The sequence below is a fragment of the Leiobunum rupestre genome, chromosome 3 (assembly GCF_980474605.1).
Source record: "Leiobunum rupestre chromosome 3, qqLeiRupe1.1.hap1, whole genome shotgun sequence".
Classification (NCBI taxonomy): domain Eukaryota; kingdom Metazoa; phylum Arthropoda; class Arachnida; order Opiliones; family Sclerosomatidae; genus Leiobunum; species Leiobunum rupestre.
This window is the reverse complement of record NC_143386.1, coordinates 2,442,091-2,509,058: the sequence shown is the minus strand read 5'-3', so window position 1 is coordinate 2,509,058 and position 66,968 is coordinate 2,442,091. Positions and strand designations below refer to the sequence as shown.

At 36.1% G+C, this 66,968-nt stretch overlaps 3 protein-coding genes across 5 annotated transcripts; 1 reads left to right on the top strand and 2 right to left on the bottom strand.

The window, feature by feature from the left end:
- Window positions 1–12,027: 12,027 nt before the first annotated feature.
- On the bottom strand, window positions 12,028–12,774 carry LOC149949095 (death-associated inhibitor of apoptosis 2-like). Of its 2 annotated transcripts, none has more exons than XM_090169172.1 (2): window positions 12,704–12,774; window positions 12,028–12,503 (listed from the first exon to the last, which is right to left on the bottom strand). In XM_090169172.1, exon 2 carries the CDS (start codon window positions 12,494–12,496, stop codon window positions 12,134–12,136), a length of 363 nt encoding a protein of 120 aa, XP_090025298.1. In that variant the 5' UTR covers window positions 12,497–12,503; window positions 12,704–12,774; the 3' UTR covers window positions 12,028–12,133. The 2 variants fall into 2 exon arrangements, with proteins under 2 accessions (XP_090025298.1, XP_090025299.1); XM_090169173.1 differs by having other exon boundaries at window positions 12,028–12,498; window positions 12,704–12,771.
- An 11,948-nt stretch (window positions 12,775–24,722) lies between these two features.
- On the top strand, window positions 24,723–26,036 carry LOC149949094 (death-associated inhibitor of apoptosis 2-like). 2 transcript variants are annotated; one of them, XM_090169170.1, is made up of 2 exons: window positions 24,723–24,793; window positions 24,994–26,036. In XM_090169170.1, the coding sequence occupies exon 2, from the start codon at window positions 25,001–25,003 to the stop codon at window positions 25,361–25,363; it is 363 nt and encodes a 120-aa protein (XP_090025296.1). In that variant the 5' UTR covers window positions 24,723–24,793; window positions 24,994–25,000; the 3' UTR covers window positions 25,364–26,036. The 2 variants fall into 2 exon arrangements, with proteins under 2 accessions (XP_090025296.1, XP_090025297.1); XM_090169171.1 differs by having other exon boundaries at window positions 24,726–24,793; window positions 24,999–26,036.
- Window positions 26,037–39,600: 13,564 nt separating this feature from the next.
- On the bottom strand, window positions 39,601–40,070 carry LOC149949093 (uncharacterized). Its single transcript, XM_090169342.1, has 2 exons — window positions 39,984–40,070; window positions 39,601–39,914 (listed from the first exon to the last, which is right to left on the bottom strand). The coding sequence occupies exons 1-2, from the start codon at window positions 40,000–40,002 to the stop codon at window positions 39,601–39,603; spliced, it is 333 nt and encodes a 110-aa protein (XP_090025468.1). The 5' UTR covers window positions 40,003–40,070.
- Between the last annotated feature and the right edge of the window lie 26,898 nt (window positions 40,071–66,968).

Genomic DNA, 66,968 nt, shown 5'->3' with positions numbered 1-66,968 from the left:
AAAAAGATTACTTTGTTCTTTAATGAATTCAATGAGATGGAACATAAGCATACGGTCACAAAGACCTATAACGGAAAATACAAAACGCTAAAAATGATTTTAATTAATATTGAACGCATTGTGTTTAGTAATAATTGAAGGAAAAACCAGTCGTTTTTTGCAAATTTTTCCTCTTTCCTTTCAATTCCTAAGGCTGACAGGATTGCTATTTTGAATGACGTTATGATAATTATTATTGAAAAAACATGTAGACTTTTTAATCTTATCTAATGGAAATATTTTTTTAACAGTTGTATTTATATACTCGCCCTCACGTTAATTAATCGGTACAACTCAGTCTCACTCAGTATGTGCTTGTTTCAAGTTAAATCTTGGTATGGAACTAATAAAGATCCTATAACCCCCATAAGTTCGAAAACATCATCGTTTTGCGTTGGCAGAGCTTACCGAAATTACTGTGTAGGAATGAACTAATGTAATTTTCTATTTAAATAGGTTGGTAACATTTTATAAACTTTTCTCTATCTGTTAATTGTGAGTAAACTCTGTCATGGAAGTCTATTTTTAAAGAACTAAAAAGCACCCGAACACTAGATCGAAATCTGAAACGTCGGAATCCCAATATAATATGATTTCCGAATCAGTTATACTTAATGAATTACTAGCTTTTTCACAAAAAATAAAAGCGATCTGATAACCTAACGGAAACCATTGTTAATGTCATTAAAATAAATCCATTAAGAATGGATCAAAATATTAATGAAATTCAAGTAGTTATACAATACATCGGCGCCCTATAAGAAAGAGTAACGCCAATAGAGAATGCTGCAGACAATAATTATAGCTGCGTAGAAGCATCGGAAGCTAACTGTATGCGAAATGATAATATTGAAGTTATGTTTAGAAGGAATAATTTGGTTTTACTAGGCGTCGAAGTTAAAGATAGAAACCAATTATTTAGGAAGATACAAGAACTTTTTTAAAATAAGATGCACCTTGAACTATCATTAAGACCTAGCCAAATATATCGCCGTGGGCCCTTTATTAAAGAGAAAACATAAATATCATTTACCACTGCGACTCATATGACCAAAAATGGTTAGGCTTAGAAACAACTCTATATTAAAAAGCAACCAGATTAATATTGAACACGACTATATGGCCAATCAACAGTGGGCAAGATATCACTAGCGTAAGTTCGATAGAATAGGTTTCCCCGTAAATATAAATGGATCTCAAAAAAATCGATCTCAATTGCTTGGGCAGTTTTCAAATATAATTTTATTTATAATAATATAATGATAGTCAGCTAGGCTAATAACCAAGGCACCACCTTGGGCCCAAGTCATATGCAACTTTTAAAGCCATTATTTGACATGAAAATATTTCCAAAAAGAAGCCAATAAAAACGCCGGAAAATATCGGCGGGAAGCGGGTCACTTCAATCGCTCAGTTAAGCCTTAGCATTGTTGTTATTTCGTTCTTGTAAACAATGGCAATTTTCCACTTTCTACTTCGTGATCTCGGTTAGTTATCAGGTATTTTATTATATATTTACAATTTTTGGTGGTGGTTTTTATATAATATTTACATTTATTATCCATAAACGCGAAATTTATTTAAAAATGGGGAAAGCGAAGAAGCAGAGCCAAGAGCAAAGAAGTCCCTGTTTTTAAGTATAAAATGAATGAACCTCTACGTATTTCGTGACGAATGAGCTACATAAAAACATGTTCAGCAAGCGTAGCTAATGTTTAACCCAGGTTAAACAAAAGGCAAAAGGAACCCTTACCAAAATGTGAGTCTTACTTCAGTCGCTAATTAGTCTCAATGAAGGATCAAGGATTTTTAAGTATTATGTAAGCATAAAAAACTGAGACCCGAATTTTGGGTCCTAAATAAAATCTATTTTAGTCTCACTAAAAGAGTTTTATTAATATATATTTAGATGAAACTCATTATAGTCTCATTTTGGAAGACCCAATTATGGAGACTTGAGAGAAGCTTAATTGAGAGTTGATTGTGGGTTACAATATTAGATTATAATAAAAGTTATCTAAGACTTCACTTTAGTCTCATATGAGGAGACCCATTTTTAAGGACTTGAAAGAGACTTAATTGAGAGTTGCTTAGAGGTTACAATATTAGATTAGAATAAGGGTTATTTAAGACTTCGTTTAGTCTCATATTGGGAGACTAAATTTTGGGGACTTGAAAAAGGCTTAAATGAGAGTAGATAATGGGTTACAATATTAGATTAGAATAAGGGTTATTTAAGACTTCACTTTAGTCTCATATTGGGAGACTCAATTTTGGGGACTTGAAAAAGGCTTAAATGAGAGTTGATTATAGGTTACAATATTTGTTTAGAATAAGGGTTATTTAAGACTTCACTTTAGTCTCATATTAGGATACTCAATTTTGAGGACTTGAAAAATGCTTAAATGAGAGTTGATTATGGGTTACAATTTTAGAATAAAATAAGAGTCATTTAAGACTTCACTTTAGTCTCATATGGGGAGATTCATTTCTGGGGACTTGAAAGTTGCTTAGAGGTTACAATTTGAAGTTAAAATAAAAGTAATCGTAAATATAATGGCCACTTAAGTTTGATATTAAACAGGTTATTAAAAGCTTATTGTTCAAGTGCCATGATGGATTGCAACTTGAATCTTGGTTACAAAATGGTCAAAAGGGATGGGCTGGCTAATTTTGGTTAAGCTCAACTCACTTGAAACCCTAAAATTTTTGTAATAAAATAACCGTTTAAAATTTTTAAGTATACTAAATAATATAAATATATATAAATTTTTAAACTAGGATATTTCCTTTCAAGTAAAATTTATTCCGTATGAGTGTGTAAATAAACTGAGCTGAGTTAAAAGTAGCCAGCATCTAGAGCCAGCCATGAAGTCTGGAGATTTTAGAACTTGCAATCCAGCATGGCAGCTGAACATAGTAGTCATTTTTGATTCAGTGTTTAATAATTATTTTAACGTTGGATTTGAACGGACGCCCGACCGTGAAAGTGGTCTGCTGTATAGCGACAGCCATGCAATAACTGGTGAAGAATTTAACTATAAATCACAGTGGACTGCTCACATATAGGGCACCCTGGTTGTACTCATATCAGCAGATTTACCAGTATATCCAGAGTTTAGATCGAGTCTCCTAAAAATCGCATTAAAAAAGTTTTAGTAGAGTCTCCTACAAATAGTAAAACGCGGGTATAATTAGAGTTTCCTACAAATAGTAAAACGCAGGTATAAATAGAGTCTTCTACAAATAGTAAAATACAGGTCTTAATTGAGGCTCCTACAGAAAGCGAATTTTAATGCAGTGTCTTTCAAATCGCAAAAATCATGTCTAAATTGAGTTTCCTAAAAATTAAAAAATATGGGTTTAAACCGAATCTCCTAGAAATCACGGAAATAGTGTTTAAGTCAAGTCTCAAACCAATCGCAAAAAAACAAGTTTAAATTAAGTATCCCACAAATAGTAAAACGCGGGACTAAATTGGGTCCCTACAAATAAAAAATCTGGGTTTAAATCAAATCTCCCAGAAATCACGGGAAAAGGGGTTTAAATCAAGTCTCAAACAAATCGCAAAAAAACAAATCTAAATTAGGTCTCATAGCAAGATCTTAAATAGAGCTAAAAACGAGTCTTCTTTAAGGCTAGCTTAAAGAAACGTAAATAAAACTTGATTGTATCTAGATTTAAGTATATTTTTAGTCTGAGTTTTGAACTGTGGGAGACTTATTCATGATTTATTATGGGCTTTGAATAAGTCTTTTTTAAGGTTTTATTTTCGAAACATAATTTTGGTAAGGGAAGCTAGAATGGGTTTGTGCAACGGAGTTATGGGGTACCATGTAAAACCGAGAAATTCCCAGACTTTTTAAAAGAGGTTTTTTCGTTTTGAGAGGTCAAAAACATTTTTGGTTGCCACTAGAAAACTAAAGCCCATTGGAACTTTTCCCTTTGGGAATTTTCATACAACCAGAGTGGAACAATATCAAACAAAGCATTGAAAAATAAATCATTCATTTAAATGTTCTATCATTGTTTTAATACATCGATAAACGTGCAGGTTTTATCTCGATAAGGTTTTTAGTTTTATTTACTGATAAGGTGTCATGTTTTAATTTTTTAGTTCTTGTAGAATTTTATTACTAATTCTTGATTGAAGTTTAGACCTTTAACTAAAATGTTAAATAAATTAACTTAAATTTTATTCCCTCGCCGCTTTATCTCCGTAACGCGCATCATACAAACGTTTTTTATCTTTATTAGCGACTTGCAATATAAAACTTTATTTTTATTTAAAATAAAATGTGTTTTTCATTTATCTTCCAATAAATAAAATATTTTGTTGATAACTTTAATTTATCATGAATCGCAAATCAATATTTCACTTTCAATCTTCGTGATTTCTGTGTAACGTGCATTCTAGGTCTAGCCTAAAGCCATCGCCAATATAGCCAAACCTTGTGCCGAAATATTTGTTTCGTGCCTGCTACCCACCAAGAAGCCACTTATTGCCAGCCTAAATATTGCGCATCAGGGTGTTTCTGACTAACGGAAAATATTTATCCGGGCACAATGGTTGTCCACAAGGGAGACTTAGGTCGGCTAAGCTGGGTAAACTTCCCCGTCCACCAAGAATTGCACAGTTTGCTGAGAAACACCGTATCAACCTACAACCATAAGGAACATAATACCAATAAGTATGACAATTAACGAGATTTACAACGAAACCGATTTTCATAGTGATTGTGCAATCAAGGTGTTATATCAGTACAGAGCCCCTTGTGTCTAAAATATGCGAGACTTTCGCCTAAGCCAAAATATCTGCTTATCGAGATATAAGCGGAATATTTGGCTTAAGTGATAAAAATTATAAAAAGGTTTTATTCGGCACCACGAGTAGGTTTTTTTGGCATGATTGGCACGCGAACTTAAAACCAAGCCAAATTTTCCCGCTATTCCAGAATGTGCTCTCAGATATTAGGCTTAAATTCTTAACCAAAAGTATTCGCCAAGGACGGTTATTAAGTTGCGAGTCCAAGTCACAGGTTGAAGAGAGTATCAGTGTCGAAAAAAGGTTCGCTTAGAAAATTACCATTAAAGCAATTAGAAGTGTCATGCTTATTTTTATTATGTTAATTATGATACTGACATAATAATGACAATTTTAAATAACTTTGGATGGCAAAATATTTATTTTGATATATTAAAGTTTAATATTTGGCAAGTTCAAGCATTATACATTTCAAGACTTAACAATATTATTGGTCATATTTGATTTTAGTACAACTTTCGTCTCAAACATTGTATCAGAAAGTTGTCTAGTTTTGGGCAAACTGGTTATAGTTACGTAGGAAATCAATCTTTCTACTGGTGCTGACGAAGGCAATTTAGTATTATATAACAAGAAAATATCCTTTATTATCGGGTAGTCATTAAGCATTGTTAAATCTGATCGGGAATCTTGAAGAAACTGCAATAAATAAAGTTCCGCTGAAGATGAATAATTCTCCCGTGTCTGAGGTATAGGTTCAAATTCAAAGAAACCGTCATTTTCAAACGATTTCAGTTCTGGTTCCACCGTAGAGTAATCGTTTAATTTGTCGCTGATAATACGTTTCATTTTATTGAGCAGTTCCTCTCGCGTAAGTGGCTTAAGACAAGTTAACCATCTGTCTTTAAATCGTGGGTAAGAAAGAGCTGCTATAGCTGCAAATACGGCCTTATCTGAAAAAAAGTAATATATTTTCAAACTTATTCTCTGGAGTTTGCTCTCTATACAAGCTCTGACGTAACGAAACCCAGACTAAGATACCCGACCGAGACCCGGAATTTGTATACTTAGAGAGAATGATCCCCTTATGGCATTACCCCCTCGAAAATAGCGACGCGTTCTCTCGAGGCGGCCAAAAACAAACTTTCTTGAAATGTCCGCGTTGCTTGCTAGTTATAAGGCGGCTGATAAACAGTTAACTAGTATATTTACTTTAACTTTCACTCGAGGTGGCGTATCCTTCTCCCCGCGTGCCAAGATAATGCCGACTTACTTCTGGTAGTTTAATAGACTTACGGTATCGGAAAAATGAGGGTACCAAAAATCTAATAACTCGAGATTACGAGAAAGTCGCATATTCTTACCTGACGGTGATGCGCTGCAATAGCGACTTGACGAATGGTTGACAGCATTTATGGTTTAGCTTTTCTAATTTCCGGCGTAAGGACCCTAGGCACGGATAAAATATTCCGTAGTACGTATAGTTTCGCGTTGAAGAATGTACAAAGCCTCAGCTAAAGGTTCAACAGAAATCAAATATTAATCTATGTACGTGTATTCGTCATCATTCAAAATAGACGTTTTCAAACCTAAGGATTTACATAGGTCGGTGTGTTTTGGTGTAAGTGAAGTATCTGCTTAAGGGAATCATACAACGAATTCCACCTAGTCGGTATACTGGTCTTATCAGTGAGTGCTCCAAGTTTGATTGGATAATTTCGGCCGATTTGGGACGACCAGAGGCATTCCACAATGTAGAACACTTCTTCGTTACTCGCTTGTTTAACTCTAACAATTTCTCTGAACTAGAAATTGTTAATTGTTTTGTTCAAGTCAGTAGTCGTACATAGGTTCAAGGTATGAGCGCAACACCGTAGAGGTTTAGGCAGGGCTTTTATTTTATCTTCCGAGTAATTAGCAAAAATTTCCAGTGAAACCGATACGCAGTCATAGTCGTCAGGAACTTCCTCTACGTTCTTATTGCAATCATCGATGGTTACTCCAAATACATTAAACGCTTTGACAAAATTGCTAGCGTTATCTGTAACCGTTGCAATTATTTTAGCAGCATCCAGCCCAAAGTCGCTGTGAATATCGGCTAAAATCTCACGAATTCTTTCGTAGCTATGAATTCCTCTAAACCGTTTACACGCTATAGCAGCTGACCTTCGGTCGTATGTATTTGTATCTACCCAATGAGCAGTTACCCCGAAAAACTATGTTTGGGTGGTACAAACGTACTTCACGTTACTGAATATGCTTACCAACTTTTCGCAATTAAGAAGCATGAAAGGTTTGTAATAGACCCCGACGGCGCGAAATATTTGTCGGCGGCGGCGAGCTGATCAATTTTAGTCGTCGGCGGCGGCGGTGCGAACGGCGTGCGTGGCGGTGTTGGCTGAGAATACATATTATAAAAAAAAAATTATTCATACTAGAAAGTACAAATCAACCTATCTGTGGTCCGGCTCCTGGTTAGATTTATTCCAAGTATAGGCTTATTTTATTTACGCTAGATTAGAATAATAATTACCAACATATGTTACATAATTACTCATAAGGATGTCACTGTACCTTTATTCCATTCAAAAATCTTCACTATCGGTTTGTTTCACCACGAACCAGTAAAAAGGTGGACTACGTTAGATTTTAAATTTTTTATTCATCCTAGTAATTTTGGGAGTCACACTATTGGCTACTGACATATGTATTTAAGCCAATGGAAAACCTCTAAATTGAGAAGGAATTTTTTGTATCGGAATTTTAGTCAGCACAATGTAGCTTTATTGAAATTTATAAACTCGCTCGGTTTGTGAGGATGAAGTTAAATAATGAGTAGTTTAGAAAACGAAAAGGTTTGGGCAAAATGACCCATAAGTGATCGCTTTCCGAAAATGGAACAAGTCGATGTCGAAGTGGGATGGATATTCCACCAGCGATATTAATACCATTGAATTGTGAATAGTACAGCTACAATAACATAGGATCGTTCGGGAGTCGTGGTTTCGCTATACCAATTCTGAAATTTCGAGTCAGAGTACTCAGTTGCCAACTCTATCATTATACCAGTGGCGCCATCTATCACTCTCACAATACATTAGGTACTATTAATTCAATTGTATGGGATATAGTTCCCACCGTTAATCAATAAATTATAGAGTTCTCAATTTTGAAAAATTTGTTTCGTGGAAGGCAGATTGAAATTATAATTCTAGCGGTACTATACCCAATTCAATGATTAAAACCCATACCAAGCCTAGAAGAGTTAGGCCTAAGCTCAAAAGAATCTGCAAAGACTCCAAACTTCTAGATGCCCCAGAAAAGCTCAACCTGAATTTTAAATATTTTTTTCAGTAAACCTGCTTCCAAAGTAATTCCAAGTTTCGCTACTGCTGAAACCCGCAAAATCCACGTGGCAGCATTTTTTACAGAACTAATCGGCGTCGCGCTGGAAAATAATCGGCGGCGGCGGCACGCCGGCTTAAATTTAAAATCGGCGGCGTCGGGGTCTAGTTTCGGCGGCGGCGTTGAAAAAAAGTCGGCTTCGGCGGAGCGTACTTCGGCGGCGTCGGGGTCTAGTTTGTAATACACAGCATACAATTAAGATAATTCAATTATTTTTAATATTTAATTCAAAAAAAACATTACAGTAAAATGGTCTCTATCAAAATTGGAAATTTCTGTAGCTGATAATGAAAATGTAATGAGCAAGGTAATAAGTTTTAATATTAAAACTATAAAATATAAATTTTAAAATGTTCTTGATTTGGTAATTGAATTATTTTAAACACACATAATACTTAAGTGGAAATGAGTTTGATTAAGTGTTACGAAAAGTATTTGTTTTCTCAAATAGGAAATTAACTACGTTACTTAATTTGTGAACACCACTTCAAAAGATTATAATTTTCATCTATTTTCGTTAAAATGTGATCAACTTGAAATGGGACGAAATGTCTTTGTTGACAAGTCTGAAATATCTCTGCTCCTGCAAACTAGCAGAACACCAACAATATTCGCCAGAGCGCTATTTATGCTGTTATTTTCTAAAGAAGAATACAATTAAAGGTTAGTGATGTTCTCCTTAAAATATTATAAAAAATTTATTAAAATATTATAAAATTTCTATAAAAATTATACAAGGAAAACTTGTTTTTTCCATAAAATGTTATATAGAAAATTGGCCCAAAACTTTGTAAAAAACACATAAAAAATCTATCGAGGAATTCTATAAAAACAACTAAAAATAATAAATGAGGTCCCTCTACGGTAATTGAATATAATATTTCCGTACGGGTCAATTCCTGGTCGTTCTATTCGAACAATCACGCTTAATCTTTTATTCATATTAAGAGATGTCGCTCCAAGTAAGCTATCATTATTAGCGAAATCATGTTAAGTTTCGTGATATTTCTACCTTCGATGTCTATCCCGAAAAAAACGTCTTCTTCCTTTAAGGTGCTGTTATCAAACCCAAAATGGGTGTGTAGTTTGTCCGAGATTCTTTTGCCGTACTCATTTTCAAGTATAACGAAGGTTTATTCGCATTTTTAAGTAGGATACGTAATAGATATTATTTCACCCGAAGAAAACGATCGGATTATTATAAATTGAGATTCCGCACAAACGCTTAGGCTGAATTAGACTAAAATCAAAATCAAAATCCTACATCGTTCCAAAATAAAATAATTAATGAGTTCGCTTAAAGAATTTAGACAATAAAATTGTTAAAGGCGAAATTCAAATGAATACGGTGTAAATGGTTGAAACCCATATTGATTTGAAATTGAAAATAAGGTCATAGAGAGATATGCAAATTAGAATTCCGCATACATCTCCGTTAGCTTCTGTTTTAGAATCTCTGTAAAATGATTTTGTAGATAGCGATTATCTTTCGAGTTACCCTCTGTCAAATCACGCAAAAATATGTCACTAATCTACGCCACGAATTTTATCAAAGAACGAATAAAAAGACAAGGTTAAGTATTGACTACTTTCACAGAAGCCAAAGTGGCTAATAGCTTTGTTAGAGGAAGGTTTTATTTATCATTGTTGGGCTGCTGCAGTGGCTGCAAAGAAGTAAAATTATGGCACGTAATTATGGATTTTCTATCTGAAATAAGGTTCATATTTTTCACATCTTATATTATCTTGCTAGATAATTGCGATTTTTAATTAAAATATCTGTAAAAATGAATATATTTTAGTCTTCTTATATATTATATTTAAATTTATCTTGCTTGTTTTGTGACGTTAAAATGACACCAATGTCTTTAATTTACAATGAAAGGTTGTTAGCTTAAAATGATGAGTAATGTTAGTAGACTAAATTTAATAACTTAATCATATTTATAGCTATTTCAGTACAGCAAATACAGGAAATGCAAAAGCATTAAATCATAACATATTGTTTTGGCATTGTTTGTTACCATCCACCCCGTATCAAATCAATGTATCTTGAGAAAGAGGTGAAAACTAGCTTTGGAAATAAAGCAAGTATTTCCACATACTGCCACACAACAAGTGCTTCCAAAACAGTGCTGTAAAAAAACATTGGGAGTACATCACGGAAAGCGCTCCCTGTTGGGGAGGTTTCTGGAAAAGAATGATCCAGAAAAGCAAAGAAGCTACGAGAAAAACTCTTAGAAACTCATTCCTGACGTACGAAGAACGGTGTAAGTCTTGACAGAAGTCGAAGCGTCAGTCAAATAAAGACCAATAACCTTTGTTAATGATGAATTACGCGAACCTACTCCGTAACTCCATCGCATTTCTTAAAAGGAAATCACTTTACAGTGACTTCAAAAATAATATCAAATATCACTTCCGACTCATTAAACAAAATTTTTATTTAATACATTTAGGGTAGGTGAAATTAAGAGTATATTCTACAACAAAGATCGCATAATGAAGTAGAAGTTATGAGATGATAGGAGTTGGGAGTCGATGACATGTTCAACTTAAAGACGTAAAACTTTCGAGACAGCCCTGAAAGATTTCTGAGTTCAAGAGAATCATATCAGCAGACTTAATTCTTCACCGAACATGCACAAACTCTGCCATGAGTTTGTGCATGTTCGGTGAAGAATTAAGTCAGTACGCCCTTACGAAGACCAATAAACCTATTATGTTAGTTAGAAGTGCATGGTGCTGAACCGTAAATAACTATTCATCGTGTGGGATTGTCACAAATTTGACAATATTGTTTGGAAAAATAAGATTAAAATAAACAGAAATAAAAAGCATATTTTTAAGAAAATGTATAAAACTCTGAGAACTGACCTTTTAAAAGTATAAATCATTTGCAATTATAAAAAAACATAAAAAGGTCAAGTTGAGGAAAAAAGACAAACGTAATCAGAGAGAAGGGTGTCTATCCGGTGATTGAGAATTTCATTCTCAATCACCGGATAGACACAAAGCTGTAGCTTGGCTCCCGCCGTTCACCCGCGCCTCTCCCGTTCCTCCCCCACCCGCGCCTCTTCCCCATCTCAATCACCAGAATTTCCAATCACCAGAATTTCTAATCACCAGAATTTCTAATCACCAGATTCTCCCGTTCACGGGTTGCTTTCCCCCCAACCCCCATTCACTGGATACTTTATCTCTCGTTCACCAGCTCCTTTCCCCCATTGCTTTCACCCCTTCTAATCACCAGTTGCTTTCCCCCATCTCTAGGCAATAAAAACAACCATAATTGTTATCTCTCATACTATCGATCCCAATCGCTAGAAATTGGCTTTTTCCCCATTCGCTATAAATCGCAGCAGTTTGCCAGAATTAGTTTTATCTCTCCGAAATAATTAATGTACCCAAAATTGGACCGCCAGTTTATTATTCTTTTTAGGGGAATCTCTATGGGAGTTTAACATTACAATAAAGCTAAAAGGTCCAGTTTGGGGTACATTTGGTCCGAAATGGGGTACATAGGGCCGAAAATGGTGACTTTGGTCGTTTTTGGGGTACATTTGGTCCATTTTGGTCCATTTTTGGGTACATCCCTGCTTTCCCCCATCCCCATTCTCCAAAATTAGTTTTCCTCGCGCAGATATCTGGAGATTAGATTTTTACCCGTTTGCTTATCGCTTTCGAACCCCTTAATTTCTAATCTCTAGGCAATAAAAACAAGTTATTTACATTTAATTTTTTATTTTAGAACTTTGTTTTACATGTTAGTAGGTACTATCAGATATTCCATTAGATGGTTATCTTGTACATTACACAATTAAAACAAATTAAAGTAGTTAAGTTTACAGGCATTTAAATGGGGTGAAACGATCTCCTGCAACTTAATTTAATTAAAAGTTCTAACTCACGTATTTGTAGTGTTTAGCAACAGTATCGTCTGACATCCGAGGGACAGTCACAAACGTCTTCTTCTGGTACAGGTGAGAAGCTTTTGTCAGAGACCGTAGTTGCTTTTGGCGTCGGGGGAATGTCCCATTCTAGCGAAAGGTACTTTTTTTCCGATGGTGAATTATCCCTAGCCGGACAGTTTGGAAAGAATCTAGCATGTTCAAGTTCTGGTACGTCTCCTGATTCCCATCCTTCTAATACGCCATGGCACTTGTAACATCGTACTTCATCGCCCCGCTGAATATAGTAGAATCCAGCCTTCGCTAGTTGCTCCTTAGTGACGTGCGGATTTTTCCAGTGACGAAACGTTTCAAGTCGATACACTTCAATATCCATAGCTGATCTAGACCAAATACGTTCTATAGTTTCAAATGATACATTCTCTAAGCCTACATTTACCCATAAGTCTACTAAACCTAATTTTATCAATATGGTTAAATTTCTACGCTAAAATTCTCAATATAAACGCTTTTTTCAATATGCAAATTGTTTTAAATATGTCTAAAAATATAGTCTATTACAAAGAAAAAAATAGTTACTTACTTTATGGGTAGAAATCCTTTGTCGAGCTGTAGAAAAGACAGCGATCCGTCAGCAGGTCTTTACTCGTCAATGCACCGTAGAGAAATGACGCATGGAAGATTAATTTATTCCTATCTTGTTGAGAATAATTCATCACGTGATCTAAACTTCAAATAACCCTCAAATTCTATTGGCTGTCTCTCTCTCTGACAGTTTAAACTGCCTCTAATGATTGACGGCACATATTAACCCACTTGAGTATTTGGAAAAAACCCTTTGCTACTCAAAGGAGAGTTTTGGAAATACCACGTTGACGATATCAAAATCGAGCTCTCACTAGAAAATGTTTTGACGTCACCTAGATGAGATCCTATTGAACGAGATATTTCCGAACTAATAATTATCACGTGATCAAATCTGCAACTAATGATACTCATTGACGTCACATAATTTTACCCACTTGAAAAAAAAACCATTGTAGATTCCTCTCGGGAGCTTTTGATGGAATCATATCCTAGAAAACAATACAATTAATAGAAATTTACATTAAATTAGTATACTATTAATACCATTTTGCGAACTACAGTGAAAAAAGTTACAATTTTACGGTAGAAACGTTTTCAAAATACCATTCTCATTTTAAACGCTTTTTCAATAACTTAATTGTCTAAAATGTATACTCTACAACAAAAACAAAATAGTAAATTACTTTCTACGCTAATCTTGGCCTAAAAAAAAGCAAAATACTAAAATTCATTTTTAACTCTAATTCAGATTCCTACCTGGTAAGCCTAAATTTAATATACTAAGTATAATATGCCTTAAAGTTCAAATACTGTCTAATACAATAAATATTTATGAAAAATTCTTACTTTGTATGTACAATGAACGCTCCAAAAGGCTGAAAATGTAACATGGGACAAGACAGAATTTCTACCCAAACCTTTCCGATTGTATCGTCAAATAAAACAAAGATCTCGCTAAGTCAAAGTTCAGCTATCTTATCAATGGTACGAGCGCACGCGCTCGGAAAAATGAACGAGTCACGTGAGAATCGGTACGTCACGAGCCCCTATGCATAAATGTTAGGGCGTCTTACTACCATTAGATCTAATCGCACTAGCACATTCTCGAAAAATAAACCAGATCTTGGGAATAAGAGACGGTTTTTTTATCAAAGATAAGCCAATTTATAGTTTATTGTATGAAAATATTAATTAATTCGGAAATATATTCGATGCTTACTGTTTTTTTTATAATAATACGCTGAAATACATTTTCCAATACGTAAAAAATTAAAGCTAGACCTAAAAAACCTGTAAAGTGTAAATAGTTAAGACTATTTTTTATCAAAGTAAGCCAAGTTTAAAGCTTATTGTCATTGGTTCCATAACAAAAACCACATTGTAACGTGATAATGGCTGCTCACTAATCCCAATTCCATGTGAAACTCTTTCAGTTTCTTTAAGTTCCTTTTGAGTTACAAAATAGGGTTTTAGAAATAGATTTTTCCTATTTCATTAAATATAAGTATTTAAATTAGAATTGCTTCATTAAATTATGCATTTGTACTGTTGTACTGTACTGTACACAATACCTGCATTTGAAATTGTATAACATAAAACACAGTTTTTTAAAAAAATATATCAAGGTTTTCAATTCAGTTAAAGGTTCCATAACAAAAACCACATTCGGATCAAAATAAATTTATTTATTTTATTTTTATACAGAATTTTTTTCATTTTTTTTTGCCTTAATTTCAATTTTGGGAGTCGGTACCCGTTTCACCGAAGATGAAGATGCTTCGTTTTATTCAGCGTAGGGTAAATCGCCGTGTAAAAAAACATCTAGCATTGCATTAACTTTTTCCTCGTCCTCGTCCGAGACCCCTACAATACGTCTCTCGATCTATAAAGTAAAGAAATCAAAATAATAAGCTAAACGATAATCCATACCTTCTATTCACTAGTTCAATTTATCACTGTCTCATATATCCACTATCGTACATACATACATACATACACTAACTTACTAACGCTTTAGTCTCCGCAAGTTTTTATGTTGTATAATCAAAGTTTTGAATCGAATAATAATAATAATAATAATAATTAGATCAAAACAAATTTCAAGCTTACGTTAATGTATTCCCTTGAGTGAGGGCCCAATCTTTGAAAAATCTTATCAATGACGACATGGGTAGCTAGATGGACGTCGATGTAACCTTCGTCCTCTTGCAGGTTCAATTCACGTAAATACCAGTTTTTATATTTTCTTAACATTATTTCTAACGTTCTAAACGAAAATTGTTTTTCGTTTGGCATATCAGGCTTAAAAGAAAACCTAAGAACTGCTTTAGTTACACGCATATCCACGTTATTTTCCATAGCTAATATTTAGCCCTTAAACTTGCTCGTAATTACGAAGAATGTAAAAATGTAGAATGCTCGCTCCTATATTTATGCCAAATCAGAAATCACTTGAAATAATAACTTCATTTGGTACTTAAAAACGGTGAGAGGTGGGAGGAGGGGTTTGGTAATTTATAAATTTTTATAATCAAATGTACCATAGCAAAAGTATATAAATAATACAAGAAGTGCACTAATTATTATTTTCGCTCGCCAGGTAATTTCATTTGATTTCCGTTTCGCACGGACGCAGATAACATGGTAACGCGACTACAGCGAACCGATAAAGCTAATTAATAAAATATTGTCAACCATTTGATATTAGAAATGTTAAAATAAAACTTTTACAGATAAATCTAATTTATAAAATATTGCCAATTGAGGGTTTGCAAGTTAGTTTGATTATAGGTTTTGAGTGTTAGAAAAAACTGCGTTTCGCTACATTACACGGTGCGTTTAAGAGGTTAGAGGGAGAGCAAAGACTATTTATACGCTTCGCTTCGCTTCGCTTAGATACGCATATGCTTTGTTGACCTCTACAAGAGTTACAGACCTAGACCAATCAACATTTTCTGTAGACTTTCGGTTTAAAGTTCGGTTAAAGGCTGAAAATAAGATAGAAGACTTAATCAATATGTTTGGTGAAATATATTTTTCTCTGGAAGTTTGTGTAAATATGACTCAATTTTCATGATGACTATCAATTAGTTTCAACTTCCGCATTAACAACAACCAAGGCTTCAACTTCTTTATAGATATTACTTAGAAATAACGCTAAATACAGGGTTAAATTCAATTCAAAATAAAAGACCATGACAATAAAAAATAACCTTTAAAATATAAATCGCGAAGAAAATGAAGTAACGCGACTTTTAAAATTAGTATAAAATGTTTAATCCCTCTGAAAACGTGAAAATTCATATAGGACAAAACCCAAATACATGTTTACTGAGCTTAGCACTCTACTTTTTCAATCCTCTATTCTCAATGGTGGCCTCTATTTTTACCATCGTCTGCTTCGTAAACTTTATGGATGCATTGGAAGGGCTCAAATTAAGCTAAGTGGGTACACTTCTTGTTTAATTTATATACTTCTAACCATATTAAAGTATCAATTTTAATAAAAGGAATTCAACTTAAGTGTTGTTTTGCTATCTGAAATTCGAAAACAAAGAAGGTAGTACAGGGGTACTTAAGTTGATTTTAATATTTTTTTAGAAATAACTTAAGTATACAGCGAAATAATCATTAGTGGTATCTAATTTTTTTAAGTGCCCCACATACTTCTCATCTCGTATAAAAGGGGGTCATTTTTGTACTATAAAACCATTCCATTCCTGAAATCCGCTACAGGAAAATCTGCAAAGGGATAAAAAACAAACATATATATATATAATAATCTATGAAGTATTCTTGTAAACTGATCTTGTTATAGTGAAGATAAGTTGATTAAGCTAAGCAATTTACGAGCGACGTCCTAGCGTACTTGTAATTAAGAAAGTAAGTACTTAGTTTTACGATTTTGCTTAAAACTATGATTTTAAATCGATAAAGTGAAACACGTAAAGTGTCCCTGACCAAAATTGTTTCACAAACATCTGTACCGTTTAATAAAATACGAGTATGATGACGATTTCTAGAGCCCTATGTTCAATAATGATTCATTAGGAAAATTTGAATATAGTTTAAATTTTTAATTACTTATTTTTGGGTTGACTACCAATTTGGAGGACTACTGTTTTGATTTTGATATAACTAAATTTGATTGGTTTTCGAAAAGTTTTCTCTTCTACCCCCGCCCCCAGTTTATAATTATGATGTCAGTTGTAAATTGTTTTTTTCGAGTATAAAAAGGGTAAACAGAAAAATTGAGAGATAGTATTAAGAAAACAGCCAATTCGAATTGTTTCGGAATCGGCTCGAGGGACTAAGTACGTAGATATACGTCAATTGTAAATTCTAAACTTTGTATATATATTATATTCAATCATTCATTCTTACTAATTTTATAGTAATGGATCCTATTTCCATAACTTTGGCCTCGGGAAATGAGTACGTCGGTACGACAACCGAATCTATGATTTGCTTTCACTGCGGCGAATGTACGGAAGAATTGGCTGTAAGAGGTGGATCACTCTTCTTTTGCTGGGGTCGAGAGTGCGCGCATTATCAAATGGGTGTAATTTTTCGACATGGTAATGTCTATACCAAACACATCCCCGGGCATCTTATAAAGGAGTTCCCTCCCCATCTACGTTGTACGTACTGTGGAAGAAGAGGGTCGAAGAGAAGCCGTCGACAGGAGGAGTGCTCAGCGTTCGATTTCATGGGATGCTGTCATTACCCTAAGCCTCCCAGAGACCGAACTGTAGTTCGTTTTATAAATAAATATATTAATAAAATTGCGAATAATTTACAAATAAATGTCTATTGACTTTTCTTCATCCTATAATATAAGTTTATTCCTAAATTTTTAAGCTTATTACAATAAGATTTCTTTAAGAGACTGATGGTGCCCCAGCCGTGTACTTAACAAACGGTGTCAATAGTATCGTTGTCTCAATTCAATCTTGGGATTGTCTTACTGAAAAATGGTCCTATGTCATTGACGCTCTGGGGTCACAAACAGGAATACGAATTACTCTACCAACGCCTACTATTGAGCAGTATTCGGATTGCGGTTACAACCATTACTTTCGCGTAACGTCGACAGGCGGATCCTAGCGTACTTGTAATTAAGAAAGTAAGTACTTAGTTTTTACGATTTTGCTTAAAACTATGATTTTAAATCGATAAAGTGAAACACGTAAAGTGTCCCTGACCAAAATTGTTTCGCAAACATCTGTACCGTTTAATAAGATACGAGTATGATAACGATTTCTAGAGCCCTTTAAATTTTTAATTACTTATTTTTGGGTTGACTACCAATTTGGAGGACTACTGTTTTGATTTTGATATAACTAAATTTGATTGGTTTTCGAAAAGTTTTCTCTTCTACCCCCGCCCCCAGTTTATAATTATGATGTCAGTTGTAAATTGTTTTTTTCGAGTATAAAAAGGGTAAACAGAAAAATTGAGAGATAGTATTAAGAAAACAGCCAATTCGTTCGGAATCGGCTCGAGGGACTAAGTACGTAGATATACGTCAATTGTAAATTCTAAACTTTGTATATATATTATATTCAATCATTCATTCTTACTAATTTTATAGTAATGGATCCTATTTCCATAACTTTGGCCTCGGGAAATGAGTACGTCGGTACGACAACCGAATCTATGATTTGCTTTCACTGCGGCGAATGTACGGAAGAATTGGCTGTAAGAGGTGGAGGACTCTTCTTTTGCTGGGGTCGAGAGTGCGCGCATTATCAAATGGGAGTAATTTTTCGACATGGTAATGTCTATACCAAACACATCCCCGGGCATCTTATAAAGGAGTTCCCGCCCCATCTCCGCTGTACGTACTGTGGAGGAAGAGGGTCGAAGAGAAGCCGTCGACAGGAGGAGTGCTCAGCGTTCGATTTCATGGGATGCTGTCATTACCCTAAGCCTCCCAGAGACCGAACTGTAGTTCGTTTTATAAATAAATAAATAAATAAAATTGCGAATAATTTACAAATAAATGTCTATTGACTTTTCTTCATCCTATAATATAAGTTTATTCCTAAATTTTTAAGCTTATTACAATAAGATTTCTTTAAGAGAGAGAGAGAAAAGAATTGCTTAAATTATTAAGTTAGGGTTATAAGTCAACATGATAACTTATATCCTGGGTAAAATTTACTAAACTTTGACTTGATAAAGTAGGTAATATATGATTCCATCTAAGTATACAAAAAAAATGCTTCAATCTTTCAATAACTTTATTTAAATTACATTGATTGTGGAAAGGCTTAATTTAAGTATGCGAAGGATATAATTTACTAAACTTCAATAACTTTTCGAAAACCAATCAAATTTAGTTATATCAAAATCAAAACAGTAGTCCTCCAAATTGGTAGTCAACCCAAAAATAAGTAATTAAAAATTTAAAGGGTTCTAGAAATCGTTATCATACTCGTATCTTATTAAACGGTACAGATGTTTGCGAAACAATTTTGGTCAGGGACACTTTACGTGTTTCACTTTATCGATTTAAAATCATAGTTTTAAGCAAAATCGTAAAAACTAAGTACTTACTTTCTTAATTACAAGTACGCTAGGACGTCGCTCGTAAATTGCTTAGCTTAATCAACTAATCTTCACTATAACAAGATCTGTTTACAAGAATACTTCATAGATTATCTTAAGTAGCGTATCTAAAGAATTTTAAATCGAGTTAAACGCTATAAAAGGAATTTTTTCGTAAAACTTGTCATTTGTGTTTGAAACTTCTTTACTCGTTAGAATATTTTTTTAATATTTGTCTTTAATATTTGTCTTTAATATTTATCCATAATGGAAATTCCTCAGCAAATTCTGAAATTCGTAAGATTAACGAAATATGCATGCGCGCCTACTCGAGAAACACCTGGCTCTGCAGGTCTTGATTTATGTAGTGCATATAACTATGTTGTAGCCCCCATGGCAAGAGAGCTAATAAATACTGATTTAAGTGTAGTTATACCTGATTTCTGCTACGGCCGTATTGGTAATATTATATATATATATATATATTTATTTAACGAATACCATGTTTTATTTTTATTTATTTATTTCTAGCCCCTCGTTCGGGTCTTTCCGTAAAACATGGTATTGATGTTTTAGCAGGTGTGATAGATAAAGATTACACTGGTACAATAGGGGTTGTCTTGATTAATCACGGGAAAAACGCATTTAAAATTTTCAGAGGCGATCGAATAGCTCAACTTATCTGCGAATGTATTTCGATGCCAGTTCCTATGGAATGCCTTGTGAGTTAAATTGATATGTTCCACCCTCCAAAATTATTATTATTATTTCAATTTTCCTGTTTTGGTTTGTATTAGCAAATTGAAGAAGATACAGAAAGAGGTTCGAGAGGCTTCGGTTCTACAGATATTTGAAATAAATATTTAATGTGTGTTTTTTTTCATCCATATTCCTAATAATAATAAAACATGAAAATGGTTCGTATTTTTGTTTATTGTTTAGAAAATTACAGTATGTCTCCCAACAGTAATTGTAAATGTTTTATATCGTTCAAACAATAATTCATTAGAGAATATATTTCAAAGGGGCAATTCCCACAGAATTTTTCTAAAAAGAGGTTTTCCAAAGGCTTAGAATAGTCGTTTGAGAGACGGAATCCACTGTATAGTTCTAAAAAGCCACAGGGATTCTCTCTCCTCTCCAAAGGTTTGAAAACACTATAGAAAGTTCTGAATTTTTGTTCGAGAACTTCATACATTGTGGTGATGGATGATTGATTTTGCCGAAGTACGGAAAGTTGCTCATCAATTCTGGGTTTACACTGATCGAACGCAATTACCTGGGGTACGCTAAGCGTCAAACTCCCAGTTAAACACATTTCATCTAGCAAATACTTTTGACTAAATGGTTGCAGAATCCAATTAAACTCTCCGCCTGTCGACGTTACGCGAAAGTAATGGTTGTAACAGCAATCCGAATACTGCTCAATAGTAGGCGTTGGTAGAGTAATTCGTATTCCTGTTTGTGACCCCAGAGCGTCAATGACATAGGACCATTTTTCAGTAAGACAATCCCAAGATTCAATTGAGACAACGATACTATTGACACCGTTTGTTAAGTACACGGCTGGGGCACCATCAAAAATTGAAGCTGTAACTCCAAAACCAGAGTGTGACTTCAGAGTAAGACATACTTTTTTAAAAATAAAAAATCATTAAATAATGATACGAAATGTAAGAAATTAAATATAATACACACCTTTCGCGAACTTATAATCCATAAAGAATATATTTATTTATTTATTTATTTGATTTAAGCTATATATATTGTTTTTTATCCCTTTGCAGATTTTCCTGTAGCGGATTTCAGGAATGGAATGGTTTTATAGTACAAAAATGACCCCCTTTTATACGAGATGAGAAGTATGTTGGGCACTTAAAAAAATTAGATACCACTAATGATTATTTCGCTGTATACTTAAGTTATTTCTAAAAAAATATTAAAATCAACTTAAGTACCCCTGTACTACCTTCTTTGTTTTCGAATTTCAGATAGCAAAACAACACTTAAGTTGAATTCCTTTTATTAAAATTGATACTTTAATATGGTTAGAAGTATATAAATTAAACAAGAAGTGTACCCACTTAGCTTAATTTGAGCCCTTCCAATGCATCCATAAAGTTTACGAAGCAGACGATGGTAAAAATAGAGGCCACCATTGAGAATAGAGGATTGAAAAAGTAGAGTGCTAAGCTCAGTAAACATGTATTTGGGTTTTGTCCTATATGAATTTTCACGTTTTCAGAGGGATTAAACATTTTATACTAATTTTAAAAGTCGCGTTACTTCATTTTCTTCGCGATTTATATTTTAAAGGTTATTTTTTATTGTCATGGTCTTTTATTTTGAATTGAATTTAACCCTGTATTTAGCGTTATTTCTAAGTAATATCTATAAAGAAGTTGAAGCCTTGGTTGTTGTTAATGCGGAAGTTGAAACTAATTGATAGTCATCATGAAAATTGAGTCATATTTACACAAACTTCCAGAGAAAAATATATTTCACCAAACATATTGATTAAGTCTTCTATCTTATTTTCAGCCTTTAACCGAACTTTAAACCGAAAGTCTACAGAAAATGTTGATTGGTCTAGGTCTGTAACTCTTGTAGAGGTCAACAAAGCATATGCGTATCTAAGCGAAGCGAAGCGAAGCGTATAAATAGTCTTTGCTCTCCCTCTAACCTCTTAAACGCACCGTGTAATGTAGCGAAACGCAGTTTTTTCTAACACTCAAAACCTATAATCAAACTAACTTGCAAACCCTCAATTGGCAATATTTTATAAATTAGATTTATCTGTAAAAGTTTTATTTTAACATTTCTAATATCAAATGGTTGACAATATTTTATTAATTAGCTTTATCGGTTCGCTGTAGTCGCGTTACCATGTTATCTGCGTCCGTGCGAAACGGAAATCAAATGAAATTACCTGGCGAGCGAAAATAATAATTAGTGCACTTCTTGTATTATTTATATACTTTTGCTATGGTACATTTGATTATAAAAATTTATAAATTACCAAACCCCTCCTCCCACCTCTCACCGTTTTTAAGTACCAAATGAAGTTATTATTTCAAGTGATTTCTGATTTGGCATAAATATAGGAGCGAGCATTCTACATTTTTACATTCTTCGTAATTACGAGCAAGTTTAAGGGCTAAATATTAGCTATGGAAAATAACGTGGATATGCGTGTAACTAAAGCAGTTCTTAGGTTTTCTTTTAAGCCTGATATGCCAAACGAAAAACAATTTTCGTTTAGAACGTTAGAAATAATGTTAAGAAAATATAAAAACTGGTATTTACGTGAATTGAACCTGCAAGAGGACGAAGGTTACATCGACGTCCATCTAGCTACCCATGTCGTCATTGATAAGATTTTTCAAAGATTGGGCCCTCACTCAAGGGAATACATTAACGTAAGCTTGAAATTTGTTTTGATCTAATTATTATTATTATTATTATTATTCGATTCAAAACTTTGATTATACAACATAAAAACTTGCGGAGACTAAAGCGTTAGTAAGTTAGTGTATGTATGTATGTATGTACGATAGTGGATATATGAGACAGTGATAAATTGAACTAGTGAATAGAAGGTATGGATTATCGTTTAGCTTATTATTTTGATTTCTTTACTTTATAGATCGAGAGACGTATTGTAGGGGTCTCGGACGAGGACGAGGAAAAAGTTAATGCAATGCTAGATGTTTTTTTACACGGCGATTTACCCTACGCTGAATAAAACGAAGCATCTTCATCTTCGGTGAAACGGGTACCGACTCCCAAAATTGAAATTAAGGCAAAAAAAAATGAAAAAAATTCTGTATAAAAATAAAATAAATAAATTTATTTTGATCCGAATGTGGTTTTTGTTATGGAACCTTTAACTGAATTGAAAACCTTGATATATTTTTTTAAAAAACTGTGTTTTATGTTATACAATTTCAAATGCAGGTATTGTGTACAGTACAGTACAACAGTACAAATGCATAATTTAATGAAGCAATTCTAATTTAAATACTTATATTTAATGAAATAGGAAAAATCTATTTCTAAAACCCTATTTTGTAACTCAAAAGGAACTTAAAGAAACTGAAAGAGTTTCACATGGAATTGGGATTAGTGAGCAGCCATTATCACGTTACAATGTGGTTTTTGTTATGGAACCAATGACAATAAGCTTTAAACTTGGCTTACTTTGATAAAAAATAGTCTTAACTATTTACACTTTACAGGTTTTTTAGGTCTAGCTTTAATTTTTTACGTATTGGAAAATGTATTTCAGCGTATTATTATAAAAAAAACAGTAAGCATCGAATATATTTCCGAATTAATTAATATTTTCATACAATAAACTATAAATTGGCTTATCTTTGATAAAAAAACCGTCTCTTATTCCCAAGATCTGGTTTATTTTTCGAGAATGTGCTAGTGCGATTAGATCTAATGGTAGTAAGACGCCCTAACATTTATGCATAGGGGCTCGTGACGTACCGATTCTCACGTGACTCGTTCATTTTTCCGAGCGCGTGCGCTCGTACCATTGATAAGATAGCTGAACTTTGACTTAGCGAGATCTTTGTTTTATTTGACGATACAATCGGAAAGGTTTGGGTAGAAATTCTGTCTTGTCCCATGTTACATTTTCAGCCTTTTGGAGCGTTCATTGTACATACAAAGTAAGAATTTTTCATAAATATTTATTGTATTAGACAGTATTTGAACTTTAAGGCATATTATACTTAGTATATTAAATTTAGGCTTACCAGGTAGGAATCTGAATTAGAGTTAAAAATGAATTTTAGTATTTTGCTTTTTTTTAGGCCAAGATTAGCGTAGAAAGTAATTTACTATTTTGTTTTTGTTGTAGAGTATACATTTTAGACAATTAAGTTATTGAAAAAGCGTTTAAAATGAGAATGGTATTTTGAAAACGTTTCTACCGTAAAATTGTAACTTTTTTCACTGTAGTTCGCAAAATGGTATTAATAGTATACTAATTTAATGTAAATTTCTATTAATTGTATTGTTTTCTAGGATATGATTCCATCAAAAGCTCCCGAGAGGAATCTACAATGGTTTTTTTTTCAAGTGGGTAAAATTATGTGACGTCAATGAGTATCATTAGTTGCAGATTTGATCACGTGATAATTATTAGTTCGGAAATATCTCGTTCAATAGGATCTCATCTGGGTGACGTCAAAACATTTTCTAGTGAGAGCTCGATTTTGATATCGTCAACGTGGTATTTCCAAAACTCTCCTTTGAGTAGCAAAGGGTTTTTTCCAAATACTCAAGTGGGTTAATATGTGCCGTCAATCATTAGAGGCAGTTTAAACTGTCAGAGAGAGAGACAGCCAATAGAATTTGAGGGTTATTTGAAGTTTAGATCACGTGATGAATTATTCTCAACAAGATAGGAATAAATTAATCTTCCATGCGTCATTTCTCTACGGTGCATTGACGAGTAAAGACCTGCTGACGGATCGCTGTCTTTTCTACAGCTCGACAAAGGATTTCTACCCATAAAGTAAGTAACTATTTTTTTCTTTGTAATAGACTATATTTTTAGACATATTTAAAACAATTTGCATATTGAAAAAAGCGTTTATATTGAGAATTTTAGCGTAGAAATTTAACCATATTGATAAAATTAGGTTTAGTAGACTTATGGGTAAATGTAGGCTTAGAGAATGTATCATTTGAAACTATAGAACGTATTTGGTCTAGATCAGCTATGGATATTGAAGTGTATCGACTTGAAACGTTTCGTCACTGGAAAAATCCGCACGTCACTAAGGAGCAACTAGCGAAGGCTGGATTCTACTATATTCAGCGGGGCGATGAAGTACGATGTTACAAGTGCCATGGCGTATTAGAAGGATGGGAATCAGGAGACGTACCAGAACTTGAACATGCTAGATTCTTTCCAAACTGTCCGGCTAGGGATAATTCACCATCGGAAAAAAAGTACCTTTCGCTAGAATGGGACATTCCCCCGACGCCAAAAGCAACTACGGTCTCTGACAAAAGCTTCTCACCTGTACCAGAAGAAGACGTTTGTGACTGTCCCTCGGATGTCAGACGATACTGTTGCTAAACACTACAAATACGTGAGTTAGAACTTTTAATTAAATTAAGTTGCAGGAGATCGTTTCACCCCATTTAAATGCCTGTAAACTTAACTACTTTAATTTGTTTTAATTGTGTAATGTACAAGATAACCATCTAATGGAATATCTGATAGTACCTACTAACATGTAAAACAAAGTTCTAAAATAAAAAATTAAATGTAAATAACTTGTTTTTATTGCCTAGAGATTAGAAATTAAGGGGTTCGAAAGCGATAAGCAAACGGGTAAAAATCTAATCTCCAGATATCTGCGCGAGGAAAACTAATTTTGGAGAATGGGGATGGGGGAAAGCAGGGATGTACCCAAAAATGGACCAAATGTACCCCAAAAACGACCAAAGTCACCATTTTCGGCCCTATGTACCCCATTTCGGACCAAATGTACCCCAAACTGGACCTTTTAGCTTTATTGTAATGTTAAACTCCCATAGAGATTCCCCTAAAAAGAATAATAAACTGGCGGTCCAATTTTGGGTACATTAATTATTTCGGAGAGATAAAACTAATTCTGGCAAACTGCTGCGATTTATAGCGAATGGGGAAAAAGCCAATTTCTAGCGATTGGGATCGATAGTATGAGAGATAACAATTATGGTTGTTTTTATTGCCTAGAGATGGGGGAAAGCAACTGGTGATTAGAAGGGGTGAAAGCAATGGGGGAAAGGAGCTGGTGAACGAGAGATAAAGTATCCAGTGAATGGGGGTTGGGGGGAAAGCAACCCGTGAACGGGAGAATCTGGTGATTAGAAATTCTGGTGATTAGAAATTCTGGTGATTGGAAATTCTGGTGATTGAGATGGGGAAGAGGCGCGGGTGGGGGAGGAACGGGAGAGGCGCGGGTGAACGGCGGGAGCCAAGCTACAGCTTTGTGTCTATCCGGTGATTGAGAATGAAATTCTCAATCACCGGATAGACACCCTTCTCTCTGTAATCTAAATAATATATTTAAGAAACCTTGAAGGTAGAATTCGGAAACTTCACAGTTGGTTTTCATTTGATCGTCCAATGCGTAACTTATAAATTTCGACTTTAAACATTTTATTAATGTTTGCTATTTAACAGTTGTTGATTTGAGTTGCGTTGTGAATTCTTGAAGAACGTTTTTAAGAAAAATTTTAAGGTGCCGAAAGTCACCTAGAAGACAAAACCTTCATTTAAATTAAATATTTTATCGTTTATTTCCCGATGTGAATTTACGTGCACATATCCGACAAGTAAATATTTATATAAAGGTAGGTCTGTGTTTAAAGAAATTTTTGTGAAATTGCTGGCGGTTTTACGGACAACTAGGCGGAAGACTTAAACGTTTTAATAAAGAAGCGTTCGACAATTAGAGGACTAGTATCAAGATTGGTAAGACGGAAACAGCTGATGTTGCCAGAAGACCCCTTAGTCTTATTATTATTATTATTATTAATAAATTAAATTTGACCTTTGAAGCTAAGATTGACATCGATGCATAAGAGGAGGAGATGAAAGAGGTAGACACTTATTCAAACAAGATTATATTAATTATTTAATTATTTATTGGACACCAAAGACTGATTTTAATTAATGTACCAACAAAACGAAATTTCATACTTCAAAGCTTTCATAAAATTTCACTAATAGAAATATAATATACAAAAACGAATATTTTTTAATTAATTACTTCGCTTAATGTCATGAAAGATTAAACTCTATTTACGGGTGGACTATTGGTTATAATTACCGATTAAAAAAATTGATAAGGTGGCGTTGCATATGTTTTCAATAAAAAACAACGATTGGAGTAAGTCGAATAACAGCTGGCAAACGACTCAATTCTTACCAAAGTTATAATAAAAACATTTAGCATTACATTGCTTCAGTGTAAAAATGGGGAAACACAAGAACTCCAGGAAAACCCCTTTTACCAGTGGAGATAGACCTTGCATATTCTACGCAGAAGTGGTTTTCATTTTTCAACAAGTGGTAAAAGTTAGGATTATCTATCTGCGTTGCGAAAGCCCTTACTGATGTGTATTTTATTTAAAAGACAACTTTAAGGGACACATTGTTTGTATGAGAAAAGAATAACCATTCTTTAAAAAAAATCTAACAGAGTCATGGAATTGACTTAAGAAATTTCATAAAAACAATCAAAAATAGTTAATAAATGGGACATTTATTTAAAAACAAAAGAAAAGTGGCATTTTTAAAAGATTGTTAAGATCACAAATAATTTTTTTGTTTCTTTAAGAGTTTATATAGAACAAACGTATTTATTCATGACGTTAAAATTGTTAGGAAGATCAACTATAATTTTTTTATCTTGATACAGATTTAGATGTGGTATCTATTAAAGCGACTTAAGAGCTAGTCTATAAGAAATTTAGAATAGCAAATTTTACTTTAACTTGTTTGCTTGTAGCAAAGTTTAATTTCATTGGGGTCGATTAACTTAGCTCTGGCATTCGACGGTAATAATCTTATTTGCCCACCTCGCCTCTCCAATGTAACAGATAACGTCATACTATACCTAGTCATTATTTTTCGTCGAGTCAACGTCTATCAAAAAAAAACATAATAACGTTGCCGACATTCTTTGAGCCGTCTGCCTTGATCGTCGTTAGCGCTTTTTCTGAAGTCTTCGTCATCGCAAGCCTCATTCGGTAAGATAAATTATCGTCATGGTCTAACAACTTCATCAGATTTTGTCATCATTAGTGTCATTCCAGTCATCACCTTTATCGTTTTTCGTCCAATGATCTCGTCGTCAAAAGAAACCAACTTTAAGAAAAAAACCATCCATACCAATACATCTTCAAACCATATTTCTATACACTTAATAAAATACACGGGTTTTCCTATACTACTCTAAAAAACGAAATCCTCTGCACTCCTCATTTCGGAAATTTTATAAAAAAAATAACCATGGGCCATTTCTATCAATGATTTAAAAAAAATTCCTTGATCTCTCCTTTTAATTGTGGTTTCGCTTATTCTTCAATGAAATGTCTTCGGCTAAAACGTATCTTCAACACTAACCTCCAGTATGTAATTTAATTGCAGTAGAAGGAAAAATAATATATTCCATGTATTGTTCTAATGGATCCTGGATGAAATGAGTAGTCATGATGAATTCGGCAACTTTTTCCAGTAAAAAAGGAATAACTTCAAGAACGTCATTTGCTTAAGATAATTTAAAATAGGATTTCTAAATATATTTATGAGCATTTTAAATTTTATATCTAATGCAATCCAGGCAGAGTTTCTTGACTCAGCAACATGTGGTTTTTGATGGATTTAGATTCCGAATGTAAATCTAAATAACCAACAAATTCATTTTTAGAAGTAACTTACATTCATTTTACAACAAGTCGGCCCAGGCCGTAATATTAGTTCCAAATCAGTGTATTCGAGTGGGCAAACCCATACACCCTTAGTAGACACAGGTAGGCAAACTAATACAAAAGCTGTTGAGGCTAAGTGATTTCTTATCGTTTGATATATAAATTGCCATCCTAAATAAAATAGTGGATGCCGCCCACCATCAGGAGACGCGGGTGGGAAAACTGATATAAAAGCTATTGAGCCTATGTGATTTCCTATTGTTTGGTATATAATTTACCATCATATGTTAAAGAGTGGGCACCGCCCACCCTCAGGATACGCGGGTGGGCAAACCATTACAAAAGTTGTTGAGGCCATGTGACATCCTATCGTTAGATATATAAAATTCCATCCTAAGTTGAAGGATTAAAACTTGGGGGCCACCCACCCTCAGTATACCCGGGTGGGCAAACCAAATTAACCAATACAAAAGCTGTTGAGGCCATGTGATTTCCTATCGTTAGATAGACGGAAAGTATCAAAGGTGAAATAGGTAAGCAAAAACGACGAACATAATTCTTTTAAATTATTGAAATTAGTGGAAATATGACATAAAGAAATTCATAAACTGGGATTAAAATGGGTTTATTTTAGGAAATTTATATCAAACATTTGGGTAGTTAAGGCACCAAAAGTAAATTCGCAAAAAATACCCATGAATTTATTAACTTGTTTTGTTCGATCCCTCTCCCTTTAAGGGGGTTGGTCGGAGGGGGCGGAAATTAACGGCACTGCCTGCGCGTCAAAAAGTTCTATCGAATGAGAGCAACTTGTTTTTTTTCGGTCACTCTCCCTTTAAGGGGGTTGGTCGAAGGGGGCGGAATTTTTGGCACTGCGCGTTCTATCGTTTGATATAAAAAGTACCATCCCAAGTTAAAGAGTTGACTTTAACGTATTGTTATTAAAGGGGGGTCGAAATTGTGCCCCCTGTTTACCTGACAGACCTGAAACTGGCCATCGGTTAAAGTTGTGTAGCCCCACACTGTAATTCAAACTTCCCGCCACGCCCGTGTCACCCTTCGTGAAAACCCACTGGGTTGGGGGGGGGGGCGGTGAAGTTTGAGGTTCACTTGACCTTAAACGTCGTAAATATACGTAAAATAACGTGGAAAAAGGAACAACAATTGCGACAACTTAACTAGCCAAATCCCCCCGCGTCGCTAAAAACGACTAGAAGTTCCGAGTACAGTTTGAAGAGAATGGCGTATCTAGGTTGGTAAAGGCGTCGGTTTTTGGAGATAACGCGGCTAGCAGCTATCTGGGTTCGCATCTCCGTGGCGCCAAGAATATATACTATATTGATAAATTATTTTTCGCAGCTCCATCTACCGTGTCATTGCTTTCCCCGCCAAACAAACAACAATAAACACTTAACGACATTCCTTCCATAGCAATAGTCCCACTTCGATATACAGGGTGTTACGGATAAGAGTAACGAAACTTTCTATATGCATTCTATGGGTCTCTATGGCTAATAAACATGGGTCCTAAAGTGCTTCGTGTCAGAGATATGGGCTCCCAAAAATTACCCCACAAACCGGACACAGCCTTAAATCTGGCAAACAATATTCTTCCTTGAACCAAATTGTTTTCATTAAACTATCAATTGTTTTTTATCCGCGAGGCGAGAAACTTTAATACCAAGTGGCAAAAGTTCATTAATGTCCTTTTAGAAGTAAAATGAGTTTGAAGACAAAGCCATTTTAATTTAGTGATACGATTTTAATTATTAAATTTAAAGATACAAATGTCATAAAAATTCTAAAGGAATGGTTTTAAAATTGTCTAATTCATTCTGTAGCTAATATGGCACATTGGTCTAGGAACGCTTATTGCACGGACGGGCTCAAGAAAAATAGGTTAGAAGCTCAAAGATTCAACCATGCAGCAGTAGATTCCTAAAAGACTGGTGTGAGATCGACTGGCGTTTGAGTCTGTAGATAGACGGCTAAGAGAAATACAAAACATAAAATGAACGTCCTGGATACGTCGCGATTAAGCTGATATTTAACCAAACTAAATTTTCTCGGACGTCTTAAGGCTTAACATAAACTAATCCTCGCGATGTTCACTAAAAACCCGACGGACGTCTTAGAACTTGTCCTCGGGACGTACTTTGACTCTGAGAAAATCAGACATTTGCTCGTCTTTAAAACTCCGAGTTACGTCAATGTCTCTATTTCCATACGGTTTTCGGGAGATCATACGGACAAATGCAATATACCGGCGTACTGTCCATAGGACGCCGGATTGATGATTTTGGGTTTGCTGGGGCACTGACAAACGTCAATTCTACGAGGATAGTCAGCCTTGTTGAAGCTTGTACGTGTTGTAGGTGCTATGGGGGGAATTGGTGTTTATGTAGAAAAAACTTAAATCCTTAAAGTGTAAATAATCCGTAATTTGTTTAGATTAATGATAACGCCAGCTAAACCTTATTCGGAAGTGATACGCAAAAACCAGTTACAAATAATTATTGTCTTTTAATAAATTGTAAAACATCACAATAACTGCTCAAAATGCCCAACTTGGGCTGCTATACAAAAATGACAACCTCGTACAAATGATTGACGAATCTTTTCGAAGATTTCAGGCTTGTTCCGAATAGTCTCACATCCATCAATAATGCGTTGACGAAGGTCATTAATCATCATCATCAGCTAGGCCAATACCCAAGGCACCACCTTAGGCCTAAGTCATCAAGCGACCTTTGAAGCCATTAATGTCACGGACATCTGTTTTATAAACAAGGTCCTTCAGATATCCCCAAAGAAAAAAATCGCAAGGGTTTAAATCGGGAGATTCAGGTGGCCACGAAATAGTTCCTCGTCGTCCTATCCACCTTAAAGGAAATGTGGAGGCAAGGTGATCTTGCACTGCGCGGATGAAATGTGGTGGAGCTCCATCGTGCAAGAACCACATTCGCCCTCTATTTGCCAACGGGACGTCTTCCAATAGCTCTGGTAACGATTCCTGAAGAAATCGTAGGTATGACTCTCCATTTAACCTAGGCGGAAGAAAATATGGTCCAACTAGATAGTCTCCGACAATGCCACACCAAACTCTGAGGCTAAAGCGCTCTTGTTGAGTTGCGACTATAGTTCCATGTGGGTTATTTAGGCTCCGTTGATGATTATTGTGCAAATTGACTATGCCGTTCCGGGAAAAATTGGCCTCATCGGCTGTTAGGATAATACTTGCGAACTGTGGGTCATTCAGTACTCTGTTCCCAAACCACTGACAGAAGCTGGTAGCCTGGTACGTCTAGGATAGTCGGCGTCGTTCAAGTCTGGGACTTTTTGAAGATGGAAAGGGTGAAAACATACCATAACATGATTGACACCTAACTGTCTTCCAACTTGGCGGGTACTTGTTCCCGGATCATCATCGAAAATTGTAAGTACCTAACATTTTAACTGAAAAATGTTAAACTCTCCCGAGACGGTTGAAGTTGCCCGCTCTCTCGTAGGTGCCGGTCAGCTTTAAAAGGTCGCCTATTCGGTACCCTTCTTAGTGGGTAGTGTTCTTGATACAACCTCCGGGCCACATCTCCTCTTCCTTCGGCTCGTCCGTACATCAAGTGCACATCCGCGTATTCAGCGTTAGAAAAATGTGCCATCAATATCGCAATTGTGGTAACAAAGTAAATAAGTTTCCCAAATATCGAGATATTTTATACTGATTTATTTGAAAAAAAGTAATATTTATTTAATATTAAGTTTTAACATAGTTTTTTATGGTTGGCATGTAACCTGGAGAGAGATACAAATAATATTTCGACTGGTTTTACCAAATAGACGAACGATTGAATCTTTGAACTTCTTACCCAATAAGCGTTCTTGGACGTGCCATATTAACCACAGAACGAATTAACAAACTTAAAAGCATTCTTTTAGAAATCTTATTACATTTGTATCTTTAATTTTGTAATTAAAATCGTTCGTAGCGACCAAATGTTTTTATTTTATTTTATTGGAACCGTGTCAATAAAATTAAAATGGCCTTGTCTTCAAACTCATTTTACTTCTAAAAGGACATTAATGAACTTTTGCCACTTGTTATTAAAGTTTATCGCCTCGCGAATAAACAACAATTGATAGTTTTAAGAAAACAATTTGGTTCAAGGAAGAATATTTTTTGCCGGATTTAAGGCTGTGCCCGGTTTTTGGGGTAGTTTTTTGGGGTATTTTTTGGGAGCCCAAATCTGTGAAACGAAGCCCTTTAGGAACCATGTTTATTCGACATTTTTTACTCATAGAGACCCATAGAATACATATAGAAAGTTTCGGTACTCTTATCCGTAACACCCTGTATATATTTCGATGTGGAACTAAAAATTGAAAATGTTAAAAATCGGTTAGATTTTAAACCACAAGGTCATGTTAACTTACTGCAAGGCGAGAATCATTAACTTTTCGGAATGTGTGTGTGGAGGTTTGAATTTTGAGCACGAATTCCAACCAGAATATGTCCCACTTTCATTAGATCGAACCATTTGTTGAATTTTTAAGGAACCACTCACACTCAGGATGTCCACTAAAAATTTCTATTTTAAACCGTTCACTTTACTTTAGCTAATTATTTGTGTTTCAAGCTTTACTTTAATACTGTTGTCCAGTTTAACTAAGAAAATTTCTTTAAAGCTCTTCTTTTTTCGATATCCTTATTGTTAGGTATGTGGGGATAACGATATTTGGTACCGGTTCGGATATCGAATAGCAGTTAAATTTCAAATTATAGTAGGGTTCGGTTATCGGTAATTTTGATAACGGTTATCGGTTTCAATTTAGATCAATTTCGGTTTCCCAAATCGATTAACCTTTCTGGAGCACTTCTTTTGACATGGCCAACAATTTCGCGACACCTTTTCTAAAGGGCATCGAATCCATAAGTTTTTTTCATCATAAATTGCCAACTGAATCGTGTGGGCAAAGCAAGGCTGACGACACCAAACAGAACGCCGGATATCAGCTTCCATGTTGCGGGCATTGACTGTCACGATATTGATCAAGGTTATCTTATTTGAAATTCCTCAATTTTCTTTTCGAGAGCATTTGTAATGTTTTCAGTTGTATAGGTGTCGTAAAATGGAACACAGCAAAGCGAATAATGCATTCGAAGAAAGTCATTTGTGAAATAATGACACGTCATGTAGGGTTGGGTTGATTTTGAACTCCAAAAGTCATTTTTTATGCTTATGCAAGGAATTTATCTGTTTATGGCACAGTGGATTTCAGAAATTATGTAATTTTCCTTTTCTTGATATATTTTTGATATTATTGAACGCGAAAAAGTTGTCCTGGGTGGTGGTTGGTATCTGGTTTCTGCCACTTTCAAAACTTTCAGGAAACCTTTGTCTTCGATGACACTATAAGGCTGTAAGTCCTCAGCTACCATTTCTCCTAAAGCTTTGGTGAATGATTTTTATTTGGGATGGTCAGGTGGTAAGAGCTTCTTTTTGTCAAATGCTACTTCGATAGTTTGTAAAAATAGTTTAGTTGTAGCTTCCATTTTCCTTACCTTTGCGTGTTAATGTTTCAGGTGATTGAACATTGCACTTGTGCTTCCAAAATTTCTAGCTATTAGCGTACCACATCTTTGTCAGTGGGATAAATTATTTCCAACGTCATCAAAATAGGCCCGAATGGAACATCACTTATTTTTTGATGTTGTTTCGCCCCTGACAGTGGCTCTTTCTTCACTATCGCTTTCATTTTCACCAGTTGTATTGGAATTATCAACTGACTGTTCTTCTGACATCATAAAGTATACAGTATAAATTTCAATTACAAATAACTTGAAATTAGCTTTCTTTAAACAAAAAAAGCATTAGCGAATGCTAATTCAAAAGTTTCACCTTTTAGACTGTCAATTTAGAGAGCTAAAAGATAAATTATTAAACTAGAGCTGTAACTTAAATAGATAAAATGATCTGTTTCTGTCCATGGTCTGTGAAACCGTGAGAGAAAAGAGAAAGTCAAACTGAAACTAAAACAGGCAAATCCGGCAGTTTCTGTCCCTCAAAGCGCATGGCTTCTCTCCCTCAAAGAATGCAGTTCCCCCCTTTATCACGTGGCTTTTGGCGCAAACGCGCCAGCCCATTTGTGTTTAATCAGTTGATTTATCTGAGAAACTTCGACAACGCTTTTCACAAATTCTGGTGTGACAATTTTTCGCCGTTTCAAAAATTTTGTAAAATTGACTCACTATTCCTTAGCTGACTCTACAATTGATCCCAAGTGGCTGCTTCTATGCTTCTTGCCTCCTCCAAACGGTTTTCGCAACTTTTAGGAACTGATTTTTTGATACATCCACAGTTATCATTTTAATGGGTAATTATTTTCGTGGAAACTTTGGAATTAAATTTTCATTAAATATTTTAGGAAAACTCTAGCGTTCTTTTGCTTAATTTATCTTTTCGGATTTAATGGCTTTGTTAATATTTTCTTCCAGAATTCTTAACCACATTGGCCATATACCAAGATCCTTTATTGAGGTTGCGAAAGATCTGATCTTTGGATCTTCTGGTGTAGATTGATTCAAGTCCTCAGAAAATGATGAATAATTTGCCACGCAGTTTTACTGCTCTTCCTTTTAAATGAAACATGAATCCAGGCATTTTTAATTTTGTGATTAATAAATTTGGGTGAGCTAAAGTACGTTGTTGTCAAATTCGTATTGACAGATTTAAGATATCCACACCTCTGGCAAACTAACGCCTTTCTAGTGCACAATCAAGAATGTACCACAAAGTTGCCGCAAAATTACTGCAAACTCCTCCGAAGCCAAAAGGACACTCACACAATCCCGAAACAAAATTACCACTCTTATCATTCAGTGACACAACTCAGATTAGACTGGTTCACTTTTCTCTAGATTGGTCATTTTAACAAGTCTAGCGGCATTTTGGGTAACATTTGGCTAAATGAGTTTTTTTACTAATTCGGACCTCCTGAACACGGATTTCGATGTTCGCACTCCCGATTTTGGACCGGAAGCTCAGAATTCAAGATGGCGGACGTTTTCTTACAAGTACGATATTTTCACTCCCGAGGCCGTTTTTTTGCCGTTTTCAAGGTTGTTTTTGCCGTAGAATGCACAAATAATTGTTATAGACTGTTAAAGCAATTATTTGACCGTTTTATATTATAATTGTACATAAAATAAATAGATAATCATGGAAAAAATTACATAATATTGTGTACTGGGCTACTTATTTCGGCGATAAAAGCGTGCTAGGGTCTGGCAACTTTGCTCTGCACTGTTTTGGCTAATAAGCCTTTCCTTAAGGGACTCGTAGCTAGGCCAAGAATCTTATATAAAATAAATTGGCCGCCTTAAGTCGGTAGTTCTTTCAATTATACTATTACATTTTACTAAGTATGTAATGAAGCTGCGCAACTGAGTATTATTGTTAAATGGTTCATTCGCATTGGAAATATAGAAACAGCATAGCAGTTCATATAATGGGAATGCAGAAAATTGCAAAAGAACTGACAGAAGTAAAGAAACGGTAGCGGACCCCCATCATTTTTATAAAATTGTAAAATACATAAAAGTCCGTTAAAAGTGGATGACGTCACGTACCATCTCCCTCCCACGCACAGGGCACGCACAGGACACGCACACATAGCGCCCCGTGCCCGTCACTCACCCCGATAATTACATCGCGTTGCAAAAATCATGAGTTGCTTGTTTTTAGTGCTATAACTGTTCTTAAATACTTTTTTAATTGTTTTTGAAAGTGGAAAGTGTTTATAACCAGCGGTTTTGATCGTCTGTATACAGGGTGTTTTTTTGCTCGAAAAAGTGATTTTTTCAAAAACCATGTTTTCTAGAAATTAGAAATTTTAACTTTTTTTGAATTCCATTGGGAGAGTAGTGTAACTTTATGATAGTCAGAAATTTTATGATCTGATGTTTAAGGCAATAAACACCGCTGAAAAATCGAGGAGACAATGGCGAAGAAGGTATTACACGATTTGAAAAAACAAAGAGACATTTTATTTATCTACTTACAAACAAAATTTATAATTAAGTTTTGAAAATACCACCTTCGGCTGCGATTCAGGCTTGGGCGCGAACAATCATATTGTCGAAGACGGCTTGAATCATTTCCGGGGTTACTTCCCGGCAAGCGCTTACAATTCGTTGACGCAGCTCTTCAAGGATCTCAACCGGAGTGGCGTACACCTTGTCCTTGACGAAGCCCCAAAGAAAGAAATCCAACGGAGTCAGATCGGGTGACCTTGCTGGCTAGTGTACGGGACCGTTTATCCCTATCCATCGTTGTGGAAATTCGTTGTTTAGGTAATCTCTCACGGCTCTGTGGTAATGAGGCGGGGCACCGTCTTGCTGAAACCACAGTCTTGCTCGTTGCGCCAACGGCAGTTCGTCAAGTTGTTGTTCTAGCTCATTTCTCAAGAAATCTAAATAACTCTGGTCATTTAGATTTTGCGGTAAGAATACTTGACCAATTTACCGGTTTCCAACAAGACCAATCCAAATATTCAAGCGCAAAAATTGAAATTGGTGACAGTGTGGATTTGTGTTTTCCCAAACATGATTATGTTGGTGATTGTAAAGGCCGTCTCTTGCCAACGAGGATTCATCCGAGAATAGTATGTTGCGGAGGAATTGTGGGTCGTGCACGGAATTTAGCAGCCAGTTGCAAAAATCCAGCCGTTGTTGGGCGTCTTCATCTCGTAAACCGTGGTGAAGAGTTGCTCTGTATGGATGGTACTTATGTCTTTGTAAAATTTCACAAATGCGAGTTTTACTGCAAGCCAAATCCTTACTCCCCGCGGCACAACTAATACGTGGGTATGTGGCAAAATAGGCTAAAACGATGTATTCAAGGTCCAAATCCCGCTGACCAGGCCCACGAAATCGAGGTTGTACGTTACAATACTGGTGAAAGTCATTTACAGCTCGCCTTACAGTAGTTATGGATGGTCTTCTACCTGGATGTCGTTGCTCAAAGATCTCACTCACTCATCGTAGATTTCTTCCAGCTTCCGCGTAGTAAATGGCCACTAGTTCCGTACGATCAGCTCTGGAATATTGAGGCATGATTGTTAAGATTGATTACGACTATAACTTTACACACTTTGTATTACCGTCATTTAAATACTAAATAAATTTAAGGTTTTTACTGACCTTTAAAACTGTGGTCTATTTATCTTCTCGCCTTTCATGGTTAAAATAGGTTTCGAATACGACTAGATGCAAACACAGGCCTATTAGATTAAAAAACTAATAGGAAAAGTCAATGGCTTAATGAGCCGGAATGTGGTTTCAAAAAGAGTGCCACGCCTCATGACCCCCGAAATGTGAAATACTGTATTTCAAAACGATGAATAGGGTGAAACGGTTTGGCACATTGGCCAGCAAGGTCGCCAGATCTTACGTAATTTAAATCGCCATTTATAATTTAATTAATTAATTTATTTTCTTCGCCATTGTCTCCTCGATTTTTCAGCGGTGTTTATTGCATTAAACACCAGATTAAGAAATTTCTGACTTTAATAAAGTTACACTACTCTCCCAATGGACTTCAAAAAAAGTTATTTTAGCTTGCCCAACTTGTCACTTTTTCAAGTCGTATTTTTTCAGTGAAAAAGACGTCTATTTTTTCGCGCCAACGCTATATGTACGTTTTCGGTGACGCTCTGCAATTTTCTCATTGACAATTGTCTTATAGCACCTAGCGGTTAAAATTTAAATTTAAAAAATTTAAATTAAAAAAAAAACGTGAAAATATTTTTCGATTTAGATACAATTTTTGTAGAAAGTCTCTCCCGGCACGTACAAATTTCAACTTTGTAGAAAACGTAGTTTTTGAAAAAAATCATTTTTTCGAGAAAAAAAACACCCTTTATATGTTTATTTCAGTGTACCATTCTTTGAGGTTATGTATGATCTCGTGTGTTTTAGATGGAATCGCAACTAAATCTACACGGTGATGATAAAAAGATGATGATGATGATGATGAAATGATTGTGTAATTTACAAAATTCTAGTCTATTTTATTCGTCATTACCTTCGGGCAGCGTGGTTTAGTTATTCGACAAAAGAGAGGGGGATGTCCTTCTGGTGATTGAGAATTTCATTCTCAATCACCAGAAGGACACAAAGCTGTAGCTCCCTCCGTTCACCCGTTCCTCCCGCCGTTCACCCGCGCCTCTCCCCCTTAATCACCAGAATTTCTAATCACCAGATTCTCGTTCACCCGCTCTCCCGTTCCTCCCTTAATCACCAGAATTTCTAATCACCAGATTCTCGTTCACGGGTTGCTTTCCCCCATACCCATTCTCCAAAATTAGTTTTGCTCGCGCAGTTATCTGGAGATTAGATTTTTTACCCGTTTGCTTATCGCTTTCAGAACTCCTTAATTTCTAATCTCTAGGCAATAAAAACAAGTTATTTACATTTAATTTTTTTATTTTAGTACTTTGTTTACATGTTAGTAGGTACTATCAGATATTCCATTAGATGGTTATCTTGTGCATTACACAATGAAAACAAATTAAAGTAGCTAAGTTTACAGGTTAATTGATTATCTACGAGTAAATTAGTAAAATCTTGTAGTACTTCCGAGGGTGATTTAAAACAGCCAAAATAAGATTTTACTTGATGGTACGAATTAAATTGATCTGGGTACAAAAATAAACCCTCGAAAGGTTTTCCATATAATAATTCGTGAATTTTTTTAAGGTCTTTAACAATAGCTAAGTACATGCATTCGATAACATTTTTATGTTCGTTTAAAAGATTTATTTGAAACCGAATAAAATCAATTTTTTTTGGAACTCACCGATTTCGCGAGCTCCCAGATCCAGAACATGACTTTAGGCAGAGTTTAATTTGATGTTGTTGGTTGTGGCGACGACGGATACGTTGTTGTCGTGATAGTCGATGATGTTGTGGGTTAGAGACGATGCTCCGGTTTGCGTAGCGGCGAAAAGCTCTCCCCAAAGAGAGAGTAGATTGGTGAAAGCTTCGGAGGTCAGGAACAGAATATTTTCGTTCGATTTTTTGAAGAAGAGAACTTGTAATTTTGATCCGTCGAAACCAAAAGAAATGTAGACTGATCCTCCTAACGTGATTTTTATGTTGATACGTCTTTCTTGGCCCCTGCGTTTGGATACGGTATGCGTCTCGGCTATAGAAAATGAAAATGTTAAGCCTTTGTCTATTGAAATAGTAATAGTATTAATAAAATAATGCTTACCAATAGATCGTTTTTCCATGTTTACGGTAGATGACGAGAGCAAAGCGGATGCACTTCTTTTCAGTTCCGCGTCTCAGAGAGAAATGACGCGTTGGGAGATTAATCAGTTCCTATCTTGTTGAGATTAATTCATCACGTGATCTAAACTTCAAATAACCCTCAAATTCTATCGGCTGTCTCTCTCTCTGAGATAACAGTTCTAGACACTCGAAATTAATCCGTCCCGTGCTCGAAACTGCCTCTAATTATTTCCATTGACGTCACATATTGATCCACTTGGAAGAAGAAAAAAACCCATTGTAGTTTCCTCTCGAGAGCTTGTGATGCAATCATATCCTAGAAAACAATACAATTAATAGAAATTAACATAAAATTAGTATACTTTTAATACCATTTTGTGAACTACAGTGAAAAAAGTTACAATTTTACGGTAGAAACGTTTTCAAAATACCACAAAATGAACTCAAATAAGAAAATTGTAATTAAAATAATCACTACGGCTATAATTTTAGAAGGTTGTTTCAGGACTGTGATTATGGCAGATGTTTGTACTTCAGTGTCCATATCGGAAATGAAGTTAAATGGAATATTTTGCGTAAATAAGTATAAATTTTAGCATAACCCTAATATATTCTCGAGAACTGAACAAGTTCTTTGGGAATAAGAGATAAGCTTACTATCTTCCCCCTAGGCCCTATATAAGGGGGGTGCCTGAACCGGGGGAACGTCACTCTATTGTTGTTCTTTGTGCGTCTAGTACCAGGATTTTTGAAGCGCTCTCTCTCTCTACGTAAGTTTATTTTGATTTTTTTATCGTAATTTTTTGAATAAGGTTTAAGTAAATTGGCATTAAAATGAAAGGTGTACAATACCCAGAAATTAATTTAGTTGATACCCCGGAAATGATTATAATCGACTCCCCTGAATTGATTGATATAACTGATAACGAGCTCCCGGAAGTACCCATAGTAACTTTACCCGATTCTCCAGAAATGGAAATAATAGATTTAACTGATACCCAAGACCCTACCCTTTCCTTAACTACAGTAACTGATTCGCAATTGGAACGTTTAAAAGAAATGACAATGGTACGAGATTATCTTAGAGAATATCAACTAACCCATCAAATCTGTTCGCCCCCTATCGTTAATTTACCTTCACCCCTTTTAAGACCTAGTTCTATTCCACCTGACGAAGTACGTTATTCGCCCTCGTATACGCCTATGGATGCACCCTCACCCTTTCTAGAATCAGATGACACATGCCACTCTTTATCTTTGGAAGATAATTTTATCATGTCGCCCCCCAGTACGGACAGCATTCAGCGCTTAGCTGAGAACGTACAAGTTGCCCGACGGGACGCGGAGGAACTTGCAGCCGCAGCCGCAAGGGCAGCCGAAATGTTCGAGGAAGCTAAAGCGTTGTTAGCTGCTCGTACGGCTAGTAGTAGCAGGCCCCCTCATAATATTTCCCCTCAGCGTAATAATGACCCTATAGCGGTCGCAGGCCCCTCACGAGCTCCGCAGTATTTACCTCCATCGTCTCAGACTGCTGAGAAAAACGCGAACCCCGAGAACGCAAATTTGGCTGCCCCCACTTCGTCTCCTCCTCCTCAAGTTGGAGGTGGGTTGGTTGACGTTCCAATAACGCCTCCGTCCTTTCCTAATTTACCAGGTTCTGTTAAAATATTGAATAATAATATCCAAAATTTCCCAAACTTTGGACTAATGGGACGGACTTTAAATGTCCGGTTAGAAAATAATATAGAAAACGGTATTTATATATTGATGGAAACCCTATTGGAGGACTGTTTGCCTTCAGATATGGTTTCGGTTTCATTCGTGAACGTCACTAACCCCGGTTTTCAAATTAACGTCAGTTTCCGGCGTCGGGACCAATTAGACTTGCAATGGTTGATGACGTATATCGATGAAAAAAGCTATAGATCCGAGAACGATGGTAGTTTTTTTGAAGGAATAGTTACGGTTACGTTTAATCGAGTCAGATTACCGCAAGGAGGAACTAGATCAGTTGGGTTAGGGATTTCCCTTGAAAAAGAGTTTTCTTTTTATAAAAAATGCACCATAACGATAAATAACCCTGATAAAATTTGTTTAGCACGAGCTCTTGTAGTAGCCATAGCTCATAGAGAATACATGGATAATAAAAATGATGGAGAACTTAAAAGAAAATATACTACTATAAGACAGTGTAGAGGAAAAAATATTGAAACGCTATTACAGACCCGCGAAGCTAGGACCCTTTTGGCATATTCTGCATTAACAGACGAAGAATGCGCTGGTCCGGACGCTTTAACTCGCTTCCAAGAAATCTTGCCCGAATACAGTATTATCGTTTTTCGATTACACGATCCCGTACCCTTAGTTATTTTCGGCGACGTCAAAGAAGAGAGGGAAATAGAAGGGCCTCTCCGCAAACGTCTTTATCTTCTAAATATTGACACACATTTCAACGTAATTACTAACCCCAAACCCCTTTTCGCGTTTAATTACTTTTGCGAAAAATGTTTAGTAGGTTTTAATAATCTCAGTGAGCATAAATTCTTTTCTGTCACGCTTGTTGTAGAAAACAAGATTGCAGGAAGGACGTAGATAAAATAACTTGCCAAACATGTTTAAGAGTTTTCCCTAATCAAAATTGTTACGATTACCATTTATCAGGACCCGAGCCCTTATGTAATAAAATTTACGTTTGTAATCTTTGCGGAAAATTTATCAGTATGTTTAAGCGTAAGGCAGTACACGTTTGTGGAGAGACCTATTGTCTTTCGTGTAGTGAGTTTAACCCCGCAGATCATCTATGTTACATGCAACCTTTAAAGACCGTCCGTAAAGATTCTGCCGATAAAACTACTCGTTCTCGAATAAATAGCAATAATAAACGGGTCCACGACTCCGACAATGAACAATCACCACTGACCAAGAGAAGTACTCCAAAAACGGAAGTCTTTGTTTTTTATGACTTGGAATGTAAACAAACAAATCGTACTGACGCCAATGCTTTGATTCACGAACCAATTTTATGCGTTTCGCAAAAAGCGTGTAAATTCTGTTTCGAAGAAAAAGATAGTCAGTACGCATGCGCTAAAAACGGTAGTGGTCCTCGGGAGAAAATATTTCTCTCAAAAGACCCCGTCGGCGACTTTCTAGAGTATCTTCGTACGCTTAACAGAGTGGCTGATAAGATAATATGTATTGCCCATAACGCTAAAGGTTACGACGCGCAATTTATAGTACGTAAAATGATCGATTTAAAGTGGACCCCTAAAGTCTTGACAGACGGGACCAAATTCATGAATGTACAGTATAAAAAATTAAAATTCTTAGATTCCTTAAATTTTATGCCCTTTGCCCTTTCTCAATTCGTTTCCACATTTGGTTTAGATAATAATTTAAATAAGGGACATTTCCCGCATTTACTGTTTAATACCGTAGACCATGAATTTGATCCAGCCCGTTCGAACGAAACCAATTACGTACTACATAATGACATGCCTCCGATGGACGCGTACGACCCTAATCGTTTAAGCGGTAAGGCCTACGATGAATTTATCCAGTGGTATAACGATTCCCGGTCCGAAGCTTGCGGAAATTCGGACCCCAACTTTAATTATTTTGATTATAAAAGAGATTTAATCCGGTACTGTCGCCAGGACGTAAACATTCTTTTGCAAGGCTGTTTATCATATCGTTCTATTTTCATGGATAAATTCGAAATAGACCCGTTCTTAACTGCGATAACGATTGCGGGAGTATGCAGTTTTATCTTTAGGAAACACTTTTTCCAGTCCGATACGATTGGTGTAGTGCCCCCTTTCGGCTATCGTATGAACTGCAACCAGAGTTTTGTAGCGATCGAATGGCTTGAATGGATGTCTCACTTACGAGGGAAGGAAATTCAGTCTGCTTTTAATGGATTTAAACCTAGAATTCTTAACATTAACGTGGACGGACTTCTCGATAACGAAGTGTTTCAATATCACGGATGTTATTTTCACGGGTGTAAAAAGTGTTTTCCTATCAATAGAAACTTAGCGTTAACACTCAGACCCATAATTCGCGATACGCGTCAACCATTGCTACCACTAACCGCTTGAAACAATTGGGATACACTGTCCATGAAAAATGGGGATGTACCTTCAAAGCTGAGAGGAGTACTAACCCCGCCATCAACGCATATCTTTCTACCGAAAATTTAAAATTAAAAATTAAAGAGCCAATCCGACCCCGCGAAGCCTTTTTCGGAGGACGTACGTCAGCCTTGAAATTACATCACAAGTGTAAAGAGGGGGAGGAAATTAAATACATTGATATTTGTTCACTCTATCCGTGGTGTAACAAGTATTGCAAGTTACCCGTGGGACACCCTAAAATACATGTAAAAGCTCCTTTCCCTGACATTTCTACCGTAAACGGATTAATAAAAGCCACAATGTTACCGCCTCAAGCTCTCTACCATCCCGTTTTACCCCAAAGAATAGGATCGAAACTAGTGTTTGCCAACTGCCAAAAATGTAGTGAGTCTCGAAACCAGCAGGATTGTCCCCACGAAGACTCAGAGCGACAAATAACTGGTACTTGGGTTGCAGACGAGGTACAGTTGGCAATCGAAATGGGTTACAAGGTCATTTCTATTCACGAAATTTGGGAATACGAGGTAGTAAAATACGACCCGATATCGAAAGAGGGCGGTCTTTTCTCCGAGTACGTCAACGCGTTTCTTAAACTCAAACAGGAATCCAGCGGCTTACCCACGGGAATAGAGACCGATGAAGAGATTAAGAAATACGTTGACGAATATTACGAAAAGGAAGGAGTAAAACTTGATCCTACCAATATTAAAAAGAACCCTGGATTTCGTACCATCGCGAAGCTTTGTCTTAACTCTTTTTGGGGTCGTTTTGGTTTAAACCCTCGCTAAGACCAATCGGCTATTATTAGCGATCCCAAAAAGTTTTTCGATTTATTCTTAGACCCCGACATAGAAGTTAAATCGGTTATTCCCTTAAGTCAAACGCATTGCGTGATCAAGTGGGCGTTTTTGAAAGATATTGATCTTGTTTACCCAAACACGAACGTAGTAATTGCAGCCTATACGACCGCAATGGCTAGGATCAAGTTATACTCTTATTTAAGGAGATTAGGCCAGCTTACGTATTATTATGATACGGACAGTTGCATTTATCTAAAAGAACGAGATGGAATAGAGATTGAGACTGGAAACTAACTCGGATACATGACCGATGAGTTGGAAAAGTACGGAAAAGGCTCGTACATCCAAGAATTGGCAACAGGTGGCTCAAAAAATTACGCCTTTAAAGTACTGAACCCTACGACCGGTAAAGTATCCTACGAAATGAAAGTCAAAGGGTTCCGTATAAATCAAGGCATTAAAGATTTGGTTAATATGGACACGCTTAAAAGATTAATAGGTGTCGACGGAGAAACGAACGAGCCAGTAACCGTACCCCAGCCGAGGCAGATTTTGCGTCTACCCGATCATACGGTCGTTTCCGTCGACCGTACTAAAATCTATAGACCCGTCGTAGACAAGGTACGGTTACTGGACGACTTCACTACGGTACCCTACGGCTATAAAGCGAATCTAATTGGTCCTGAGGACGGGGACGTAGAGCCATCCAATCGCTAATTCTCGTTTAAAATTAGTCTCACCACTCTAAAGTGAATATAGGTTTCAGTCTTACGACTCTAAAGTAAATATAGTCTTGCGACTCTAATGTGAATATCAAACCTATACGGGGTAAGGGACGCAATAGGTTATTCGATTATATTTTTCCTCCGCTGAAGAGTCCCATAAATTTAACCGAATTTTAATTTACATTTTCATTTGTACGCTAGTACTCGAAGGGAGATAACCATGCAATTTATTCATCCGTTTAATTGCGTAACGGCAGGCCCGAGTCAGAGTGGCAAAAGCTATTTAATTGAATCTATAATTAATCACGAAGAAGAAATGTTTGTTCCGGGTTTCAAAGAAATACATTGGTATTACGGAGAATGGCAAGCTCTATACGATAAAATGAAGCACAGGGTAGTTTTTAAAGAAGGATTGCCTGTTTTATCTGCTTATGACGGAAAAGATCCTATATTATTAGTTATCGACGACCAGATGAGCGAGAGTAAAGGTCAAATTGGTGATTTATTCGTGAAAGGGACCCATCACCGTTCTCTAAGCGTTATTTTTATTACACAGAACTTATTCCATCAATCAAAAGATAGCAAATCCATTTCCCTGAATTCGCATTACATAATTTTATTGAAAAGCCCCCGAGACCGTCAGCAAGTGGCTTATCTCGCTAGACAAATGTTCCCTGATAAGTGGCGTTTTGTAGTTGACGCTTACGAAGACGCGACTTCGAGACCTCACGGTTACCTAGTATTCAATTTAACTCAAACTTGTCCCGAAGATCAAAGAGTCTTGACTAATATTTTACCGGGAGAAACGTGCTACGCTTATCTCCCTAAATAAATAAATAGAACTAACATTTCGTAATTTCTATCAGTTATGAATCATGTCTCGTAGAGTACGTATCGAGAGAGACGCTCTCCGATATCTCGGTCGTTGCAAACCCGTTCAAAGAAAAGCCATTTTAGCTAAAGCGGACAAATCCCTCATAGACGCTATCAGTGAATGTATTCATAACACTTTAATTGGTAACGTAAAACTATCAAATACCCAAAAAACCAGGTTATCTCGTCATAAAAATACCCTTCGAAAACTAGCTAGTAAGCGGGTAGCTTGGAAAAGTAAAAAGAAATTGTTAGTTCAGTCTGGGGGCGGATTTTTCTCGTTTCTTCTACCCGTCGTTTCAACCCTTCTTGGTTCTATATTCGGTAGTAAACAATGAAACACGCCAGAAAAATGATTCTCGTCCCTAGCGGCGTTTTAAAGCCCGACCCGTTCCCGCACCCCCTCGCTCTGACAGTCTCTGAATTAGACGTTAAGATGGACCAAATATTAAATATGAAAGATTTAGACGACGCCTCGAAATGGATTTTATACGAACAAGCTTTAATGAGACACGGAAATCTACGTAAGCAAGCCTCGGCTCCTAAAGAAATCGAAATTGCCCCCGCACTCGACTCGCTAAGTAGGGACTGGATAGACGATTTGCCTTTGATATATTACCAAAAAGCGCAAAGCATGGTGGATCAGTTGGAAACTGTACCAGAAAGAATACGGTGGGATGAAAACGGGGAGCTCGTAATAAACGGTCGACCTATTAAAGGTTCCAATATTAGCGAAATTACCAAAGCGTATTTAAATCCTAAAGCCTACCCAAAACCTATCGGATATTTCGCGTTTATTTCCAATTTGAGCCAATTTAACTCTTCACCGGCGATCCAAGGCTTTCCATCCCCGCTAGCTCCGAGAACCCGGCAACGACGTTCTCCCGTTAAGCGCGAGTATCCGGTTCCTCAAAGAGGACGAGCGCGCAGGACAGATAAGCCCCGCCCCCCTCGTAGCCTCGACCGAGATCACTCCACGTCCGACTCTTCTCTTCACTCTTATAAACAAACAAGGAGTCGCGCGCAAAAGTCGAAAATATGGGCGAAGCTATTTTAGAAAAAATATATTTTGACCCGAAGCATCCGGCGTCTTTCGGAGGCGCTGAAAGGTTATTCCAGTCTGTAAAGTCTCTCGGCTTAAGTAGGGAAACTGTAGAAAAATGGTTAAGAGGAATCGACGTTTTTACGATGCATAGGCCGAAATATAAAAAGTTTCAACGAAATAAAATAGTAATTAGTAATATAAGGGAACAATACCAGGCGGATATTAACGATATGCGCTCGTTAGAGGCAGATAATGACGGATACAAATACATTTTAACAATTATAGACTGTTTTAGTAGAAAAGCGTGGGGGTTACCTCTTAAAACTAAATCGGGGAAAGAGGTTTTGAAAAATATAAAAATTGTTTTTAAAGACGGAATTCCAGATAAATTTCAATCGGACAAGGGCACGGAATTTAGGAATAAAGAAGTACAAGGATATTTCAAAAAGAATAAAGTTAAATTTTTTAGTACCGAAAATGACGAAATAAAAGCCTCTATCGTAGAAAGGTTTAATAGAACGTTAAAAACAAAAATGTATAGATATTTTACACATCACTCCACAAATAGATATTTGGAAGTCTTACAGGACTTGGTCGAAGCGTACAATTCCTCTTATCATAGCTCAATTAAAATGCCCCCTAATGACGTTTCGGAAAATAACGTATTACGTGTGTACAATAATATCTACTCTAAATATTATGCCGAGAAACTGAAAATGAAACCGCAATTCCAAGTAGGGGATTTGGTTAGAATAAATACAACTAAAATGATATTTCAAAAGGGTTTCGAAGCTAATTATACCGAAGAAATATTTAAAGTCGTAGCTATAGTTAAAAGACATCCCCCCGTTTATAAAATAAAAGACTTAGCAGAAACCGATATAAAAGGGACGTTCTATTTTCGAGAGCTTCAAAAGGTCAGCGCGCCTCGTTCGTTCAAGTTAAACAAGATTTTACGTCAGAGAACTAAAAACGGAGTAAAACAATTGTACGTTAGTTGGCTAGGATATCCTCCATCGTTTAATAGTTGGGTTAATCAAGATGACGTCTGGGATTTACATAACTCTTCCTAGTAATACTAGAGATAAGAATAAGAATAATTCAGAAAATACTCTAGCCTCGTATTCTACAACGTTGGCCAAACCCATTAGTTTACGCGGAGATTGGGAAATTGCTCTGGTAGAAATTATTTATCCTTTATCTTTTTATAACGTAAGCGAGCCAATGGGATGTGGAATAGAAATTAAGGAATTACTATCGAAACCTCCAGCCCACATAGTAGATTACAAATATACGTACGACTTCCGAGAGATACCTCAAGGCTACTACAAAAATCCTCATGAACTTTTGGCCGTACTTAATGAAAGTATTAAAAGTTTGAACCTTGATTTAAAGGAAAGCGCTAATTCAGAGTTCGATAATGATTCATTAGGAAAATTTGAATATAGTTTAGAAAGTGGACACGTACAATACACTTCCTATAGTAAGCATTATTACCAACTCGAGTTAACGCCAAAGTTGAGGAAAATTTTATTATTTAGAGATAATGTTACTGATATTTCACCTAAGGTAGCATTCAGATCAGATTCCCCTATGCAATTAAACTTATTCATCCCCGATCTTATGTTCGTGTATTCCGATTTGGTAGGAAATGAAATGGTTGGGGATACATTAGCCCCCCTTTTGTTGTAGACCAAAACGCCCCCAATGGATCAACCGTTTCAAAAACTTTCGATTCTCCGCATTACCTTAAACTGAGTAGAAATTATTTTGACTCTATCGACATTAATATAAGAACTAGTTTAAGTGAATTCGTGCCATTTCAGTTTGGTTCAGTCACGTGTAAAGTACATTTACGACGAGCTCAGTAAAAAAAAATGGCTTATCAGTACGTCGATAGAAATTGTCCCTACATGCAATATTATTTAAATCAGGCGGGGGGCGGAGTAGATTTACCTTATTTCTCTGGGTTTGCGGGACAAAAAGGACACGGAATTGGTAGCTTTTTTCAGGGCTAGCTAGGTTTGTATTCCCATTCCTAAAACAGTCTGCCAAATACGTGGGAAAAAGGGCCCTTTCTACAGGAAAGAAAGTACTCGGAGACGTCTTGCAAGGTCAGGACTTAAAAACGTCAGCCAATAAACGAATGACAGAAACTGTGGACGAAATGGCAGCGCAAGAAGGTTCGGGTCGTCGCAAGAGAAGCTAAACTACTAAGAAAGCATTGAAGAAGAAGAAAAAGAGTTAAACGCCGCAAGTTCACGCGTACGGTTCGCGATATTTTTGCTCTCTAAAAATGGAGGTACTTAAAAGCGAATTAAATATTTTCAACGAACTACCAACTCAACTCAGCGTTGAAAAAGGTCAAACGGTATGGTGTAAGCCAATTTCATCTATCGACAGCAGTTCTATCATCGAATTCGTGGTACCGGGTACGGGAGACTCTTACACAGATTTGGCAATGACAATGATATATTGTAAAGTAAAAATCGTCAAAACCAACGGTGACAACTTGGATGCCGGGTCTAACGTTTCGCTCGTGAACAATTCTCTGCATTCGCTATTCAAACAATGGGAAGTGAAACTCAATGATACGACGGTTTCACCATCGGCCTCAAATTACCCCTATAGGGCCTATATCGAAACCTTGCTCAACTTTGGGTACGATGCAAAAAACACTCACCTTGCGACATCTGGATGGTACGATGACACGGCTGGAAGTATGGATCTGATAACAAACGCCGGATTCATAAAACGTCAGGTTCTAGCTGCTGAATCAAAAGAAATTGAACTTTACGTGAACATTTTTTGTGACATTTTTAATTTCAACAAATATTTAATTAATGGCGTACAACTTAAGGTTTCACTCACTAGAAATAGCGATAATTTTACCCTTTTTAGCGACACTGTCGACGCGTATAAAGTCGAATTTATAGACGCTGCTCTAATTGTACGTAAAGTTAAAATTATGCCTAAAATTTTATTAGCCCATCAGCAAGGATTATTACGTAGCAATGCCAAATATCCCTTTACTCGTACCGAAATTAAAGTTAAAACATTGGCTAGTTCTATTCAGAACGATAGTTTTGACAATATATTCTTAGGTCCGATGCCCAACAGAGTCATTATTGGTTTAGCCACCAACAAAGCGTATAAGGGCTCCGTTAAGTCTAATCCTTAAAATTTTGAAAATTTCGACCTAAATTATTTGGCTCTATACGTTGATAACGAACAAATCCCTTCGAAAGCGTTGACTCCTAATTTTAATAGTAAACAATTTACGCTAGCCTATCATTCGCTATTCTCGGGATCTGGGATACTCTACCAAGACGAGGGAAATCACATCGCGTTGGCTCACTTTCCTCTAGGCTTTGCCCTATATGCTTTTGATTTAACCCCCGACAATTCGGCCAGTGACGTCACGTTTTGGAACCCCGTAAAGAGAGGGCAACTACGTTTAGATTTAGGATTTGGTACCCCTTTAAAAGATTCTACGGTCGTTATCGTGTACGCTGAATTTCAATCTTGTTTACAGATAGATAAAAATAGGAACATTATTCGAGACTATTAAAATGACTACGACAAACGTGGACTTATCTCAGGCACTGTATAAAACACCGAACTTTTTAGGCGTTTTTTCTTCAGATAATTTAAAACCCATGGTGAAATATCAGCAATCGCTTATCATTAATTTTGATAAAAGGGGAGAAACAGGTTCTCATTGGATTTGCGTCTACGTCGATGGCCGAAAACGGGGATTCTATTTTGATTCAATGGGGCTTCCCCCATTTTTACCCACAATCAGAAAATATTTAAATTCAATGTGTAAGACGTGGACATTTAGCAAAAGACGATTGCAAGGACTAACTAGTAACGTTTGCGGCGAATATTGCGTAATGTATATTTTGCATAGAACTAAAGGACAGAGTACAAAAACGTACTACCAAAAGTTTTCCAAAAATTGGGAAAAAAACGACAGCAAGATATTTTTATCTTTCGCAAATCATGCTAGAAAAATCATCACATCGAATGTGGCGAATCCGTTAGCTAGAGAGAGAGGTATGGTGACTGACTGGAAAAAATCCGGTTCCAGAGGATAAAACAATATATTCCCACGCTATCTGGTATCTTTTAGAGATAAGACCCGACCTCTCTCGAAAACATGCGCGCCCTTCTATGAGCGCCAAACCATTTACTTTCGAATAAAATAAACCATCCAAAAACAAAAAAATTAAAATAGAATCGGAAAGTATTGGTATACTAGTTAGGACAACGGTGGTGGTTTACGCAATCTAGCATGAAAACAAAACATTGGTAGAAATATATTATTGCATTATTCCTGTACGTTCTATTTAAAGTACTTTCTAAAAGTCATTGAAATCTGTTACCGTCTTGAACCATTGAAATATGTTTTCTACCCGTCATTAACAAAATATCTTTAGTACACGCAAAATAAGATTGGTGAAAAAAACATTGCCTTAGATAATTTAACAGTTAGCTTTCGGTCTTGTAATGATAAAAAAGATTGAAATTTGACTCTGCCATTTTATTTAATAATATAAACTCATGTACGCGAAAAAAAACAATTGTAAACAATTTTTCCTATGTAACTTTTTTCACTCTTAATAAATACTTTAAAAACGTAACAAAAAAAGACTCTTTATTGAAAATCGCTTACCCTTTTTTTCCAGAATTTCGTTAAGTCAACCAGTCCGATGCAAGAACGTACTACAATGCGGACTCTTATCTGTAAATTTGTTAGACTTTGCACGAACCTAAACCATCTTCTCGTGACGTACGCTAAGAGGAAGATGGTGGAAATTCCCAGTCTCACGAAATTAATTATCTACGAACACTATTTAACCAATGGAAAAATTTACCGACTTTACCCACTTATTTACACACTGAATAGATTCCACACTCAATCACTTACTAACTTAGATTTCATCACGGAAAAGAAGGATATAGGATATAGGGGCTAGGAATTGGTGGGGATGGAAAATGGTATAAAAAGGGAGTAAACAAATTAGAACAAATTATTCCAACCTTTTTCTTTGCTTGGAGCAAAACGAAATCGAAATCAAAAATGAGGTAAATATTATTTTAAGATTTAAATAACTTTTAGAACAAAAATTTTAGATTTTAATTTTCTTCATGTAGAATAGAAGAATTGAAGGGGATATTAATGCAAAGTGCGAGCGATGATTCTATTAAATTTGAGATTAGAATAAGGTAATAAATTAAATTTCACGAATTATTTATACTGTACTAAAGTTAAAATTTTATGTATTGTTCTGTTAGCTTTGAGGTTGGAGAGCCCAGGAAGCTTCTTCAAGTCTGGGAACATCAATTATATTGGGACGATGAGGGCGAAATACATTCCAGTAGGATACTACTCATCGTCCCAATTATTTTATAATAAAAAAATTAACATTTATCACGATTCTTTTATTTTCCTATCCAACAATAATCATTTCAGTATATATTAAACATTACAATAACAAGGATTATATGCAATTGCAATTGCTAAAATAGTGTATTCTACCGAGTTAATAGTCTCTAAGATTTCCTCCTGGGGTTCCCCCCGAAACAGGATTAATTTTTATCAAAGTTGTATCAGAAGTAAATTAGTGCGAAGTAAGCGCAATGTATTTTCAGCTATTCTAATTTGCCTAATTTAACACGTGACGAATTTTTTATCGCTAACCGATGAGCAGTAACCTCTATTTTTGGTTACATTTTACAATCTCCTGTGACGTCAATTGGTTTCAGCCAATGAGAAATCAGGATTTACTTGAAGTTTCGAGTGTTATTTGATCTCTAGATATACGACTCAGCGTTCTTTTAGTTCCTGGACCTCATCGAGAAGAGACACGTAGATTTTCGCGCTCCGTACCCCGCCTTCTCGACTCTATTTACAGGCAAAGGCTTAAGGATTTCCGTAAGTGACTTTATTATTTTACTGTAGTAGGAAATTAGGCTTTGTTTAAATTGAAGTAAATATACTTAAATTCTAGTCAAATAGTCTTAGAGTCTAACCAAAATAAATAGAAAAAAACATTTATTGAAATTTAGGCTTAACCAATTAGGCTTAAGAATGTTGACAATAGCTTATAGAAACTATCAGTTTACAGTATGGACATCGAAGCGTATCGACTTGAAACTTTTCGTCACTGGAGAAACCCCCACGTTACTAAGGAACAACTAGCGAAGGCTGGATTCTACTATATTCAGCGGGGCGATGAAGTACGATGTTACAAGTGCCATGGCGTATTAGAAGGATGGGAATCAGGAGACGTACCAGAATGGGAACATGCTAGATTCTTTCCACACTGTCCGTCGAGGGATAATTCACCATCGGGAAAAAAGTACCTTTCGCAAGAATGGGAGATCCCTGCACCACCAAGGGCAGCGGCACTGGAGGATGACGATTTCATATCTATTCCGGTCAGACGTGGTGAGGTAGAACTTTTAATAAAATTATTTATACAAACCGCACTTGCAGAAGGTAGTTCGTTTCAGCCCATTAAATGAAATTGTACATATTCCTTACGAAGATCGAGTTAATTTTTTTTATATTGATAAAATGCGATTAAACGCGTTATTTATATTGTCGGTCTAATATTAGAACCTGTTTTACGCAATCATGTAATTAAAAGTAAAATAAAATTGGAAATGTATATTTCTTGTTTTTATTGCCTAGAGAATAGAAATTAAGGAGTTCTGAAGCGATAAGCAAACGGGTAAAAATCTAATCTCCAGATATCTGCGCGAGGAAAACAAATTCTGGTGATTAAGGGAGGAACGGGAGAGCGGGTGAACGAGAATCTGGTGATTAGAAATAATAAAAAAATTAAATGTAAATAACTTGTTTTTATTGCCTAGAGATTAGAAATTAAGGAGTTCTGAAAGCGATAAGCAAACGGGTAAAAAATCTAATCTCCAGATATCTGCGCGAGCAAAACTAATTTTGGAGAATGGGTATGGGGGAAAGCAACCCGTGAACGAGAATCTGGTGATTAGAAATTCTGGTGATTAAGGGAGGAACGGGAGAGCGGGTGAACGAGAATCTGGTGATTAGAAATTCTGGTGATTAAGGGGGAGAGGCGCGGGTGAACGGCGGGAGGAACGGGTGAACGGAGGGAGCTACAGCTTTGTGTCCTTCTGGTGATTGAGAATTTCATTCTCAATCACCAGAAGGAAGGACATCCCCCTCTCTGACAAATATAACCCGATTAACAATAAAAAACGAAAAAACTTGGCTCAGAGTCCTTAAAATGGGAAAATATTCACGATCATGGACGCTATCTTGAATTTTAAGTTTCGGACCAGGGCTAATAAATTGCTTGAACAGTCTATAACAATTATTTTCGCATTCTATGACGTAAATAACGTCCGCCATATTGTGCGCCATCTTGAATTCTGAGCTTCCGGTCCAAAATCGGGATTGCCAACATCGAAATCCGTGTTCAGGAGGTCCGAATTAGTAAAAAAAAACTCATGTGGCCAAATGTTACCCAAAATGCCTAGAAACCCATTTTGACGAAAAGTGAACCAGTCTAGATATAACTGTTGCTGGCTTTGTAGGAAGCTTCAACCTTTGCTTTAATATACAAAAGACTTAGACTAGATTGGTGCGATAGAAAGAAATTGGGGACTCGGTTGGAGTTGAACATAAGATAGCCTTTATTATTGTGATATTTTGCTATCGTTTCATCTGAAAAATTTGTAGGCACATCATAGAGAAGCTTAGTCCAGTTATCTTTGGGAATTATTTCCATTTGGTTGCATGACGTCACGCCGTACATTTAGCTATGGCCACCAAGCTGGTATTCCTTTTTTTCAATTGGAAAAAGCATGAGTGACGTATTATATACGTCATGGAGCCTAGTCTCTATGGTGGTTTAAGTATTATAAGGCTTTGGCTTAAGAACTTCCATAAAAACCAATAATTTTATTAAAACCCTTATTTGTTTAACATTTTCATAAAGAAGTGTATAAGTAACGCTAATTTTTTTTAATATCATTGTTGAAAGAATACTGAATACTTTAATTTTCTTAATTATTGTATTTATTTCTGTAATTATACACAAATGATCATTTGCTTATTGTTTTTAAGAGTTATAAAGAATTAAATGTAAAAGAACCTTTGTGATTTTATTACAGTTTCAATGGAATTTAAAATGATTCGGGCATTAGTTAGGTCAAGAGATATAATATAATTCGTCGCGTACCTTTGTTTATAATGAAATGCAACTTTTTTTAGCGCCAATTAAGGTTTGATCAAGGCATTGATATCATTCAGAATTTCAAAAGAGGAGAATGGAGTGATGCCAAGTTAAAAAGTTCTACCAAATACGAAATGTGAAAAAAATATCGTTTGTGCAACAATTCAATTCCACGGATGAAAAAAGTTACAATAATTAGTTTTCGGGTAGTGTACTAAAATAATTATTTTAATTAAGAAAAAGCTGATTTTAAAAGATAATAATAATAATAGTAATCATCTAGGTTAATACCCAAGGCACCACCTTAGGCCCAATTCGTCTTGCAACTTTTAATGCCTTTAAACAGGTGGCCGGGTTACAATGTGTAGGAGGGTGATGGAAAGCGCTTCATGCTACGCGAGTCAACAGCTCTCTACACAAACTATTCAAATACATGTATAATAAAATTAGAATTAAGTTCAGAAACAGATTTATTTTTATAAAGTAAGCCTATGCCTGAAGTAGTTCTCATTTCTAAAAGGATAAATCTTTCCATTTTGTGAAATTCCCGATGTTATGATGCCGTAAGGTACTTGGAAAATCAAAAGTATTTAAAGGCACTCTTTCAAGGTTCATGGAACCGAAACTAGCTACATTTAAACCAAAATAAGTTTTAGAAATGCTAGTTTTAGGGTATTAAGATTGTGGAAATTTAAAGTCGCATAGCATTCCACTTTTTCCGAACGATACTCCTTAATACTAGAAATTGACCAGTAGGACAGGTTTGTAGCTTAACCGAGGTGTCAAAGTGTATAGCATTTTCGTCCATTAGTCTACCAGTTTTCACAAAACACTCTTAGTAAAAGACAACAGAATGTATCAGTCGGATTGTTTTTATAGACAGTAAACCTTCGATATTATAAATTTTTGATAACATTATTTCTTAAATGAGAACTGTAATTTTCTATAATTTAAATCAGATGATTGATATTAAAATTATTTCCATAATTTATCTAATAACCGTCGACGTCTTATATTAAATATTTTAAATAACCATCTAATGTATCGACTTCTATTTCCGTTAAAGGATTTTCCCATAAAATAAGCTTGTCGCGTAAAACTTAACGTCCCTTTCCATTATTTGGAAAGAGGTTTCTAATGTAAAACCCCGAACATGCAATCTTATATTTCGCGATAAAGTTAACACCTGAATTAACGCTAGTAGCCTGTTAACGCAATATTACTTTACCTGTTAATTAGAGCAGCGGTTCCCAAAAGGTGTTCCGCGGAACCCTAGGGTTCCGTGGAAGGATCACAGGGGTTCCGAGAATTCGCAGCTCCCATCTTTGTTTGTGTCAAGAGTCTTTTAAGATAATTAAAAAAATTAGTTGGGGTTCCACCAGAATTAGGTGCATAATTTAAGGTTCCATAGCAAAATAAATTTGGGAACCGCTGAATTAGAGAGTACGGTAGACAGTGCTTAAACCAATATCTACTTGTACGTAACAAGTAAATTAATATTGATAACGTGATTGTTTTGTACTGCAGCGTTCAGGTAGCGAAAATGTCAGTCAAAATTGACTTCCCATTAGTGGCATCGTACATAAAGAATCCTGTGACCCGAAGGCACTGAAGGGAAAGTCACGTATCCTTAGTCATTTTCTTAAATCATTAAGCGAATTATGTTTCACCTCAATAGTCGCGTTCACACTAGACACTTTGTAAACGTTTCCAAACGGTTTCGAAAGATCAAATTGAACATTTTCGGTGTCAATTGTATTAATAGACATACGATAAATACATTTGATGCCCAAATTTTACAATTTGATCTTTCAAACCCGTTTTAAAACGTTTCCCAAGTGTCAAGTGTAAACGTGGCTATAGGAACACCTATTTAAAAGGGATAATAAAATAAGCATGCGCAAAATTATGAAATATATGAAATAAATGTTCTTTTTTTACATTAAAGCTAATTTTCTTTCTACAACTAAAACGACAGTACTTAGAAAAACACCGATGACGTAAATCCCAAACAAGAAATACATTTTATTTAGGATTATCTTCTCTATTTCGGGATTTTGCTCTGGCCCTTCTGACATGGCAACGCAAGACGGAGATTGAAACATCACATATCTAAAGTCGCCGTTTAGAAGTCCACTGTCCACATAACGACCAATGCTGTAAATATAAAATGATTTTAGCTATAAAAAAGTTACGCAAATTATTAATACTAACTAAGAAATGAAATATAATGAAGTAAAGATTCACATGGTATCGAGTATCATAATGAGGCTAATATCAACTTACATTTGCTTCCATTTGATTAAGGAAGATGAAGCGTTGCGAGGCATGATATTCAATACCTTTCAATCCACACATATTAAGGAACTTGAAAAACAGTAAAACCGTGTTTTCGTCAAGTAAAAACACTCTTTCTCCACTCAGACAAGAATCCAGCACATCCATAAAATTGTTTTCGGCTAAATAAAACAACCCATTCGTTCGAACCATCTGCTTCCAAATAGATTTTTTTGTGTCGTCATTAGATCCCTAATTATCAGTCAAAGCAAATTATTTCAAGAATGATTTAAGGTGTATGATTCATAATGTGCAATTAAAAAGATTAAAGTATCTTAGCCACACCTTGAAAAATTTCATAAAAACAACTTTGGAAACAGCTTATATTAAACCATTTTGTTGAGTGAGTAAACAATAAAGATATTGGTTTAGCGCAAATATAGAAAGATCTGGACAACTAATTTTGTCAATGGTTATTGTTTAAAAATAGACAAAATTGAAGGACTCTTTACATTAAATGCTAGAGCCTATTCAAAGCCGGTCTTTGAAGTGAAATAAAAGATTTTTGGACATGTTCGATTCCTACGCCAGTACTCAATTTTGGTAGCTTAAAAATGTTGCTCTTTAAAAACAATCTCTTATGAATTTCAGTTTAGAATAGGTGTTTCTGCAAAATGCGTGTTATTTTTTCCTAAGTCACTAGCTATAGCTATTGAAGATATAAAAATAAAATGCATCGATTTTTATCAAAGCTATCAAAACGACCTTGAATATTATCTTGGGAAAAAGCTTCTTGGAAAAGATTTAAGAAAAAAAAATTATTTGAAATAACCATTAATTTACCATAATTCTGAAAAAAAAGACCACTCAAGGTTTTCTTAGTAAAATCTTTCAAGTTGCGACATTGATTTTAAAACAGAATAGATAAACACATTTGCAGTAGAAGATAGACGAAAAGATTCATAAAGAAAGTGTAAAGCATACTTGAAAACGTACAAATGTAGTAAGTTCGGTTAAAATGTCCGATTTTGCATTGCAAAGAGTCAGACGCCATCCACCTGATGTCGCCCGCCCCGTTGCAATATAGCAGATATTATTTTTTAAAACTTTTTCCGCCGCACGAAAGTCACGTGACGGCTCCCCGTTCTTCCGCTCTTATGTTTTTTATTTAAAAGACAAAAAGGCTCGTGCTTTGTTTTTTGGAGGGGATAATTTTTCTGTTGCAGTATTCTCGCGGTCAAGCGGTTTACCAATTTCTTTTTGATTACCTTGTTAATAGTTAAAATTAGAAAAAGACTCCATTTTATTTTGTAAACGATGCCCAGGCACATCGACAACGAATACATCGACGGGGTCGATTTTATTGTAAGTCGTATTTTTTATTGAAGGTTATTTTTCGATATTCTAAGCCTGAGTCCTCGTTAATTACGATTAAGCCTAGTCTAATATCTTCGAGCCCGACTTAAGTAATTAAATGTAAACCGAAGGCTTCGTAAATCCAGTTAAATATTTGTAATAGGGATTGAAGACGGTTACATTTTGGCACCCGAACTGGGGCCCGAAGTTATTGTTCTATTTGGCTGTAAATTAAACCAGGATTAGAATGGATTTAAATGACCTGGCTCAAATGTTAGGGGCGGCGTTACAGGCGAGCCGTGGCCCGCCTGAGCCGCCGAAAGACCTAACATTTAGCAGCAAACGTGGCGAGAATGCCCCCGAATTTCTAATGGCCTTGAACGATTTTAAACTGTATAAAGGATTATCAGACAACGCGATAATGCGAATGTTACCTTTAGTATTAAAAGATCGGGCCTTGGCCTGGTTTCGCCAAATTATTGGTAATTTAGAAGGAACAACTTGGACGCAATTCCAAGGCATATTTCGGGATTATTTTTTCCCTTCTGAACAAGAAGACAATAGCATTATTGACATGCTACAATCGACTCAAGGGCCTCATGTGACCATAGATAATTTTTTCGGCCGAATTATTAAATTGAATCAACAACTTTCACATCCACAACCCGATCAGGCGTTGATAACCATATTAAAAAGAAATGTTCGCCCTGAGATTCGCCTTCAAATTGTCACAAATACAATTCATAGTTTAGCTTCATTACAAGTTAAATGTAATTTGATAGAATCATCTACATATGAACAAAAACCAAAATCATATCAAGCACCAAATTCGTATAGACCGTTTAATCACAAATCTCGCGGAAATAAAAACGGCCAGCGTAATTCTAACTCGCATAGCGAACAAACGAGTCCAAATAAAGCTAAGGGGGCGACAACTCCCAAGCAAAAAAAATAACTCCAAAATCAGACTTTCGGGGGAACAGTTCGAAAGTTCGTTGTTACCGTTGTAATAACTTCGGACACATTTCACCAAATTGTCCGTTAAACGAAAACGGGGAACGCACAGGCGGTTATCGCGTCCCCGACAAAAACCAAACAAACCCGAAAATATTTTAGGCGCTTTTCAGAAGAAGTTGGTTGACCCTCCCATAGCTATTAAGGTAAAATTTTTGCATGGCTCTCGCTTTGCACGTTTAGATTCAGGGGCGGATGCCTCGTTTAGGAGTCTAGAGCAATGGCGAGAACTTCAAGAACAATTAGGCGGTAAGATAGAATTTCCTACTCAGGATGACGTTGAATGTATCATTTTAGGGGATGGTAAATATACGTTTACAAAGGGTTCGGCAGTAGTCTCGTTTTCCACCAAAGGACGACACTACGAACATGAATTTTTAATCGTGCCATCGCTTCTATGCGATTTCATCCTGGGTCGTGATTTTTTACAAACAGTCTCCGCGGTTATAGATTTCGGTCGAGGTACGTGTACCCTCGGAAATCAGGAGATTGCTTTCGAAAAAAATTAAATTCAAAAGGGACCGCCTCGTTTAGTCATAGAGGACATTAAAAAGGCTGTCAACCAAAGTCATCTCCCATACTCTCGTCGTATGGATTTAAAGCCCTATTATTAAGATTCCCCGAATTTATCTCTCGAAAGGAAGGAAGGACATGCCTAGTTTATCATGAGATACACACGGAGGACGCGCCACCAGTTTCTAGTCGAGCGTACAGGGTTAGCGAAGAAAAACGACGTGAAATTGAAAAACAAATTCAACAAATGTTGAAGGATCACGTCGTAAAACCCTCGACTAGTCCCTGGGCGTCCCCCGTCGTATTAGTATATCAGAAAAACGGTAAAATTCGGTTTTGTGTCGATTACCGCAAATTAAACAAGATAACTAGAAAGGATCTGTACCCCCTTCCGAGAATCGAAGAAATTCTTTGTCGTATGAAACAAGTTGGCAAGCCAAAATATACCTCTCCTCGGAAGAATTGTCCCCAGTGGTATTAATTTCTCGAGATAACCCTTAAAGATATATCTCCGCAATTTAGAGTTATTTGTTAAAAATCTTATCCCAGTTCTATACCGCCTGGCATAAAGTTTTAATTATAATTAAAATAATTGAGACGAAACGACCAATTTTAATTTATTCAGAATATCATAAGTTAAGTAGTTACAACAGTGAGTTAGACGTACTATAACAATGCACAATTGAATTAAACCCTTTTTACAGAACAAGTTTTTTCAGTTAAATATAATACGAAGCAAATTTTAATGAAAGAAATATCTACAGAGGGTAGTATAACGACCGTTCGCTTTTTGGTTTATAATTTTAACGGGATCGGGCTGATTTTAATTAAACGATAGTTTATCGAAATTTTGTTAAAAGAATATTCCCTAAGGCCGCGCGATAAATTTACGAGAATAATTTCCCGTCGCCGTTATATCGAAAATGTATTTGATTCGGGATTGCCAGAACTGTAATGTTGTGGGCGAGTGATTAGAAAAAAAAATGGCAACCAGAATTATGCAAAATTATACATGTTTATTTTTATTCAGAAAAGTCTATGGAACGTTCTAGATTTAACTTTCATCAATAACCCAACAATATATATCCCTTCTACGTAATTGTACAGAACCGGTACTCAAGTGTCTAAGACTAGATTTGTCTTAGTTCATCGTGATTAAAAAATAAACCAAAACACACTTACACTTAAGTAGATATCATAAATTATACTGAGTAATTTTAACTAAATTGAAACTACCTAACTAGAAACTGTCTTAATTAACAGCTGAGACGTGTTCGCTACTAATTACTTCCAATCTACTTAATTAGCCTCACAGTTTGAGTTGATAATTTCAAGGGTATAATTTGGTTATTCCAATTCAAAAAATAATAACAATCAATTTTATCTTACAGCTGACTTGAGTTAGTTCACAATTACTTTAACACTTTTAGTCTTAAACACGCACTGTTCATACACTTAAGTCCATTCACTCACGTTCCAAACGCGAAACACAATTTAACACTTTTCTTGACCGAAGACCGAACATACTAATTAAAACCGCAAAGTTACCTCATAACTTTTGACCGGCACCAGGACCCCGCCCTGTAGTAGTTCGTCTGACAGCCAAGAACTAAGAAAGACTAAATCTTCTGTATTGACGGCAACGGCCTTATATACTGTTATTTTGTGGTTTTTTTTACCCGTCGAGATTTGACTAAAGTTCGAAAAATTGAAGATATTATATTTTTTACCCGGTTTGATTGATAGTTCTCCACATGGTGGAGCTATATTATTACTTTGATATAGTTTCCGCGGGAGTTTTGAATAATTATCCTTTTTCTAAGCGATATTAAAAGGTAACAATGAACTACTTTTTGTGTTTTAACGAAATTTTGTTAAGAATTTAACAAAAATTTAAAACAAATCAAAAAACCGTACCAAAGAATAAACAAACAAAAATTTAAAACAAATCAAAAAACCGTACCAAAGAATAAACAAACAAAGTTCAATAAACAATATATACAGATATTGTATTAATCCGTTTAGTAAAAAAACCCGCCTTATCATAATTGTTCGTTTACTTTAATATTTTCCCTAAGGAAGTCAATGGCTCGGCGGTGAACTATCCGCATTGTTACAATCCGACCCGAGTTCAATTCCTGATCACGATCAAATTTTACATTAAAATACTAAAATATTTAATTAAATATAAGATTAATATAATCTATAAATATTTAATTAAATATAAGATTAATATAATTTATAAATATTTAATTAAATATAAGATTAATATAATTTATAAATATTTAATTAAATATAAGATTAATATAATTTATAAATATGTAATTAAATATAAGATTTATATAATTTATAAACATTTAATGAAATATAAGATTAATTTAATTTATAAATATTTAATTAAATATAAGATTAATTTAATTTATAAATATTTAATTAAATATAAGATTAATTTAATTTATAAATATTTAATTAAATATAAGATTAATTTAATTTATAAATATTTAATTAAATATAAGATTAATTTAATTTATAAATATTTAATTAAATATAAGATTAATTTAATTTATAAATATTTAAAATGATGTAGAATAAATTATAGTACCTAACGTTTTAACTTTGTAAAGGACATTCGCCAAAGCTGTGTTTTAGAAAAACACCGTAAATTAACAAGCGTTGGTGGCTGAGTGGTTAGAGTACGTCTCTTGCACGAGGCAGACCCGGGTTCGATTCCCGGCCGGCGCCAAAAAATCGCAAATTGATACCAAGACGAATACCGTGTACAACTGGTGGATACCCTGCCATTGGACGTTGAGAGGTTGCATAACACTCAGCACTCGGTCCGTCCCAAAGTCATTAAGAAAAAGTTGAAGAGAAAATACCCATACAAACACGATAGACCCAACATCAACAACTTTCATAACGCAAACACAACAAACTCCACACCCACAATATTCACAACACGAACTCAACATTCGCAACCTTCACATAAACGTTATAATAACGAAATATCCAATCAAACTGAGTTAAATCTGTCGCGACGGTGAGCGTTGACGAAAAAAGACCACCCCAACCGCAAAGCAATCCGTTAACGCTCACCGTCACAAGGTGGTTTTGCCAACCCTTCGAGAAACTGCGAACGCAGTGAGCCCAGAAACTGCGAACGCGTTCGTAGGCCTGACAGACAGACCCACAGACAGACAGACAGACACGGTGATTGTTTAACCTCTCCGAGGGGACTTTCTCGCGCGCCTCTCGGTCTGGCAGCAATGGTGCTTCGAAATGTCAATCTCAACAATCAGGGGGACAATGTGATATTGCCTCCCCCTCCCCACGCTATGTTCAATGTATTTGACTTATCCGACGTAAAAACCGCTCAATTTGAGGACGCCGGAACTAAGGAAATTATAGATAAGACTTTTCGAAGTAGTAAATGGCGTGCTATACCGAAGGTCGTGGGGAACGTTACCCCGAAAAATTTACTTACCGCTACGTTTTCGAAAAGAAACTCTCCGGTTATTACATGACCACCCAACGTCCGCACATAGAGGACGCGATAAGACTTTAGCCAAGGTACCCTTTCGATATTTCTGGCCCAACCTGAGACAGGACGTACAGCATTATGTACGTGGCTGTCTTGTTTGTCAACAATATAAAAGTAGGAATCGAAAAACTCCAGGTTTAATGATGTCCACTGAAACAACGGGTCCCTGGGACATGGTAGGGGTCGATATTTTAGGACCCTTACCGATGACTGTCCGACGTAACAGGTTCCTCATTGTTTTCGTGGACTATTTTACGAAATTCGTGGAGTTGGTTCCGGTGAAACGTTTCACAGCGGAAATATGCTGCGATACGTTCACAAAGCTTATATTACGTTGGGGTTGTCCAGGACGTGTCTTTAGCGATCAAGGTCGACAGTTTGTATACACTCTATGGGACTGTACTTGTAAACTCTTGAAGGTAAAAATGAAGACTACTAGCGGGTATCATCCCCAGAGTAATATTGTCGAACGTTTGAATCGCGTGATTGGTGAAATGATTTCGATGTATGTCGGCAACGAGCATCGAAATTGGGATCAGTCCTTGGAATTCTTGCAATTCGCCATTAATATTCGGCCCCGCAAGACACAACAGGCCGTTCACCATTTTATTTAAATATGGGACGTGAACCGCGATTGCCATGGAATTCCCTGGACGTCGATGACGATCCCCCGGAAATCATTCACCATGAACGTTCGTTCCAGCAACTTCATGATGACCTTGAACGCACTAAAATATATATGAGAAGAGCACAAGAGCACCAGAAAAAATATTATGATGAACGACGAGAAGATTTGGAGCTTCCAGTAGGTACCCTAGTGGGGCTGGAGACTCATGATCTTTCCCAGGGCGCGACGTATCATGCCGCGAAATTAAGTCCGAAATGGGAAGGACCGTATCGAGTCATCAGACAAGCCACACCACTTGTGTACGAGCTGGAAGACGCCTTGACTAACGGCAGTCGGGGTTTAAAACACATCAGTCAATTGAAATTGTATTGGACCAATTTCAATGTCATCATCCCTGATGAGGCTGACGTCGACGTTGTTGATCTCCAACCTACGGGTTCCGCTCACCCAACTCATATTTCAGTATCACAAGAGGACGACGCCGAGATTGAAGAATCTACCATAGCACAGGAGGACACCTGGGAACTGCCTTCAACCTGCGAGGTCCCAACACCTATAGAAGAACCCAACCAGGGAGACGTCGCAGTAAGATCATCAGCGTCTTCGGACAGTGAATCCGACTCAGAGTCAGAGTCATCTGTGCCCGGGGACCCTGATCATCAACCATTAGAGGTCGACAACCCGCAGGGCGATGAAAGATGGCTGAAACCCCTGACTTTGGGGTGGATTCGGGAACTTTGTCATAGAAAAACAGTGACAAAGAAGGGGCTTTTGTTAGACATTTATTATTACCCCCCCACTACATCCAACCCGCCGCCTTCGGTCGACAGCGGAACTAGACCGATATTTAAAAATGAACAACATCCTTCATTTAACGAAAACGGATTTTTCGTTTTCTCGTACAGCGATATCCCAACCTCCTTGGGAGAGGATACGTCTAGCTGGAGATAAACCCTAGCCTTCCACATATACGATCATTTATTTTCTATATTTTTTTTAGGAAATCTCCGGCACACACGAGATAATATTATACTGCATTGAGGATGCAGAAGAAGTATCCGTTATCTGTTCCCTTCGCCTTGACCTCAGTCTACCCTTTGACATCATAACTAATAACCTAGCCTTAGAAGTCGGCTACACCAAATTTCTACCCTTGGATGAGGAAGAAATGGACAACTTTGAACGACGAGAAAAAGCCTTTCCCAAATGGCTCCTCTAAGGCAAAATCGCGCAATTAGACGTTGAAATACTATACCAGAAGATAACCATAAAGAATATATTCGTGGTAAAGGATCGCCGATCATTGATCATTATGGGTCCACGGGCCTTGAAGGCCGCCTCCCTCCAATATTGTCCCTGTGCGTTCTGCTTAGAGCGTCATGGGGGGATTACGACATTATCCGACCCTAGCCACATCTCTCGCGCACAAGCCACTAAGGGCCATGTGGGTGCACTCTCACGCAGGACTTGTTTTATTGGAACAAAAGGACTTGGATGATTTACCAGAAGAATTCAAAGATGAACTGATGGATGTCGGGCAGCCAAACCCCCCTTCATCCCCAGAAAAAATAAAAATAACTCTGCAGGAACAACTGCTCGAGGAGTTAGATTACGAATTAGCAGCACTAGGCTACGAAGTTGACCTACGGTCGCCGAGACCTTAAAGCGCAATGTGGAAAAAACTAATTTTCCGTCTCCGAGTGCCACTTCTCCTCCCATTCCAGCCCCAGCACAATTGGGACCAGCAAATTTCAACTTCGGTACGGCTGGACAGGCAGCAGCCCACATTTGCGGTGCATGCAATTGCCACATCTTGCAACAACGTCAAGAAA

What these genes read in the sequence shown, in the direction of transcription:
- LOC149949094 (XM_090169170.1), top strand. Translation starts at nt 25,001, where the DNA reads ATGGATATTGAAGTGTATCGACTTGAAACGTTTCGTCACTGGAAAAAT.
- LOC149949095 (XM_090169172.1), bottom strand. Translation starts at nt 12,496, where the DNA reads ATGGATATTGAAGTGTATCGACTTGAAACGTTTCGTCACTGGAAAAAT.